At 34.3% G+C, this 72,089-nt stretch overlaps 2 protein-coding genes across 2 annotated transcripts; one reads left to right on the forward strand and one right to left on the reverse strand.

Moving 5' to 3' along the window:
• Positions 1-2,768: 2,768 nt before the first annotated feature.
• Positions 2,769-34,759, forward strand: LOC123524847 (WD repeat-containing protein 36-like). The gene is made up of 10 exons (XM_053539692.1): positions 2,769-2,886; positions 17,119-17,284; positions 19,589-19,697; positions 20,328-20,407; positions 23,347-23,555; positions 24,359-24,510; positions 24,931-25,053; positions 26,147-26,225; positions 30,271-30,458; positions 34,289-34,759. The coding sequence occupies exons 1-10, from the start codon at positions 2,769-2,771 to the stop codon at positions 34,436-34,438; spliced, it is 1,374 nt and encodes a 457-aa protein (XP_053395667.1). The 3' UTR covers positions 34,439-34,759.
• A 7,974-nt stretch (positions 34,760-42,733) lies between these two features.
• Positions 42,734-63,455, reverse strand: LOC128555617 (kinesin-like protein KIF2A). The gene is made up of 4 exons (XM_053538440.1): positions 63,280-63,455; positions 57,826-57,920; positions 48,469-48,549; positions 42,734-43,545 (listed from the first exon to the last, which is right to left on the reverse strand). Exons 1-4 carry the CDS (start codon positions 63,332-63,334, stop codon positions 43,441-43,443), a joined length of 336 nt encoding a protein of 111 aa, XP_053394415.1. The 5' UTR covers positions 63,335-63,455; the 3' UTR covers positions 42,734-43,440.
• Positions 63,456-72,089: the final 8,634 nt, after the last annotated feature.

A 72,089-nucleotide genomic window follows, 5' to 3' on the forward strand; every position in this document is an offset into this window, starting at 1 on the left:
TCGCTGAAAATCCTGTGCATAAATATATATTTTAATGCCTTAAATTAACCAGTAATTTCTTTTACTTGGTCATCCATTATGTCTTTCAAAATCAGAAAGTAGTTATGCTCTATTTACAATTGTAATATATACATAACATGGCATTCTAGCCGCAGCAATTAATGCAACTGGTCACTTCACATACTTGTTTGCAAGCCGCATTCGTTTCTTTATCATATATTTGAAATAATACTAAAAATGCAATGTGAACTATGTAGTAAAGTGATAAACGGCAGAAATTAGTATTCAAAAGATGTCATAAACTGTAAACAAATTAAAGTTTGATGTGCGCACAAGGTACTTTCATCCAGGCAAAAAAGGAATAATCAGTACCTTCCCTCTAAATTAATGTTTAGACCTTAGACCGCGTTTTGTGATATTTTAAAACATACCAAAAACGTGGAACTTACATGTATCCTGCAGTTTGTAATACGATAAATGATTGGGTATTTCAAATGATATTAGAGAATTTGTAAACAAAATACATTTTTCGAAATATTGTTTTAAAAATTACAAAAATACTACAACAAAAATAAATAAAGCCGTTTGAGGAAATCAAAACAATTATATTATATATCAGCTAAAAAGTGTGACATGTAACTGTGCCAACTTGTACAAATAATATTTGGGAAGATGTCCATAGCCCTCTATCAAAAATAGATGGTTAGGATATTTTCCAGGAAGCACAAAGCACTCCAAACGCAACCAGGGAGCATTGTATCTTAGGACCGTAAAAAATCTATTATTATTATTCCATTGTGATAGTGGAAAGATATAGCAGACGGGTTACCATTTAGTAATTTACAAGTTTCATTGATCAAAAGGACGGAATGAGTGCATTACACGATAACAAGATTGAAAATATAGGTTTGCAGATCAAACAGTCTAAATCATTTTGAAACGATTAAAAACCCATTAATGACAAAGAAAGCTGTAATCATCAAAATTAACATGTAATAAAAATCTTCACTAAGATTAAACATATCCATTTTGATTGTTTTTGCACAACATAGTTTTGAATAAAAACATTTGTCCATAGCCATTAAGTCTCTTTCGTTTATGTGAGGTGGATTTCTAATCATGCTTTCACGCTAAAAATCAAATCTGGCTATTTGCATATTCTTTGATATTTTATAATGTATTTGACTTGGAATCCATTCACTATTATTTCATGATAGAGTTGTTTTTGTAATGAATTTGATGCTTTTGTTTGAATTAACTTATTTTTTTCTTTGGGCGCTTCGTTAGCTTAAACAAAGTATTTGGCAATTTCTCTTCTAATCAGAAGTTAACAAATGCATCAGCCGTTTCACTATATTTGTTTTGTGTTACGTTATAATGTTATCACGATGTAGGCCTTAAAATTTGACGGAAACCTTTTTGTGACTCTGTCCGTTAGTCCGTCCGTCCGTCCGTCTGTATACACTTAATTACCCGGTTCATAGCTTTGTTACCCTCTTCCGGATGATTAACATTTGGCTCAATTACTAAATCACAATATTACAGTGCGCAGTGAACAGACTCCGTCATATTATTTTCAAGGTTAATGTCAGGCGTTGTTTAAAAGTGTCATAAAATACATCACTCTCTTGTCCAGTTTTACTTAAACACCCATTGTCGGTAAGGTGTACCTAACAGTGACAGACGGATACCATCTAGTTCTTCCAATATAAAGTAGTGAGTGTCAGCTTAGAGTATATTAGCCTTTTCAACATTGAAAGGAAAAAGCTTTATGATCAGTGTTATAAAAAAAAGCATGCGTATCATCGAATACTGTAAGATAAATGTTTATGCAGTCTATCTTACACTTAAAATAAACAATTGTTAAATTTGAAATGTATTGTATAACTTATTAACTATTTATGAATAATAATACACAAGTGGCTTTGAGAGAGATTTTTTGAATTGCATCAATGAAAATTTATCATTTACATGATAAAAATTTCCAGCAGTGTTTAGGAATACTTTAAGAAATGCAGTGTTTATTTGATTGATATCCTTCATGTCTGATATAAATAGCTAATTGATGAAAATTGCTCAGTGCTGAGTCAGCAATGAATCCATGGTCGTATCTTTATGAAAGTGGTTATCTCAAAAATGGTCAATATCTGAATCTTACACTTTTTTGGGATAAGCAGAAACTTAACTACTTTTTGAGTGGTTGTAGGATAATCCCTGTTTTGTTAATGTTTGTATTGTGATGCTTGGTTGCGTTCAGTGCTTCCAAAGGAATTTTACAGATTTAAGTAAGATGTATGAAAAGCATAACAAAGTTCTTTTCAATACAAGATACTATTTTGATACAAAATTTATTATATATACTTTGATAGAAATAAAATAGAAATAATGATCTTTTTTTTTTCAATGTGTGAACATTTCCGACAATTTATTTATTATAATGACGATGACTAAATTGAAAGGTTCAAAGGAGGAATTTGATAGTGTGACAGTGTTTTGATGTTTATTTTGAATACAATAACTGGAATTTTGATCATTATTTAGTAAAATCAGAGTCTTGGCAAATAATGAACAGGACACTTCTTTTGTTATTTCTATTACATTTTGTAGTAATGGTAAATACTTGTTCGTTGTTTAAAATCAGAACGCTCTTGTCCAGTAGCTGAGGGTGAGACTGGCGTTGGTGATGATGAAAAAACATGACAGAAATTATAATAATAAAATAGTTATGACAGACATATCACCATTATGGATATCAACATTGAACAAACATGTCTGTATTGGTGTTACATCCCTATGATAGTTGTGGCTTGGAAAACGGAAGAAATATTGGGTTACGCAAAAGGTGTAATAGAATTACTGGAATATATAAGCTTAACATTTCTCAAAGTATGTGCGTAAAAAGCACAGGAGGTTTGACAGAGTAATATTATGACAGAGTCTAGTGGTTGGACATGAATGGAACTGAGGCTACAGACATACATTAAACCTACTGATACATGAAAGGACATCGGACATTATGCTAAGGATTTTGCCCTAAGTTCAATGCTATTTCTTGTCTTCAGTAGCTGATAGTTTTATAAAACAGCTTCAAATACTGATAAATAAGTTATATTCCTATCAAACTGTCACAAAAAATAGTTTTATTTCATATTTGTTTTCTTGAAAATCGAACAGTTTGTAACTAAGGGTCATATTTTTGAAAAATTTGAAATGTGTATTTTTAGTTAAAATAAGCATTGGTATTTTAGGTATGTCTACTGTGAAGTATTTTAACACAGTAAATAAACTTATACCATGCAGATTATCAGTTTTATTGACATTTTTGAAAATAAACGAAACGGAAAAAATAAAAGTGGAACAAAACTTTTGGTCCCTAACTGTAACTCAGTTATTTCCACCCGAGTGCCCATGATAACACCATGCATTGATCATAGCCTATTGTTTGTTTTCTATACATCTGTTGCTATACTGTATTTATACACATGTACAATACTGACCGGGCATTATGTGGAGGATTATTATTGAATACATGCAGTGGTGTAGCTGGCCATACATTGGCGTAGTTGGCCTTTTTCAGTTGAAACGGAGGGGTGCAGGAGACTGCCTATTCCACTGTGGGTTTATGGATGCCTTACTTTTAGCATTTTATATCAGTGGAACAGAACTTCACTAGCTAGTATCAACATTTATATAGATATTCTTGGGGTGTCTGTGTTAGTTCTTTGAGGTCATTACTAGTATTTCAATTGACTTCAAAATAAGTTTCAGACGTGTGAGCGAATTGATGTTAATTCTGGTGGTGTCAGTGTTAGTTCTGGGCGAGTCAGTATTAGTTCTATGGGTCTCAGTGTAAGTTCTGGAAGCAACTGGGTTAGTTAATGAGATGGTGTCTGGTAGAGTTCTGTTAGGGTATAGGATGCTGGATCGAATAAAAGCAAATGTTGCTCTTAAAATGCATTATAGGTTCGCTTCAACTGTGCCCTACAAAAGGTAAAACATTTGCACCTAAATGGCACTATTCCCATAAAAGTTTGTCTGTATTTCTTTGTCATGTTTACGTTGAAGACACATATGTAATATGTCGAAGCCACTTGCTTGGTTCTTGACTTACGACAGATGCAGTTGTCTCAATCCTGATGACACTCAGTCGACGGACTTAGACTGTCAAGAGGTAACAGATCTGATTGAAAAATTCATAAGGTATACTTATGACGATCTGTCTGCTTTCTAGCTTGACTTTCTATGTCCGCTATTTATTTAGTTTAGTGTTTTCTGTGCTTGAAATATTTACAAAAATAAATAAAGCTGTAGATATGTAAGGTTTAGGAAACACATGCAATAAATGTCAAATATTTATGTAAAAATGTATTTGCTGACACCCTGTACGTAGTTTTTTTTTCAATTTTAAACACTTTCCCACCTGTGACCAAGTGCCAGTTTTTGCAGCATACATATATACTAATTACTTACAAAGGCATGTGAATTATTTTGTTGCGTCACTCGGGGGAAAAATGTTTAAAATGTAAAAATGATTTATGTTCATATTTTAATAGAAAAGAGAATGAGAAATGTCTACAAAGTCGTCTTTTTTTGTTCATAAACTTGTAAAATGAAGTCGCATTTATCAAGAAATGGTCTTCAACTATCGTAACTATGCAATTTCAGAAGTCTATCCCTATGTCACTTTTTCCTTAATCGGATAGACAATCTGAATAGGAAAATGTCCGAGGTCCTTTAGGTGTAGAATATAAAGATACGGTCTCTGCCTCATATGTGAATACAGAACGTTCAACGAGCATACATTATTTTTATGCGACTTGCATTATAATCAGTTACTCTTACATACTTTAGCAATCGTTTCCGCTGTTGTTTTGCTATATCAAAACTGGTCATTACTGATTGTAAAGTCTTTCAAACTTGCAAGCTTAACAGATGAAGGTTTCTGAACATTACTAAAACATTTGAGGCAACTCATATAGGTGTGTATCTAGATGGTCATAGGTTAAACATTCTTAGAGGAGGACTTTCAGATTGAAATCCATCGAATTTAAACCTAACGAGGATAATGATCCTTTTGCAGTATTTGGACTTTCATAACCTGTTCTGCAAGAAAATCAATCACTTCTTCCAAAGATGGTGAGAATGGATCATTATTCCTTTCATTGCAGAAACCCAAACAATAGTGCGATAAATGTTTGGTGCTATTTTATGTTTCAGATATCCACGAGGACAGGTGAAATTTTCGAGGATTTTTCTGAAAATTGTTTTCTAAAAATTTCCCGGACACTGCGTGTCTATTTCAACTTCTGTTAAGCCGGTGCTAATAATAAGTTTGTAGTTCTTTATATCTATCTAAATCAATATGAATGATATCTTACAATGTTCGCAGTTTTGTTGACAAAATGCTCAAATGCAAATCCGTTCAAACAATGTTAAGCATATTACCATAACGCTGCATGAGCGTTAAATTTCTGTTAGACATGTCTTTCGTTCTTATCCTTTCCTTCATGTTAACTTTTTAGTTGTAATTGTACAAATCTATGTTATGTGCTCTTAGGAATAAATATGTTTAAACTAAAACGCTGCAGATATTTAATGTATAAATAATAAAATAATATAAAAAGGGAACAAAAGTACATGCCATTAGTATACGTTTAATTAAATATCGCAGATAAAATTAGCAGTAGAAAGTGTGGAAGGCGGGTGATAAATCGGAGTCGTTGAAAGATACGGCGGAATTTCATACAATTTTTGGGATAACATGTTAGATTTGATCCCGCATTTGAGAGAGAATGACGCATTTCATAGATGCGGTTAAAGGTTAATTGGCTTCTAAAAGTTAAAGTGCTAGATGGCTTCTTCAACCCACATCGGTGAGCGGCAAGTGATTTAAAGTCAACGACCTTAATCACTCGGCCACGGTGGCCTAGGAGTCAATTTGCTCGAATATTGAACCACAGATTTGTTTCTCGGGGGTTGGTAGCGTACATTTGTATACATAATTGCTGAATTGTTCAGCAAAGTTTGATTTTTAGTTGCTTGATTGTGGTTTTGTTTTTAATTTGAAAATTTGATTGCTAATTATCGAGATTGTTCAAGTCGATTGCGAAGCAAGTTCTACAACTTATATTAATCACTCTCGACACCTCATTCCTGATGGAATCCATCGCCACGAGGGTATGAGAGAAGATAAGCCAGTTCCCCCTTTTAATGCTAAACGCCAAGCAAGGGAGTCACTAGTACTATTTTTCACGTCTTTGGTATGACGCGGCCGGGGATCGAACCCACGACCTCTCGCACTCGAAGCGGACGTTCTACCACTAGGCTATCGAGGCGGTTATATTTGTGTGTTGGTGTTAGAGGTGTGTAAATTTATAATTTGGTGTTTTAGAGTTGTGAACTCTTTGGAGTATATACTAATCCCCAATGATAGCGTGATTCCCGCCGAAACGCGTGGACGAGTCCATTTTATGATAACTGATAAAATAACAATTCATAATGCTTGCTCATTACTTGACAAGTAAATATAGTAAATATTAGTATTTGTTTCATTTTAACTATCCAGTTAGTAAACTGCAACAAAGCTCAGTCGGATAACAATTGGATATAAGCAAATCGTTTTGTGAGTTCGAATCCTCATAAGGATTTTTTTCAGATTGTTTCCCCATTCGTTTTCATTTTTGTTTCCATATTTTCGTTTCCTTCTTTGATGGTTTGTATTTGCATATATGTCTTTATATAACATAATAGTATGTTCATTATTCGCTTAATATAAGTGCATGCATTTAATCAATATCATATTTGATATGATGCTAAACCTTTCTCATCTGCCATATCGGCTTTGGATATTTCTCTGTCGTGTTGTCACAGAGCACATAAAGGAATCTAAAACAATTTATGCAAAAATGAAATAAAAATTAAATGTCGATGCTGAGTTTCGAACCAACACGGCAAAAGATCTGTTTAATATGGACAGTATGCTTTACCTCTGAGCTAATTTGCAATTGGTACTAAAACTAGAAATTTTAGATTTTAACATGTTAGAAAAATGTTGAATTCCCTATGTTCCATTTTAATCTATTTATAGTCATGTTTGTAAATGGGGCATAGTAGTTTGTTTTGAGTTTTGAGACAGATTGTTTGGTTTTGAATGGTTCTTACTTAACTGGTGCTGGAAGGGGAATAAGTATTGAAATACTTGCGGAAATTTTGTTTTTCATATTTACTTGCGTATTTTAGATAAAGCTTCTGACGAAGCGCACTCCGGGAGAAGTACGTTCCAACTTAAGTCAAGTCTCAACGATAACATGAGACGACATTTCCACGACAATTGTTACGGTGTCGCTCCGTACGACCTTGTTGATTCATTTATTACTTGTAATAAAGCATTGATTCTACGTTTTCATAACTGAAAAAGCGAGTTTAATGTGTGAAAGCTATATTAGGTATTTGTAAATAAAATGAACTAGTTACAAATAAATTTATGTAAGCTACATAAATGTTGCGAGGCAACGATAACAGAAAATATGTGACAACACATACAGAGTTGCAAAGTCTCAACATCATAATTACCATTTGAAATGGTAGAAAATTCGTATGTACATTTTCTCTTTTCGTCGAGACCATTTCTTGGACACTTTCATAAATAACTGGATGATGCGTGAGCTAAGTACAACAATTTAATCAGTATCACAAATGCATTTGTCGTTCACAAGCTGAACTACATTTTACATTAATGTCTTAAGCAGACTGGAATAAAAGTCTTCGAAATGGATACATACAATTTATAATTATACAACTTTAGCATGAATTAAAACGTAAAGTTCATGCTCTACAATAGAAACAAGTATCTTCAGGTGTTCCATTTATTTTAAATACCATGGGATGCTGCAAGCATTGTCGGTGAATCCTACAGATAGTGTTGTTCAGCTGAAACATTACTCATACATTCAGTTTTAAAAAGTGTATACATATTATGTATTTCAGTGTTTACATTTTACGTTACAGAGCGGGTAGAGAACCTTAGACAAAAAGTAATTAAGATTTTAATATTTGGAAGAACACAACAATTTTATAATTGTATACTTTACTGCATTTCTTTCTGCCTCGTCCTTTTTTAAAACGTGCATTTAGGCCTACTGAAATATTTCATTATTTCGCGTTTTTTCATCAAAGACGGAAATTCGCGAAACTTGTGCATTTACTAAGATCCGCCATACTTGTACAGCTTATTGCATCACTTTTCAAATTCAATTCATGAAAGTCGTGCAGTAACTCGAACTTTTTCTTTCGCGTTTTACTGAATTGCCCTTTTCCTTTCTTTAAATTGAAATTCCTGGAAAGATAAGTATTTATTTTATTCTCAAACAATTTTGCATTTTAATGCGTGTCTCTTTTTTTCTAAAAACAAAATAAAACTTGATCTTCAACTATCTCATTAAGCTATTATTTATTTTTTCCCTCTAATCTATTTTCGCAGTGACTCAAGTATTTATCCTTGATAATTACGCTATTTTACTACATCTGTTTACTCCCCTCGCTTTTTTAACTCACAATTAATTAAATCATACGAATATACTGAAATTACATTTTTTACCTTATTTCTTGTCAAAAGATTTTGTTACGTTGCAATAGATATGCTTTCAAAAGATCTTCTTATAAAGTCATGTATGATCCGCAAGATCTCTAATAAGTTTCTGTATAAATTTTACAAACAATCATTTAAAAGGGCAATGTATATTCTATGCGTACGTAGTAAGTTATTAAGTGAAAGCCCTCCGAGACCGAGTGGTCGCTGACTTCGAATCACTTGGCCTCTCGGCCATGTGCTTGAAATTTCGCTTTGGGTGTGGGATTCTTTCATATAAGAAAGCCATCCAGTCGGCTTACAGTAGGTCGTTTGCTCTACTCAGGTGCCCGTCCATATATAAACTAATATTCAGAGGGGCACCTAGGGCCTTCAGTCACCTCGAAAAGCTTAAAAGTCGCCTTATTATCTCTAATTGTCTCGGAGTGACGTAAAAGCTTTTATTAATGTAACTAATAGGGCTCAAAAATGCTTATACATTCACACCTAATAAATAATACGTGTGCCAGTAATCAATATTGTATAGATAATTCTGATCGTTAAGCATTACTTCTAGAACTTTGCACAGAAGTTAAGTATTGGGTACACATGTTTTTGTTTTCACGTGCAGGCGTATCACTCATTTCGTCCGCATATAATACTTATTACGTGGGAATACAGTAAGAAAGTGTAAACGTATTAGCTATTATTACATACTTAATTACACATTCAATTAAATTACAGTGGAACTTGAGACGTCACTATTTTTCCATATTGACGTTCCAGTTTCATATCTGGTACGTGACGTCATTTGTGACGTCAATTTCATACATGTCTTCACGTCGATATTTTCATTTTTACTTAGGCGAAAGATCAAATCTCTATCATTTATATAATGATTACAAGTGTAGTATGTGAATGTTATAAAAAGATTATTAGATTTGCATCGAGAAATATCAAGGGGCAGGAAGTGATGTGGTTCAAGAGAGCGAAATGGTTGCAAACTTAAAAAAAAGACGGGTATTTGCTAAAATGATAGCATATACGTTTATTTTTCATCAGGGAAGTGGCTTTTTATGGTATTTTGAACTTTACGGATATGTGCATGCATCAATTCAATGTCTACGCCACGCACAGTTTTGCATTTCAGCGTCGTAAAATGGTCATGTGCATGTTTTGATATTTGAACGGGCTTGTTTCTTGCCCATTTATTTTTAATTATTATGATCAAACTAAAACTAAAACCTTTAAACGAGACAAAAGAATTTCATAAAAGTTTGGCTCTGCATGTTTCACAAATGATTTTATATCCAAATAGGGCTAAATCGCGTTTGAGCTCTTTTTTTTTTTTGCTGCAAACTTGCACTTCAAGCAATTTGGGACGCAAACTTTTACTTTGGAAATGGTTTACAACTCTAGGAACATGTCGATTATGTTACATGTACATTTTTGCAGCATCCCGCGGCCCTTTGATGTTTTGAATTAAAAAATTTGTTTTGATAGAAAGCTTGAAAATTTGAGTGTAATGTGCGACTTACAATTGAAAGCGCCGACTTTAACATAAACTCTATAAGACAATCTCAATAATTCACGTTATTTCATGAATCTCATAAATCACAATAATTTAAAAATAATTTAAATTTCCTTTTCATATTTAAGGCTGAAGACGAGTTTCCATCACGCCAAGATATAAAAATGTCCTTAAATTTAGCAAACGAAAAGCGAAAAAGTCCAATAAACGGCGCAATGAAGAGGTGGTAGATTTGCATATTTAAAAAAAAGAAATGAACTATCATATCTCTAAGTTTCATAAAGTGCAGATTTTCGTCTAAGAGACACATGACTTTTTCGCCAATAAAAACAGCGAAACGAAAATGTTTTGCTAACATTTACGATGGACTACTTAAAACTTAAGTGGTATAAATAAAGAGCAATCAGTGGAAACTACAAAAGAATGTGAAGTTTTTGGAGCGAAAATCATTCAAATAAGATCGAAGAAGAAGAAATTATAACAATTGATAGTGTACCTTCATTAAGCAATATACCGGCGATGATAAAAGTGAAAAATATCAACAAACTTTAGGTAAAATAAATGAGGCGACTTCATTTTTGACACGTTTGGTACGGGATGGGAAATATTCTACAACAAGTATTTCATTTAAGTTTTTCAAAGATACTTAACAATGGTACGATTGCAAAACGATTTCTTAATTGAGGCTTACTGAAGAAAGTAAAGAATGATTTTGCACAGGCCAATGATTATTGGAAAGACAATTAGTCAGATTCATGCATGGAATTTGCCCATCAGGGGCCTGTTCAAGGAAGCGACTGTAGGTTACTACAATTTGTCATCATCTGACATCAATCTTCCTGTTCCGTCAGAAAGAGTATTAAACGATTTTAGCCCAGTCAATTACATTTGGTAGTGATAAACTGGAACTAGGGATTCTTAAAGAAAACATGGAGATGTTGGCTGAGTTTGGTGTTATTTTTTCACATCAAACATAACTGTGAACGACGTATCTTTCGTTGCTTTCCCATAGACTTCATCGTTTTCTATTAGAATCCCTGATTCAAATTCAGCACTACCAAAAGCATTCATTTGTGGGCAAAGCCAGGCTTGAATCTGACAAATTGTCCTCCCAATAATCTCTCGCATGTCCAAAAGTTTTTAGTTTCTTTTAAATACCTCATTTCAGAAATCGTTTTGCAATAGTACCATTGTAAGGCATCTTTGAACAACTTACTTGAAATATTTCATTTGAAATCTCTCCGAAAGTCGCGCAAAATTTCTGCTGCAATCACTGGTGCATATTTCTCGATACAAATCTAATAACCTATAATTACTTACTCACTTTATGTTGCTTATTTGCTTCCTGTGCTTCAAATGGATCTTTTTGCAGGCTGTATTACAATTAAGATTCGCGCACGCAGTAGTATAAGTCAACTCTGTGCCACCGTACATGTTGCTTTTATTTTGATTAACATATCTTGGGGAAACTGTTTAATGGAAAAACGAGATCAAAATAAACTACTACACACTGAACAAAATCTAAATTTTCAATCATATTTAGACTTGCTGGTATGTTTAACTCAAATAAGTAATGTGTTTAGCCACAATACTTCAATGAGTGTCAGTAACGCTTGCCTGTGTTTTTGTTTAGAGTTTGCAACATCATCGGTAAGAGTGAGGAACATGATATTAGATAAATATTGAGTGTTTTTGATAAAACAGTTGCAGTAATATATTTCTAAGACACTGCATTTAATTTATCATGGACTGTCTATAACTATTGTTTTTGAAAACGTGTAATATAATTATTTTTGTTCTGGAAAATAGCAAAATACTTATATTTACTCAAAAAACAGACGAATGTTTTTAAAAATCTAAATGTTTTAATCAATTTGTGCGATTACATTTAGAATCTGAATACATGTTCATGCAAAGACACAAGTAAATGTAATCAAAGTAATTATCATATATGAAAATTATATCAGCCGTGTCATACAGAGCGATACAGTATACAGCCATCGTTGAGATGTTGTCACATGATATCGTTGAGACATGACTTACGTTGGAACGTACTTCTCCCAGAGTAGTGTTGTGAATGTTTAATTTAAGTGTAAATAGTACGTCACCAACTTGAAGTATATAGAATATAAACGGTGACAAATATACATAATATCTTCAAAAAATACACAAACAAATAAAGTGCTAGTTTCCGAGGTAAAGATTAGCCAAAGACAAGTGGCGAAACCGTTGGTAACGCGTGTCTACTTACTAGTATTGTGAAATAATGCCAGTCCTTAATTTGTTTGGATTTCAATTTATTACCTGATTTTCAGCGAAGTATTGAAATATTAGAGTGAATAATATCTGGTATTTTCACAGTGAAAAATATCAAATATATTTTTCAGTGGTAAGAAACTGTGAAATGGGTGAATTTAGTCAAAACTTGAAATAAAAAGAACATCTGTTTGTTTTACTTGTACATATTGAAATATCTTTCACTCATGACTACAATATCTTACATTCTCACTCGTGAAACTATTGCATCTGGTATTCACTCGTGAAAGATATTTCTTACACTGAAACAAACAAATACCCTATATGTATTTCAATTTTAAACAAAAATTGTTATATATTCATTCTGATTGTATTTTAAAGGGACTTGTCTATAGATATGGCTAAAAATGATATTTCAGTAAAATTGAAGTTTGGTCATATGTATAAGAAAATGACGTTTTGTTTCTAAACTATTTCAATGAATGCTAAATTAAGAAATAAAGCATGTCTGAATCGGAAATCGAACGAGGGAGGCATCATCAGTAAAAAATTCCCTTCCACGACCAATACTTAACAACCGTTTCAAAACCGTTATAATTAAGGTAGATTGATGATATGCCTTCAGGTAAAACCATCAGTCTTAATTTTTGAATTCTCTTATATTCTTAAATCGGATAATTTATCTATTTTTAGTATTGTTGATCATCAAAAGTTTTACCACTTGTGTAATTTTCGAAAGGAATATCACTTGAAAATCTTTCACACGATTCTAAAATATGAGCCATCGTTTGGAAATACGAACGCCGCGTATATCTAGTGGGCTCGATCTATGTAGGAACGTGGAACATATCACTTTTTTTTCATTGTTCATTGACAATAACTTTGAATTGGCTGAAAGAAAATGAATTCGTAAACACATGACAGATATTATTAATCCTCACCATGAATTAGACTTGGAAAGTGGGATTTATGTGGTCTTGCATAAAACTAAACTTTCTTGTAAATCGTTATTTTTAAGTTAAATATACATTTATATATTTTTCTTTCATATATAAAGGAAGGCGTTTACGATGGTGTTTAAAATGCACTAAGTATAACATTATACAACTTAAACGCAATATCAACATTTTTAAAATTATAATTAATGAAATTACATCATTAATGAATCATTGGAACTCTTTATCTTAAAATGTTTATGTACGAATCATTTCTTATTATTGTTGATAGCCCGCTTCCTGTTATTGGCAGTTTTCAAAGTGGGGCTGATAAGATTCATGCAAGGTTAACAGACGAAACAAAGAGGCTGCCACGATTTCGACACGTCAGAAGTATCTCAGCGTATTACATCCAATTTGTAGGTGGGGCAAAAGAGAATAATCTTGCTGTGAATTCATGAATTCATTTTCCCTTTTTAACAAACCCCCAAAAACAGAAAACTGGTTTACCACACCCGCAAAAAAGGGAATGGCAAAAAATAGCGGTAACAGCTTATGCTGTATTGTGTAATATGTGTTGTTAATTTAAAGTAATTATTTTATGTGCTTAATTCGATTAAATAAGCCGGTCGGCCGTTACGCAAATTTATTATCTTTGCCGAGGTATTTTGCTAGAGCAAAATAAAATATAAATGTTTTAAGTAATCAGATATTATAAGTATGGAATAGTTCTGGTGAAAAGATGAAATTTAAAACGGGGTATTTTATCAAGAATTTTTAATGTTTGCTTTCGTTTTTTCATATTTGTCACACGTTTTCGCGATCGTGATTTTCGGACTTTTTTTATCCTTTCTTAAAAGATTTTCTAGTACAATTGAAATAAAAAGCCAACAAAAGTATGCATTTAATAATAATATGATGACTCTTGCAAAAGCAACTCTTATTTTAAAGCATTTTTTGTGAATAAAAGCATGTGACCTTTAAATATTCAATGATTTGAGCATTTCAACTCTCCCCACCCACCTTGTTACAATGATAAGTGAACATGAGTGCAAGTCCATCTATTGCTAAGTGACAGTGTGTATAGTTGCTAAAAGTTGCAAGAATATGTAATAAAAACAGTTTAAAGTGTTTATTATGCATAATTGTAAATTCCCCCCTGAGTGAAAAAATCCCCCAAAACTGCTCGTCGCGCGCTTTTTTCTTCCCCCAATGACAGGCTGGGGCCTCTTCCCCCAGTCGTAAAAAAAAACCCTGTACAATCGAATGTTCACCTTGATGATATCTAGATAAAGTTTGAAACTGGGTCACTTGTGGTCAAAACTAGGTCAGTAGGTATAAAAATAGAAAAACATTGTGACCTCTCTAGAGGCCGTACTCTTCATGAGATCTTCATGAAAATTGGTGAGAATGTTCACCTTGATAATATTTAGGTCAAGGTCAAAACTGGGTCATATGCCTTCAAAACTAGGTCATTAGGTTAAATAATAGAAAAACCTTGTGACCTCTCTAGAAGCCATATTTTTCAATAAATCTTCATGAAAATTGGAGCATGTGGAGACAGGTGAGCGATTCAGGACCATCATGGTCCTCTTGTTTGGTTAAAGTTTTTGATAAAGTCAAATATCTCTGTTACTATCAAAGCTTGAAACTTAAAATACTTATTTACCATCAAAGTCTACACTAGGAAAAACAATCCCAATAACTCTGATTGATTTTTTTTACAGAGTTATGCCCCTTTTTAACTTCGACTTTTTTTGTTAACGTTTTATATAACATCCAGTATCTCTGTTACTATCAAAGCTATTAACTTGAAACTTGAAGTAGTTATTTACTATCACAGGCTAAACCATAAGAAACAATCCCCATAACTCTGATTAGAATTTTGACAGATTTATGCCACTTTTACTTGCAAAGCTCTAAATCAGAGTCGAGCACTGAGAGAAGTCGAGCATGCTGTCTTACGGACAGCTCTTGTTTTAGAATGCTTCCACTTAGGACCATCAGAGACATGAATGACAAAACTTATTTTAGAATGCTTCAGAAACATTGTTCTAATTTTTGGTTGAGATTTCTTCCATTTCCAGAAACATCATTTACAGAATTTACTCATGCATGTATAACTGCTACCCTGCAAGTGTATTTGAAAACCAGTTAAATATGACCAGAGTTATTGCATTTCAAAAACTGTAACTTTTGTCATTCTGCATTTGTATCCTGGTAATGGTTAGTCACATTGAGCTGATGTTTAATGTAGATGTTTGCATTTTCACATACCTACTTCTCTGCATTATTTGAAAATCAGTCTAGTATGGCCAGAGTTATTGCCCTTTAATTTCTTTAAAACTGCAAGTTTTTGTTCATCTACAGCCATGTTTTTGTAATGGTTAGTCACATTTAACTGATATTTTGTGGGGTTATTTGTACTTACTATAATATTTTTTTCTAAATCATTTGTTAAATATATACATACTTTGACTAGAGTTATTGCTCCTTAATATAAAATTGCAGCTTTTTTTGTTCTACTTCAACCATTTGTTGAGTATATATTTGGTGTGAATGTTAGTATACTCAGAGATGTTTCTTCGCAAATGTTCTTTGTTGTTAGAGTTGTTGACCCTGATTTGATTGATGATAATTTGTCACAGTATATGAGCTTTAGTGGATGTTATTTGTTAATCCACGCCACGAGTGGTGGGGGATTATAGGAATGGTCTCCGTCAGTCCATCCGTAACATTTTGTGTCCGCTCTGTATGTCCTAAACCCCTTGAAGGATTTTCATGAAACTTTGGTCAAATGATCACCTCATCAAGACGATGTGCAGAACTCATGAGTCAGACATGACAGCTTGAGGTCAAGGTCACAACTCAAGGTCAAAGGTTTGAGCCTTCCGTTTTGTGTCTGCTCTGTATCTCCTAATCCCCTTGAAGGATTTTCATGAAACTTGGATCAAATGATCACCTCATTAAGACGATGTGCAGAACTCATGAGTCAGCCATGTTGGCTCAAGGTCAAGGTCACAACTCAAGGTCGAAGGTTTGAGCTCTGTTTCTCCTAAACCCCTTGAAGGATTTTCATGAAACTTGGGTCAAATGATCACCTCATCAAGACGATGTGCAGAACTCATGAGTCAGCCATGTCGGCACAAGGTCAAGGTCACAACTCAAGGTCAAAGGTATGAGCCTTCCATTTGTGTCCGCTCTGTGTGTCCTAAACGCCTTGAAGGATTTTCAGATTTATTGATGTCGTCATACATGGACTATAAAATATACTTAACAACATCAATGCTTCAACCCAATACCATCAACCCTTTCACTATTCATAACAGCGGCAGAAGATATAGCTGTCTTTCAGACTGCCTTGTTAATGTTTGTATTAACTTGAGAATGCTTTTCATGAAACCCAAGTTAAATTCAGCTTATTTATACCATAAGAAAGTGCAATTTCTGTCCCTCCAGTACCAAATCTATCCGAGCTACTTGAATGCTTTTATTAACTAGCCAATATATCACTAGAGATTTCTCCTCACTTTCCCTTCTGATATGACAGTTATAGCTCCTGAAATATTTATAAAGAAAGTCAGCTTTTTATTTACAAGTCTGCCTGTTTAATATTCTAAATTCTGTGAACAGTTAGTGTTGACATTAGGTTTTGATGGGGACCAGACATTCTCTTCGCTAGGGATAATAATTCGTAATGATTTTCCATTTTCAAACTTAGTGGTTGAGAATATTCAATGAAAAAATTTTTTAGTATGCAGAAACAGGCAGAGGAGGCTGCCTGTAATGAGCATCTGATATGTATCTATATATGTGTTAAATATTTTCAGCACATGAATCCTGTGTACAGGGTATAGCTATTGATGGATTAAATCAGCTGACTATCTCTGCTGGCAGAGAGGGAGATATAAAGTTCTGGAAATTTAAAGACAGAGTGATGCTAGAAACGTGTAAACTGGACTCTACAGTTTCTAAAATACTCCTTCACCGGGAAAGGTAATAAGTTATATTTTGTTTTCATGTCTGCAGAATAAATGAAATTATACAATTATGTTGTTGTCAACAAAAGTAAATATTGATGGTGTGGCTGAAACAAAAATCTACTTTTGTTATTATATACCTATGCATAGCCCTTTTCAAATTGTTAGGTTGGCAATCTGAAATTTTTTAAGTTGTAGAGCTTTTGTTGACCCCTTTACGCTGACGGCCACATCCAAGTCAGTTTTACATGTAAGTATATTTCTCTAAGACTACTTGGCCCAATGCTTTCAAACTTCACACCGGAATTTGGCATCATGAGGTTTCCTCACAGGACAAATAACATAATTCTAGCTTTTATTGCCGAGCCCACTGGGGTTGAGCTCGACATAGTTGTCACAATGGCGGTTCGGTGTATTCGGCATTTGTCCAGGCTATAACTTATCCTTCTTAAATAACTTGGCACATATGTTTGCCTCAGTGACACTGTGTGTCGCATGCACGAACCAGATTGGTAGCTTAAAGGTCAAGGTCATACTTTGGTATCATGAGGTTACCTCACACAAGTAACATAATTCTAGCTTTTAAAGTTTTATTGTCGAGCCCACTGGCGATAATCTCAACATAGTTGTCACAATGGCGGTTTGGCGTATATTTGCCTCAATGACACCGTGTGTTGTGTGCAAGAACCAGATTGGTAGCTTAAAGGTCAAGGTCATACTTCGAGGTCAAAGGTCAAAACTCGGTGCTGTTTTGCTTGTCCTGGCTGTAACTCAGCCATGGATTGAGAGATGCTTAAATACTTTGGCACAAATGTTTGCCTCAATAAGATGATGTGTCATGTGCAATAAGCAGATTGGTAGCTTAAAGGTCAAGGTCATACTTAGAGGTCAAAGGTCAAAACTTGGTGCAGTTTTCCTTGTCCGGGCTGTAACTCAGCCATGGATTGAGGGTTTCTTAAATAGCTTTGCACAATTGTTTGCCTCAAAGAGACAGTCTGCCAGGCAAAAGAAGTTGAAAGGTCAAGGTCACACTTAGGGGTCAAAGGTCAAAAGTTGATGCAGTTTCTCTTGTATTGGCTGTAACTTAGCCATCAATGGAGATGTTCTTAAATAACTTGGCAGAAATGTTTGCTGCAATCAGTTCTGTTGCCGCCAAATAGTTTTTCTGAATCTGAATAGGATACGGCTGGCTTTTACACGACGGGAGGGAGTGCGCTTAATCTAAATGAGAGAGTCTATTTCTAAATGAGTCCACTGTCTCTAAGTTCACGACACTGTCATCAAGTTTATTCCAATCCAATAGTGTTCTTGAAAAAATGAGAATCTAAAGTTATCAGTGACTGCTGAGATCGGTTTATAGCACTTTGAGTTGTTAGTTACGTAATTATCCACAATGTTGGAGGTAATATGGTCAGAATATTTTTTTGCCCTTACTGCTCGTTTAGGTCTCTGTCTCTGAATGTAGTGGTCTGCGTTGATAGCCGGTACTAGCCCTTCCACCACCTTGTACATCAGCGTCAGACGTTGGTTTTTACGACGGTTCTGCAATGATGGAAGTTCCAACTTTTGAAGCATCTCTGTTACACATCCTTCGTGTCTTGAGTGATAGTCTTTGGTGATGAAACGTGCTGCTGATCTTTGCACTTTTTCAAGTTTTTCAATTTCACCTTTAGTATATGGGTCCCAGATTGCACTCCCATATTCCATTTTTGAACGTACCAAGGATATATATGCATTTTTCCTACACTCTTGAGGCGTATGATGTAGATTCCTCCTCAGAAAGCCTAAGGTCGAGTTTCCTTTCTTTCGTACTTGATCAATATGAGTGTTCCATTTCAAGTCTTCAGAGATATTGATACCCAAGTATGGATGTTCCTGGACCTGTTTTAGAATTTGACCTTTCATAGAATAAAAGTGCACTGATTTTTGTTTTGTACTAAGATGGAAACATTCTTTACATTAAATTCCATTCCCCAGTCACTGGCCCATTTAACTAAATTGTCAAGGTCTTGTTGAAGTTGAAGATAATCTTTAAAGGTTTTGATTTTTCTATATAATAAACAGTCATCTGCGAATAGGCGTATTGTTGATTTCACATATTCAGGCATATCATTAATATGGCAAAGAAATAACAGAGGGCCTAGCACAGTTCCCTGAGGCACACCTGAGTCAACATCCACTTGTTGAGATGGCAGGCTGGTCTGGATCCATGCTGGTCGCAAAGCCACTATGTTGGTTTTCTCATGGCATGGCTCAAATATCTTCTATGTTTCTTATGTTTACGTCTATTTGATGTTTCAGAAAGTTATATCTATTTCAGTTCTATGTTGGCTGTTGCCCGGGATGATTTCCATGTATACATCATAGATGCTGATACCAGAAAAGTTGTGAGAAAATTTGTAGGTCATGATAACAGAATAACAGATATGGTATGCTCAATTAGCATCTATATATAGACACAGAAAAATTATGAATTTTGATACTGTAGATATAATAATATTTGTAATGAATTTCCTTTTATGAAATGAGTGTCTTGTAAATCAAAAACGAAAGCAATTTTTCCACATTTAAGTAAAACTGGATGTTATATACACAAAGTCTTAAAAATTCAAATATGGCTGTTGTCTTCCAAAGTGCAGAAATGAAAGTGTGAAAAATACACAATCTACAGTAGCATAGTTTTAAAGGTCCATTACTAAGGGAAAGTGAGTTGGCAATTTTTTTCATAGCCAGTGCATAGAATTCTGCAAGACACTAAATAATGAAGATTGGCAGGTCAAAATTTACAGAAGGTCTTTGGAACTCAAAGAAATGTATGTGTATTATGTTGAAATTTCAATGAATCGACAGAATGACCCCCCAGGTCTTTTTAACTTTCTTCATACTTCATAGAAAAATAATTGTACATATACTGCGATTTATTTCGAATTGCTACATACCAACTTTCATTTTCCAATAAAATGAAATAGTTTCTGTGCTTTTTAAAAGAAATTAAAATGTTCACTTTCCTTAGTATTGGACCTTTAAAGTTGTTACCTAGTTGCATATTTTGTATACAGACATTCAGTACAGATGCAAGATGGTTAGTCACAGCAGCTATGGATTGTTCTCTCAGAGTCTGGGATCTACCAACTGGCAGGTAATGATTGTGATCTTGAAATAGTCATATATACAAAGTATTTGATATGATTTGATTTGCTCCCTGATTTTCATTGGGCATTCCCACTGGTAAAATTGGTACCCAGCATTCATTTGAAAAATACATGAAAAAAACAGTAAGTGCAAGAAACTAGTCCTTGCAGCAGTGAATACGACATATAGGCTAATAGTTAATCAAGTTTTCCCATTCTCTCAGCAAATATCCTTTATTACGGTACTGGTAATTTTGTGATTTGGTATACTTGTAAGAGGAACTGTTAGTCTTCAATGTCAAATATCTTTCATTTTTTATGGCCCCCTGTCACAACAAAGTTTGGGGTATGTTGTTTTGCTTATGAATGCTTTGGCCAACAATAGTCATATTTCTTAAGATAGCTTGTGAGCGGTAGGTAACACCTAGTTATATATGGCAGTCAGTCTCCTCTTCTCCTTACTACAATCAATCTGTTCTCTGCATTAACTGACAATTTATTCACATGAATAAGGGATGAGGCAGTAACCCATAAGCTTTGCCATGGATTCCAATCTATAACTTTGATTCTGATTGGAAATCTTGTGCTCCCCCTTTTGAGCTAACTTGGAAGGTAAACTCTAATTTGAATAGTATGAGTTTTATTGTCCCCTGCCACAAAAGTGGGAGAGGGATATAGTTATGTAGTCTCTCTGTCCATCTGTTAGTCAGACATTTTTGTCCAGAACCATTACTTTCAAACCTTTGAAAGGAATGTAATGAAACTTGACCTATTGATAGACGGCGATGAGATTAATTGCAGAGTAAAAGAGCCATAACTCTTGAATAATTTTGGAAATTATCTCCCTTATTGTACTTTAAAACCATTGAAGAGAACATCATGAACATGATATAATGATAGATGATAATAAGACAGAGTGCATGGAGCAAGAAAACAAACTTTATCCTAAATAAATTTGGAATTATTACTTTAAGTATTTTTTTTTTGTCAGGATGATAATTTTAAAACCACTTCATGAAGTGAATTTTATGAAACATGATGTTATGATAGAAAACCTTGAGATGGAGTGCAGAGAGCAAGAAAAACAACAACACTACTCTGTGTTGAATAGTGCAGAGAGCAAGAAACAATTCTATGTTGAATGGTTATCTCCCTTTTTATATGCCTCTGAAAGAGCGGGGCGTATTATGTCACTTGTGAACACACGTGGCGGGCGGGTGGTCGGCGTCCAAAGCATGTCCGCTCTCTAAGTTGAACAGATTTCATGCGATCTTCACCAATCTTGCTGACAATGTTTGTGGGCATAATATCTCGGCCAAGTTTGATAACCAGCCAAATCGCCCCAGGCACTCTTGGATTATGGCCCTTGAACTACTCGAAAAACTGCGAATTTAGACTTGTCCGCTCTCTACGTCGAACAGTTTTCATCCGATCTTCATCAAACTTGCTGACAATGTTTGTGGGCATAATATCTCGGCCAAGTTCGATAACCAGCCAAATCGCCCCAGGCACTCTTGGATTATGGCCCTTGAATTAGGCCAAGTTCAATGACAGGCGTATTTCGTGACAGTCTGGCACTCTTGTTTGTACTTAAATTTTCTTTTGTCTGGACATTAGTTTTTCAATTGATGGAGGTAATTTTTTGAAGCTGTTGATGATAGGTGGCAGTGAGAGGTAGTACAGGGCTCTAAAACCAGAATTCATTCTTGAATAATCTTTTTATTTTTTCCCCTTTTGTATTTTTTTGTCCGGACTGTAACATTTAAACCGCTGAAGTGAATGAAATGAAACATTATATAAATATCATATGACAGCATGTGTGGCATTGATATTGTCAACCCAAGGGCAGAATGTCACCCGAGGCGAAAGCCGAGTGGTGACATTCTGTTTCGAGGGTTGACAATATCAGTGGCACACACGCTGCCATATGATATTTATTTTATTATACCGAACAAAATTAAGTACAGAAAAAGTTTTAAAATGTTTTAAATTCTTTTGTTTTTCTTTCCGACAGTTACTGTCGTCTGAATCGCCTGTGTACACATTGAATAGTGACGTCACTACTATATGAGTAGAAGGAAGTCAATCATTTCATGATTTTTGGCTAAAAATTGAAGCAGTTATTTGCCTTTATATGACATTCAAATTATCAGCGCGGTCACATGACCTGACAGTCACTTTTCAAAGGTTGAAAATGTTTTTGATAGTCAAAATACCTTTTCTCGGGTAATGGGATTTTATCATTGTAGACAAAAGTGAGGTATAATAAAACGGTTATGATAGATAGCAACAAGAGGAAATGAAGAAGACATAACACAAGAACCATAAATCTGTCCGTCCGTACGAGGTTAACCAAATGGGACCGTTTCGTCTAGCATCAATACCCCTTACTAGAATGACTTGATACTAATGCAGATGTAACCTGTGACCATTCCTCATCTTCAGACATCACCTGACCTCAGTTTGACCTTGACCTCATTTTGGACTTAGGCTGCTTTATATGGGCCATCTCTTGGTTAACCAAATTTGGACCGTTTCGTCTAGCATCTATACCCCTTACTAGAATGACTTGATACTAATGCAGATGTAACCTGTGACCATTCCTCATCTTCAGACATCATCTGACCCCAGTTTGACCTTGACCTTGACCTCATTTTGGACTTAGGTTGCTTTATATGGGCCATCTCTTGGTTAACCAAATGGGACCGTTTCGTCTAGCATCAATACCGCTTACAAGAATGATTGATACTAACACAGATGTACCTGTGACCATTCCTCATCTTCAAACATCACTTGAACGCAACTCCTTGTTTAATTATGTTCCTTGTTGTACTGAACCTGAGGACCAAATGAAAGAACTTAGTTGTTGTTTTTTTCCATAAAAGGTAATGACATCTCTAAAACTGCTCTTGTGATTATGTCTCTCACACTGCTCTTGTTTTTACAGACCGATTGATTGTTTCTTAGTGGATAGTGCTGTGACCTCACTCTCAATGTCACCTACATATGATTTCCTTGCCACATGTCACCTTGATGATGTTGGGGTTTACCTCTGGGCAAACAAAACACTGTTTTCACATGTGCCACTCACAGCTCTGCCAGCAAACTATGAACCACAGATAATTGAAATGCCATCAACAAGAAAACATACTGCAGGTATGTATTCCTTCATTTGCAAAGGTGTTTCAACCAAAATGTTAGTTGAGACACAGAATGTGTACAAATGACATAAAAGTTTCTGTGAATATTTTGCCTTCTGCTGCAAGAAATTTTAATGTGCAGTGACAAAATTGTTCATTGACATTGTATTGTTTTCATTGCATAAAGTTCCTTATTTCACAGGGGGCAAAATATACCGAATGTAAGTGTAGGTTCAGTCCTTTCTGTTTATTCCAATATAGTTAAAAGCATAAAAGATACAACATTGACATTAATGAAAGATAAAAATTAGAGTAAAACAATGCAAAAATTGCAAAAAGAATATTGAAACACTTAACATTGTCTATCACAATACTATGAAAAATGGCAGAAGAATATACTGGTACCAGGTACATAATATTGGAAAAGCTTGTTAGTACATTAGTATGCAAGACATTGATAAATAATTATCAATTTCATTAAGACAGTTGAAATGTAGTGTAAATCATATACTAACAAACAAAATATGTGTTGAAAAGACAAACAACAACATCACACTTTTAGGCAACAAACAGTAGGAATATATGATACAGTGATCATAACTTTCTTTTGCATCATGTAACACTTTTACATGAAATTTTGGTTTTGTCATAAAGGGATATATCCTTGGTACACAAAACAGTACAACAATATCACACCTTTAGACACCAAACAGTAGGAATTTTACAGGAAATAAGAAACTGGTTTTGTCATTAAAGTGTAATATCCTTGGTACACAAAACATGTATCTTTCATTTACTTCCACATGCATTCACTTACAGCTGAGAGTGTCGATGAAGAAGCCCAGGATGAGGAGGAGGAATTTATCCGAGCCGAGTTCAAATCTGCGGAGCAGATCAGTCATGAGTTAGTGACACTTTCTCTTCTGCCAAATTCAAGATGGCAGAATCTGCTTAACTTAGATATAATCAAGGTATTTGTATCTAAGATTTCTTTAATTTATTACCAGACAGGAGAATTTTTTAGGTAGTTTTAGATCATCTTTGAAGCAGAATTTTGTTGTGGAACTTGAATAAAGAACATTTAGCTAAAATTTCATGTATCTGCAGTGTTCATTTTACAAAAATTATTTGACAATACAATGGATAGACAAGAGCAGTATTTGCCTAAAATGTTTTAATCTAGGTTTTGGTTAAATCATGTAAGTAAAACACTGTAACGTAGCATTAAGATAGTTCAAACTCTGTTGTGTTTGTTTTCCATTTTTTGTGCAATTTAAAAAAAATGTTTTCTTCCAAATTTCTTGTGATAAAATCTGATACTATAGTTTTTTACCTGCATACTGAAGGTGTATACTGTATAAAAGTATATAAATTTCTGTTTGTTTTCAAAGCAAAGAAACAAACCTAAAGAGCCACCTAAGGCCCCCAAGGCAGCTCCATTCTTCCTACCAACTGTGGCAGGCCTGGAACCAAAGTTTGCTGTTGATGAAGATGCCAGTAAAAAAGAAGCTAAGGTATTACAATATTTCAGCACTTGATAAGTAATCACAAAACTTCAGCACTTAAGGACAGATATTCAATAACCTGTTAGCCATTCTGGTAACAGTGACTTTTGATACTGAAAATAGTTTCCAATGGATAACTGGATTTCACTTCGGCCTATGCCCTTTATACATCATACAGTGATTGCCTATGATCATCAGATGACATCTATCTAATTGAGGGTCAGTATGTGAAAGGTCTAGGTTACTGACAGTAATACTGAAATGGCTTCCATTAAATAATTGGAGGAGAACATTTGGGCATAGAGCCTTAATAAAGTGATTGCCTGTGTTCATTATATGAACTCTACCTTTGTTTTGAGAGCCAGTAGGTGCAAGGTCAATGTCACTGAATTTGTTGGAGAACATTTAGGCATACAGTGTTCATACAGTGATTGCCTCTGGTTGTCATTTTAGAGAATCATAGTTCAAAGGTCACTAGTATGAGTATGAAAACATTTTCCAATCAATAACTCACGTGTCTTATTATTACCTGTCCTCATAACATGACTTTTTTTTTTTTTTGGAGTCATTTATTTAAAGATTAAGAGCACAGTGACCATGACATTGATAATGGTTTCAGATCAGTATCTGAAAATACTTGGGCTTACAAACTTCATAGGATTTGCTGTTGGTCAGTTGATAAAGCCTGTTGTTGTGGGAGTTGGTATATCAAAGGTCAAAGTCACCTGTAGACTAAAACTTTTTCAGCACAATAATGCTTAGACAGAATTTATAGCATGATTGCCAATATCCTTTTATTGCCAAAGGTCACAGTGACATTGAGACTTGAAACAGTTTTCACTAAATATAGGCATGTGGGGTATGATTACCTGTGGTCAGTGAGTGGGGGTTATTGGGTCAAAGGTCACAGCAACCAATGCTTGGAATAACAGCAGCAGGGTCAAAGTTCAGCATTACAAACCTGGTTATCTCTGACATGTCACCATGAAGGACAAACTGATTTTCTAAATGGCCCATGTTAGAAATTTTATATATCATAAATAAGTCATCATTGTACGTCAATGAGAGAAGCTAATAATGAATAATAATCTGTACTCTACAGTCAAAGTTGGAGGCAGGAAATCTTATGCCATTGTGTACACTAGGACAGCTATTGAAGAGAGGCAACTCAAGTAAAAATTGTAAGTAACAAAGTTATTGCATGGTAAGTACTAGCAATTAGTTTAAGTCATTCCGATTGAAAATGGGGGGAGGTATTATTAGTTACACTGCTTGTTGGTGACAGGTTATTGGAGATATGCTGTTGAGGAAATCCATATCAGGCGAGAGCAAAGATGATGTGTCACATCCTAAGCTCAATGGTCAAGGTCACACTTAGAGATCAAAGATTTAAGGTCATTTTTGTTGTCTGCTTTTCATGCATGCATTGGTATGTAAATACCTTGGGACCAACAATTACCATAACAAGGCAGTGTGTTGAGTTCAAGACCAATACTTCTTTCTCAAAGGACAAAGCCACACTTAGAGGTCAAAGATTTATCATTTTTATGCCCCTGGGGCATATAGCGATTGAGCTGTCAGTCTGTTTGTCCGTTCAAAGGAACCAGATTTTACAGTTTCATGTACAGCACACATTAATGACCTGATTCAGTTCATACTCACACTCAGCAATCTTTGTGGCAAGACCTACAAACTGACCTATATATAGATGACCTGTATACCTAAGCTTTCAAACTTAAAACCTTTAAAACACATTTTATACTCCTACAGCCCCACAAATGACCCAGTTCAGTGAAAACTCAAATTCATTAAATCTTGTAACAAGATCTACAAGGCCTTCATATAACCACCACCTTCAAACTTAAAACCTCACACTGCCAGACCAGAGTTATGGCCCTTGACTTAGTCAAATTAGGCACAAAAAGGGCCCTAGTTTGTGTCACATGTATCTCAAAATGTGTTTGACCCAGGCATTACAGAAATATTATTCAGCATGTGAAGTTGAGCATCTGGGGTTTTGTTACAGATATCACTCTGCCGGACCAGAGTTATGGCCCTTGACTTAGTAAAAAAAAATGCATAAATAGGCAAAGAAATTTGTGTCACACATATCTCAAAAAGTATTTTACCAAGGCTTATTAAACATAAGAATATTCAGTATGAAAAGTTGTACATCTGTGATTATGTTCAGGATTTCTAGGAGTCAGACGAGAGTTATGACCTTTGATTGTCAAAAATATGTATAAAGGGGATACAAGTTTGTGTCGCATATATCTAAAAAAATATTTAGAGTATGGATAATATTCTACATGGTTTCATGACTATAGGTGTAATATTTTTTAAAGATACATGCAACTCGAACGTTTTCATCAACTCTGATCTGGTTTTAATGTGGAATTTATCGTGGAAAACAATTTTGGTAGAGTACATTTCATTGTAAATTTCAGCCTTTTTGACACACAAAAAAAAATTCAATTTTGACTTTATTTGTTGATTAATTGTAATAATGTAGTATAAAGGAAGAGGTAAATCAGCATACATCTTATTACGAAGAGGTACCAGGACTTAGAGTGAACATTTGGGAAATGTTATATACCATGTGAAGTTATGCACCTCATGTTCTGTTTGGTATTTCATTAAAACCAGATCAGAGTTGGTGAAAACGTTCGAGTTGCATGTATCTTTAAAAAATATTACACCTATAGTCATGAAACCATGTAGAATATTATCCAGCATGTGAAATTGTACTTCTGAGTTTTTTTTTTATTATTTCACTGCAAAACCAGGGTTATGGCCCTTGACTAAGTCAAAAAATAAAAGTTTGTGTCCCATGTATCTCAAAATGTACTTGACTTAGAGAGTCAAAAGACATTTAGAGGATTGTAATATAGCATGACTGTAAAGTTGTGCACCTGGTTTCACTCAGCTAGGCCAGAGTTATGGTCTTTTATTTATCCCCCCACCAAAGGTGAAGGGGATATTAGAAATGCTCTCCGTCCGTCCGTCCGTCCGTCCGCCCGCAACGATATTTGTCCGGAGCATAACTCCAAAAGTACTTGAGGGATTTTCTTCAAACTTCATACACTGATAGAACACATTGGGAGGAAGTGCAGTGTGCAAGAACAATAACTCTACCTTGCCTATTTTTTGAGTTATTCCCCTTTATCTTATTTTCTTAAAAAAATTTGTCCGGAGCAAACTTCCAAAAGTACTGGAGGGATTTTCTTCAAACTTCATACACTGATAGAACACATTGGGAGGAAGTGCAGTGTGCAAGAACAATAAATCTACCTTGCCTATTTTTTGAGTTATTCCCCTTTATCATATTTTCTTAAAACATTTTGTCCGGAGCATAACCCCAAAAGTACTGGAGGGATTTTCTTCAAACTTCATACACTGATAGAACACATTGGGAGGAAGTGCATTGTGCAAGAACAATAACTCTACCTTGCCTATTTTTTTAGTTATTCCCCTTTATCATATTTTCTTAAAGAAATTTGTCCGGAGCATATCTTCTTCATGCATGGAGGGATTTTGATATATCTTGGCACAAATGTTTACCACTACGATGCGGAGTGTCATACGCAAGAACTAGGTCCCTAGGTCTAAGGTCAAGGTCACACTTAGAGGTCAAAGGATACAAGAATAAAAACCTTGTCCGGAGCATTTCTTCTTCATGCATTGAGGGATTTTGATATAACTTGGCACAAATGTTTACCACCACGAGACGGAGTGTCATGCGCAAGATCCAGGTCACTAGGCCTAAGGTCAAGGTCACACTTAGAGGCCAAAGGTCAGATACAAGAATGACTTTGTCCGAAGCATTTCTTCTTCATGCATGGAGGGATTTTGATGTAACTTGGCACAATTATACACCATCATGAGACGAAGTGTCATGCGCAGTTCCCTTCTTTAGAATTACTTCCCTTTGTTGTTACTTTAAATAGCTTTTATTGTAACTTTTTCATTACTAGTCGTAGGGAAAAATCGAGACCACTTTTCTGTAGTACAACAAACATGCTAAATCCAATTTTGAGGTGTATTTTGACCAGTCTCTTCCTGATAAAGATTTTTGTGTGGACTTGCAATTTTTTTTTTTTTTTTTTTTTTTTTTTAAAGATTAACTTCCCTTAGTTTTTACTATAAATAACTTATATTGTAACATTTTTGTAATTGACCCTAGGGAAAAAACAAGACCACTTTTCTGTGGTACAGCATAGATGTTACTCTCCAGTTTTAGGTGTATTTTATTAATTTTATTATATATAAGGTATCTCTACCTAGTAAGGAGTTTTTTTTGTGGACTTTAAAAAACAAAAGACTTACAATGATTACTAAACAACCACAAAACTAGCATTCCATTTGCAAATACAGCTGCTAGAGTAAAGAAATTTGCTTTGACGGGCATATATTGTGACATTCTGGCACTCTTGTTCCCTGTTAGCTTTCCATTCCTTCTTTTTACAGTAGCCATATAGAAAAACATCATAGTTATACTCTTCATGAAAATTAATAAAATTTAGCAGTAAACCATCTCACTACTGACTTATTCTTTCTTCCACATCTTAAAACCCCTGATGCGGACCACATCCTTCAATTATGATATGCCCGGTGGGGGGATTAGCCATGTCTGACATGGCTCTTGTTTTTAGTTTGTGTTGCATATATCTCAAAGAGTCATGAAACCATGTACAGTAACAGGAGTTCGGGACCCCTGTATCCTATGGACACACATTTAGGTCTTGATTTCTCTGTAAATGTTAAATATTATACATCATCTAATGGTAATAGAGCACTAAATTATGAAAATATCTTGATAAAATTTGAATTTATCGCGGAAAACAATTTTGGTAGAGTACATTTCATTGTAAATTTCAGCCTTTTTGACACACAAAAAAAAATTCAATTTTGACTTTATTTCTTGATTAATTGTAATAAAACTGCCAAGCTCTTTTAGTTAGCATAAAAGTAACTTTCTGTTGTAAAGTTGTCTTAAGTGGCAAAGAAAGAGGTACTAGCCCAGGAGACTGTTAGAATAAAATATAACTTATCTGGGTCTTGCAAAATTCAGAAAGTACAGATTTGATAGGTCAGATAGCTCATGATTACTTGTTGTTTTTTTTTATGGAAAAAAATATTTTAAGAAATCATTCACATCATTTCTTTAACATCATTAACTTTAACAAGAGTACATTTGCCATTATTCTTATATTGTTATTTTCCCAGATGATAAAGTTTTGGAGTACATGAAGACGCTCGGTCCGTCAGCTGTTGATGTAGAGATTCGCTCCCTGGCCCCGGAGATGGGAGGATCAGTATCAGTCATGTGCAGTTTCCTACAGTTTGTGCAGTCAGTCCTTGATACCAACAAGAACTTTGAAATAATTCAAGCCTATTTAGGGTTGTTTCTCAAGGTATTAAAAGATTCAGTTTTTTCCTCATTTAGAAATATTCTTTTCAAACAGATGTTAAGATATCAAAATTACTTTTTATAGCGAGAGCATGTATAAGTGCTCCTTGCATGCCATACAGGATTTTCCAGTGTTTTGGCGGTGCTAGAAAAACTTATTTTACACCTGGGTGTAAGATGACTCGCGTGCTGAAACTTAGGTAAATTCATATGCTACTATAATAAAACAGTGCTTAAAAGAAAAGCATTTGTTTATTTCATTTCTTCTGTTAATTGAAGAATATGATATGCAAGAAAAAGAATCGGCAGGTCCTGGTTACCACCTGAACAGTTACCTTTGAGCCAGATATTTTTGTCTGCACCTTCAACCAGTGAAAGATTCTTATAATCTCTTAACTTGTGCAACATTTTTGTGGCAAAGTCATCATATCACTTTATTGTATATTTATTTCATAGCTTCATATCACCTTGATGTAAAAGCATTATATTACTTTATAACAGTTAATTATGAATATGTACCGTATTAATGTAGTATAAAGGAAGAGGTAAATCAGCATACTACTTATTATAAAGAGGTACCAGGACTTGACAAATCCACTAGACTCTATGAATAAGAGTAAAATTTGGTTCAGGGCAAGCAGATCTTCCTGTAGTACTCATCCTGCAGGTTAGGATTTATGATAAAAAATGTAAAAAAGGCAGACGTGAAAACAGTCTCAGCGATTAAAAGTTAAAATTTACTCACTGTTCACAACTCATTCATTCATCCAGTTCCATTATGGTACCGCATTATGATCATATCAGCTGGAGTTTTGATTGTCCAAGACCCCATGACAAGATTCTGGTGTCACTGGACTTTAAGAGTAAAAAGGCATTTTCTTTAGTGCATCCAGGATAAGTGCAAAATTAAAATTCTATGCAGCTCGTCATGTAAAACGACGTGCTTCCAAAGAATTGTCGAGCCATAGTTATCAGTCAGCATAACAATGTAATATGTTATGTCATGAGATATGTATTATATTGTCACAGGATAAAGTGATTTATATTACTTTTTAGCTCACCTGAGCCAAAGGCTCATGGTGAGCTTTTGTGACCGCTCAGTGTCCGTCGTGCATTGTCCGTTGTCCGTCAACATTTTCTAAAAAAAATCTTCATCTTGAAAACCACTGGGCAGAATTACACCAAACTTCACAGGAATGATCCTTGGGTGGCCCACTTTCAAAATTATTCAAAGAATTGAATTCCATATAGAACTTTGGTTGTCATGGCAACCAAAAAGAAAAACTTTAACAATCTTCTTGTCCAAAACCACAAGGCGCAGAGCCTTGATATTTGGCATGTGACATCATCTAATGGTCCTCTATGAAGATTGTTCAAATTGTGCCCCTGGGGTGAAAAGAGGCCCCAGGGTCACAAGTTTCACATAGACTTATATAGGAAAAAACTTTAAAAGTCATCTTGTCTAAAACCACAGGACCTAGGCCTTTAATATTTGGTATGTAGCATTGCCTTATGGTCCTCTACCAAAATTGTTCAAATTATATCCCTGGGGTGAAAAGAGGCCCTGCCCTGGCGGGTCTCAAGTTTTACATAGACTCATATAGGAAAAAGCTTTAAAAATCTTCTTGCCTGAAACTGCAAGGCTTAGGCTTTTGATATTTAGTATGTTGCATTGCCAAGTGTTCCTCTACCAAAATTGTCCAAATTATGCCCCTAGAGTGAAAAGAGGCCCTGCCTTGGGGTTCCCAAATTTAACGTAGACTTATATAGGGGGAAAAAATCTTCTTGTCTGAATGTTCAAGGCCTAGGCCTTTGATATTTGGTCTGTAGCATTGCCTAGTGGATCTCTAACAAGATTGTTCAAATTATGCCCCTGTGGTGAAAAGAGGCCCTGCCCTTGGGTGACTTGTTATATGAGTTATATAGGAATAAATACTTCAAAAATTATCAGATAATATTTCCTAGACTGTTTAATTATAATTACCTGATGACCCCAAGCAGTTAGGGGTCACTTGACTGTGACCTTGACCTACTTCCTTGTTGTTAGCTCACCTGTCACAAAGTGACAAGGTGAGCTTTTGTGATCGCGCAGCATCCGTCGTCCGTGCGTGCGTGCGTAAACCTTTGCTTGTTACCACTCTAGAGGTCACATTTTTCATGGGATCTTTATGAAAGTTGGTCAGAATGTTTACCTTGATGATATCTAGGTCAAGTTCGAAACTTGGTCAGGTACAGTCCAAAACTAGGTCAGTAGGTCTAAAAATAGAAAAACCTTGTGACCTCTCTAGAGGCCATACTTTTCAATGGATCTTCATGAAAGTTAATCAGAATGTTCAACTTGATGATATCTAGGTCAAGTTTGAAACTGGGTCACATGCCATCAAAAACTAGGTCAGTAGGTCAAATAATAAAAAAACCTTGTGACCTTTCTAGAGGCCATATTTTTCATGGGATCTGTATGAAAATTGGTCTGAATGTTCATCTTGATGATATCTAAGTCAAGTTTGAAACTGGGTCACGTGCGGTCCAAAACTAGGTCAGTAGATCTAAAAATAGAAAAACCTTATGACCTCTCTAGAGGCTATACTTTCCAATGGATCTTCATGAAAATTAGTCAGAATGTTCACCTTGATGATATCTAGGTCAAGTTCGAAACTGGGTCACGTGCCGTCAAAAACTAGGTCAGTAGGTCAAATAATAAAAAAAACCTTGTGACCTCTCTAGAGGCCATATTTTTCATGGGATCTGTATGAAAGTTGGTCTGAGTGTTCAGCTTGATGATATCTAGATCAAGTTCGAAACTGGGTCATATGCAGTCCAAAACTAGGTCATTAGGTCTAAAAATAGAAAAACCTTGTGACCTCTCTGGAGGCCATACTTTTCAATGGATCTTCATGAAAATTAGTCAGAATGTTCACCTTGATGATGTCTAGGTCAGGTTCGAAACTGGGTCACATGCCTTCAAAAACTAGGTCAGTAGGTCAAATAGTAAAAAACCTTGTGACCTCTCTAGAGGCCATATTTATCATGGGATCTGTATGAAAGTTGGTCTGATAGTCCATCTTGATGATATCTAGGTCAAGTTCGGAACTGGGTCAAGTGCAGTCAAAAACTAGGTCAGTAGGTCTAAAAATAGAAAAACCTTGTGACCTCTAGAGGCCATACTTTTCAATGGATCTTCATGAAAGTTAATCAGAATGTTTACCTTGATGATATCTAGATCAAGTTTGAAACTGGGTCACGTGACATCAAAAACTTGGTCAGTAGGTCAGATAATAGAAAAACCTTGTGACCTCTCTGGAGGCCATATTTTTCATGGGATCTGTATGAAAGTTGGTCTGAATGTTCATCTTGATGATATCTAGGTCAAGTTTGAAACTGGGTCACATGAGCTCAATAACTAGGTCACGATGTCAAATAATAGAAAAAACGTCATCATACTCAGTTCAAAACTGGGTCACGTGGGGACAGGTGAGCGATTCAGGACCATCGTGGTCCTCTTGTTTAAGATACAGCCTTGAAATTTAGATGACATGTACAGTTTTGCACACCGATCTTAAAACTGACTCAGTGACCATGAATGTGACCTACTGACCTACTTTCTAATAATTAGCATCAGTTTGCCATTTTAAACTTGCTCATATTACTCAGGTGAGCGATTCAGGGTCATCATGACCCTCTTGATTATGGGTTTTAACGTAATCCACAACTTTTTACTAGAACAGAAAACAGTGTAGAAATATAGAAAGAAACAAAAATTGGTTACTTCAAATGATTTATCACTAAAAATGTACTGTTTCTGAAATAAATCACATATTTACTTTTTTTCTGCAGGTACATAGTGATATATTATCCAGTGAGTCAGAGCTGGTGAAGGAACTGGAAAAGTTGTCAGCACTACAGTCTAGTTCATGGTGTGCAGTTCAGGACTTATTTAATCAAACATTATGCCTAGTGAACTACCTTAGGACTGCAGTGATATGACACACGTAGAAAAAGAAATAAATGCAAAACTTGTGTTTTAAAATTCTATGATTTTGGAAGTATTCTGGATTTGTCTGAAACTTTTCAGAGTAAATTCGTTTAAATTCCATTGGAAGTTGAGTAAAGTTAGATATCAACAGGATTTTTATACTGCCATATGCAAAGTATATTGGGACTATATTGGAGTCACACATGTCCTTCCTGCAATCTGATGGTCTGTTTGTCTGCCGATCATGTCCAATCCATATTTTCTTAAAGGAAATCTCTACAGGGTTTCAGTCATTCAGAATCAATCAAATTTGCTTAAACATTCACAAAATTGTTCTTCTTTTCATTTTAATCCCAAAACCTTGAAGAGTGATTTTAAAATCCGTAAATCTGCATGATAACAGCAACAGTGGCTATTGCCAACATGCTCTTAACTGATGTCACAGGAAATTTTTACGATTTGAGCATTATCATGACCCTCTTGTTTTTGTTGTGTTTAACATCACACTGACACAATTATAGGTCAGTTGGCAACTTTCAAGCTTTTCATGGTAGAGGAAGACCCCAGGTGCCCCTCCGGGCATTAATTCATCATGGGCAGGCACTTGGGGTAGAACCACTGACATTCTGTAAACCAGCTGGATGGCTTCCTCAAATGAAGAATTCTATGCCCAAAGTGAGGCTCAAACCCACATCAATGAGAGGCAAGTTATTTGAAGTCAGTGACAATCGCTCGGACACTGAGACCCCCTTAAATGATAAACTGGAGGGCCAGGATAACCCTATATTGCTCACCAGTTTTAAACTTCAAAGAGGTTCTTACAAGAAATAATTCTGCTAAATAACTGAAAATAGGCATGCAAATTCTAAGATTTTCGAATTTTGCCATGGAACCATATAAGGAAAACTAGACCCATCCATAGAAACCACGTTTTTTTCCAAATAAAGATGGCTTTAGCAACTTGCGCAGGTTTTATCTACTCTGATAGCAACATTTTTTTCAAATAAAAAATGGCTTTTAAAAAATGGTAGTGACTTACTAGTACCAAAGGAACATTTCTGTGAAACTAATTCATAGTTGAGACATGTGGTTAAGGAGAAAATGGTATTTGAACTTTACTATTTTTAGCTCTGGTGGCCATTTTTTGACAAATCAAAATATTACAATCTTAGTAGATGGTCAGCCAAAGAACATTTGTGTCAAATTATTTCAGAATGGCACCAACAGTTTTAACAAGAAAATTTTGTAAGGTTTCATATGGTGGCCATGTTTTTGATGATTCAGAATAATTATAACAATCTTAATAGATGGTCTTCAGTTAAACGTTCTTGTATAATTATTTCAGTATTAACCCAGTAGAAACTGTTTCCGACAGTAAGATTTATTTTATTTTATGCTTTTCCATGAAATACTGGAATTTATTATATACATACTAATGAAATATCTAGAAATATTGATAAAATAAAATGCATATTTTAATCTTTTCTCTGCATTTGAACATATTTTCTGTATTTTCACTGCTTTTCCAGAACTATTTTACTATCCTTGGGGATGATTTCTGGATCATTTGAAGAAAAGTTTGTATATGAATAATAAAATAAACTAAAATCAATGGGTCATGATGCCTAACTAACGTCCCTATCAACTTTCATGATCCTAGGCCCAAACATTCTTGAGTTATCATCCAGAAACCGTTTAACTGTTCTGGGTCAATGTGACCTTGACCTTTGACCTTCTGATCTCAAAATCAATAGAGGTAATCTGCTGGTCATGAATAACCTCCCTATCAATTTTCATGATCCTAGGCCCAAGCGTTCTTGAGTTATCATCTGGAAACCGTTTGTCTGTTCCGGGTCACTGTGACCTTGACCTTTGATCTACTGACCTCTAAATCAATAGGGGTCATCTGCTGGTTATGACCCACCTCCCTATCAACTTTCATGATCCTAGGCCTAAGCGTTCTTGAGTTATCATCCGGAAACGGATTGGTCTACATATCGACAGATTGACCGACATCTGCAAAACAATATACCCCTCCTTCTTCGAAGGGGGGCATAATAATATATCAAACTTCTTAATGGCTAGCTGTCAATTTTCCACTTACACATTTTTTTTCATAAAACCTACTCTTCATTAGTCAAGTAACATGTTGTTGTTTAAAGTTGACAAGTAAACATATCTGAAAAATCTAGATTAAAACTACTCAACGAACATTAAAATAAAATGAAGTGATTCATCAATCAATTATTTTAATTGTTAAGATATTTTAACATTAAACAGGAACAAAAAACTACTGCACGGCATCCTGTACCACCCTTCTGTATGAAAATCAGATCACTTATTTTCACTTGTTTGTCACAGCTGGAACTGAAGTTGCCTGAGAGGACTAAATTTATAAACTTTAAGAACATTGTTTTTGGGTAGACTCTTTTATACACAAGTAATGAAACCTTTAAGCAGCTTTTAAATAAAATGGAAATGACTGGCAATGTTCTTGAACTCCTCAACAATAAGTCTGACCCAACATGAACCACTGGGCCCATATTCATCAGAGTGCTGGGTAATTGAATGTTCCTATATGCCCTTCTTGAATTTTTTATTTCTGTTTGTTTGTTTTGGGTTTAACAACATTTTTCAACAGTATTATTAGTTATATAGCAGCTGGCAGTTAACCTTATTAGTGTTTCTGGGTTCTGTACCAATACAAACCTGTTCTCTGTAAATAACTGCCAACTTCCCCCCATGAATCAGAGGCAGAGGGTAAATGTCTTTTATCTAATGGTCACAGAAAACATATGCCTCACCTGGGCAGCAAACTCATGACCCCGCGATCCGCAGATATGCGCTCTCCCTACCGAGCTAAGCTTGTTGGCTGTCTTTATATTAAGTATATATATACATGTATATACACCAAATAATTTTCCAATTTGAGACAATAAAAGGGGCTGTTAAGGGAATTGTAGTATAAAGTATATACTCAATGAGATATAGAGATATAAGCTTAGATTAGCTTAAATGAGACAGCAAATAAATCCAACACCTTAAGAAAAATAACTTTACCTTAAAAAAAATCTGTCATCATCCTTGAATGATGATCAATAATTTATCTATTATTACAATGAATCATGGCAAAAAAAAACCTGTTGGTTTAACACTGAAAAACAATTTATTTCACCATAAATGACACAAAACATGTAAAGGTTACAAGTACACATTTTATATACCAATATTTGATCATAATGCATTTAATGCTGATGATACATCATTAGCCAGGCTCTATCTGTCGTCATTCAAGCAAGACAGAACTTACAAGGACAAAATCCTAGTATCAAGGTATATAGTTAATCAAGAAATACCAGCAAAACTTCAAGTTTGCTGGGAAAATTCACAACAAAGGAGAATACAATCTTGATTGTATAAATCTGTTTAAAAACAAGAACACATGCAGAATATATCAAAACCCTAAAACCAACACTTTCTATAAAACTGACTAGATATATATAGATAGTCAATAATATTCAAGCCACACAAACTAGCTATGCAATTCCCTTCAATAGTTCAAATATAAGTATAGAATTTAACACTAAATTCCAGCTTATTTCTTTAAAATTCTTTGAATTCTGAACATTTTCTTAAACCTTTTCATCATAAAAACAAGAGTGCAAGAATGTCACAATATACGCCCGTCACAGCAAATTTCTTTACTCTAGCACCTGTATTTGCAAATGGAATTTTAATTTTGTGGTTGTTTAGTAATAACTAAGTGTTTTGTTTTTCTAAGTCCACAAAAAAACTCCTTACCAGGTAGAGATACCTTAAAATACACCTAAAATTGGAAAGTAACATCTATGTTGTACCACAGAAAAGTGGTCTTGGTTTTTCCCTACGGTCAATTATAAAAAAGTTACAATATAAGTTATTTATAGTAACAACTAAGGGAAGTTAATCTTAAAAAAAAAAAAAAAAAAAAAAAAAATCAAAAAAAAAATTGTAAGTCCTCACAAAAATCTTTACCAGGTAGAGACTGGTCAAAATACACCTCAAAATTGGATGTAGCATGCATGTTGTACTACAGAAAAGTGGTCTCGATTTTTCCCTACGACTAGTAATGAAAAAGTTACAATATAAGCTATTTATAGTAACAACAAAGGGAAGTAATTCGAAAGAAGGGAACTGCGCATGACACTTCGTCTCATGATGGTGTATAATTGTGTCAAGTTACATCAAAATCTCTCCATGCATGAAGAAGAAATGCTTCGGACAAAGTCATTCTTGTATCTGACCTTTGGCCTCTAAGTGTGACCTTGACCTTAGACCTAGGGACCTGGTTCTTGCGCATGACACTACGTCTCGTGGTGGTGAACATTTGTGCCAAGTTATATCAAAATCCCTCTATGCATGAAGAAGAAATGCTCCGGACAAGGTTTTCATTCTTGTATCATTTGACCTCTAAGTGTGACCTTGACCTTAGACCTAGAGACCTGGTTCTTGCGCATGACACTCCGCCTCATGGTGGTGAACATTTGTGCCAAGTTATATCAAAATCCCTCTATGCATGAAGAAGAAATGCTCCGGACAAAGTTTTCATTCTTGTATCCTTTGACCTCTAAGTGTGACCTTGACCTTAGACCTAGGGATCTGGTTCTTGTGCATGACACTCCTTCTCATGATGATGAACAATTGTGCCAACTTTCATCAAAATCCCTCTATGCATGAAGAAGATATGGTCCGGACAAAGTCATTCTAGAATTTGACCTTTGACCTCTAAGTGTGACCTTGACCTTAGACCTAGGGACCTGGTTCTTGCGCATGACACTCCGTCTCATGATGGTGAACAACTGTGCCAAGTTTCATCAAAATCCCTTCATGCATGTAGAAGATATGCTCCGGACAAGGTCTGTGGACGCCGCCCGCCCGCCCGCCAGGGGCGTTCCCATAATACGTCCCGTTTTTCAAACGGGCGTATAAAAATGGCTAATCATGTTATATAATAGAGACTAAAAGCTTTGACATAAGATTTCCAGGGAATATTTAATTGAAGAATATATATAAATTCCTTAATTTTGTATCAAAAGTAACAGGCCTATCTTCACTATTTCCATCACTTGCTTGATCGACAATTACTAACTCTGGACAAAGCTTTGTGAAAATCTTAAAAGTAGAAAAAAATGATAACATATTTCATTTTTTGACCAAATGGCCATATTACGCCATCATTTTCAATACTTGCTTGACCACTGACCACTAACTCAGGACAAAGCTTTGTGAAAATATTTAAGCCAGAAAACAATCATATAAAATATATCATTTCTCTTACAAATTTCAAATGTTCTTTTCCAAAGCATTTGCTAAAGTACATTAGGAGTTTTTATGAGATTCTTCCTCTAAAAATATTTTAAGTATCTTTCTATTGTGTGTCCAATTTGCAATAAATGTTTCAGTAATAATACAATCATGTTTTATCAACTTTGAGCTTGTCATCTAATTTTACACATTGACAAGAAGAAAACATTAAGAAAACAAGAATATTTGACAACATATTTATCTGCCATCAATACTCCATCTAGAAACAGACATGCCTTGTTTTCAAGCCAATGTTTTTAGATTAAAATATTTTCATTATAGATCCAAACACAATCTGAATATATATACAAGAGCTGTCTGATGACAGCACGCTCGACTATTCGAAGAATTGATTGAAGAATGGTGTCAAAATATTTCCACAGATATTCAGACAAAAGAAATAAATAGATTAGACAAACAATGTTCCTGCATTACTTTGATTTCGATAAGTCTTGCACTAAATGGCAATGTATGAACCAATTTCAAAGTCCAAAAAGGGCCATAATTCAGTCAAAATAGTTATGTACTCTTGCCTACAGATGGAAATCATAATGATAAACAAGTGTTCAAAGTTTAAAAGCCATATGTCAAATAGTTTTGACAAAACGTGGACTTGTATGAAAACAGAACCAATTTCAAAGTCCAAAAAGGGCCATAATTCAGCCAAAATAGATGACAGAGGTATGTACTCTTTCCTACAGATAGAGACTATTATACTAAACAAGCGATAAAACTTTCAAAGCCATATGTCAAACACTTTACAAAAAATATGAACTGGTACGGAAAAGTTAACCAAGATTTCTAAGTCAAAAAGGGCCATAATTCAGCCAAAATCCTTGATGGAGTTATGTACTCTTGCCTATAACTGGATATGGTGATGGTAAACAGGTGTTGAAAGTTTCAAAGCTTTATCTCAAAAGACTTTGTCAAAATATGAACTGGTACGAAATATTAACCCAGATTTCTAAGTCAAAAAGGGCCATAATTCAGCCAAAATCCTTGATGGAGTTATGTGCTCTTGTCTGTAACTGGACATGGTGATGGTAAACAAGTGTTGAAAGTTTCAAAGCTTTATCTCAAAAGAATTTGTCAAAATACGAACTGGTATGAAAAAACTTAACCAAGATTTCTAAGTCGAAAGGGGCCATAATTCAGCCAAAATCCTTGATGGAGTTATGTACTCTTGCCTATAACTGGCCATGGTGATAGTAAACAAGTGTTGAAAGTTTCAAAGCTTTATCTTAAAAGACTTTGTCAAAATATGAACTGGTACGAAAAACTTAACCATGATTTCTAAGTCAAAAGGGGCCATAATTCAGCCAAAATCCTTGATGGAGTTATGTGCTCTTGCCTATAACTGGCCATGGTGGTGGTAAACAAGTGTTGAAAGTTTCAAAGCTTTATCTCAAAAGACTTTGTCAAAATGTGGACTGGTACGAAAAAACTTAACCAAGGTGTGACGCCGACGTCGACACAGACATGAGTAGGATAGCTCTACTTATTCTTCGAATAGTCGAGCTAAAAATAAAAACAGTTTGTATGTTCCTTTCCCTAAGCAAACTAAACATGCATTCTGACATTCCAAGCACCTAAAATAACGTAAACTAAGAAACATTTCAGGACTGCAGTGATTTCGAATGGTCGTTATAACACCATTAGGTGGATGTTAAACTTTTAACACAGTGATTATAACTCCCTATTGCAATGCTAACTAGAATTATATATAAGAGACAGTAAAAATGGCGATTTTCTGATCACTGAATATTAGCTAAAACTCTAAACCACCCCACCCCAAAATAAGCCAGCTATTACTGGCATTAAGGTAGTGGACCCGTATGAACTGGCATTTTCCGTTATATTTCGTTTTTTCTGTATGCAGTTTCAGAATTCTCAGGTTATTACAATAAAGCAATTGTCTGTTATGGCCAAAAGAGGCTGATATAGCAAACAAAAAATAACTAGTCCCACACAAAGGTCCATTAGCTTAAAATAACCTCAGATGTCAGTATTTTCTTTGATATTAACCTGCCAATGCATCGCTCATACCTAACCTTTTTCTTAGCACTAATTAGCAATGACAGAGCTCAGCACAATATCTACATATTGTCTTGCAGATAAGTAAGTAAATTGATCTTTAGGATTTTGAGAACATGTACTGAAATTTGACCTTTTATCAGCTGAGAGTCCCAACTGTGTAAAACTGAATCGTATTTACAACTGACACTAGTAATGCTAGTTAAATAATATGTTACTATCTACAAAAGCAAACAAGGAGCTGCGCTCAATAAACGCTTGATGCCCCCGGCGGCATCCTTGTCGATACAAAGCAACCTAAGTCCAAAACGAGGTCAAGGTCAAACTGAGGTCAGGTGATGTTTGAAGATGAGGAATGGTCACAGGTTACATCTGTATTAGTATCAATTCATTCTTGTAAGTGGTATTAATGCTAGACAAAACGGTCCCATTTGGTTAACCAAGAGATGGCCCATATAAAGCAACCTAAGTCCAAAATGAGGTCAAGGTCAAACTGAGGTCAGGTGATGTTTGAAGATGAGGAATGGTCACAGGTTACATCTGTATTAGTATCAATTCATTCTTGTAAGCGGTATTGATGCTAAACGAAACGGTCCCATTTGGTTAACCAAGAGATGGCCCATATAAAGCAACCTAAGTCCAAAATGAGGTCAAGGTCAAACTGAGGTCAGGTGATGTTTGAAGATGAGGAATGGTCACAGGTTACATCTGCAATAGTATCAAGTCATTCTAGTAAGGGGTATTGATGCTAGACGAAACGATCCCATTTGGTTAACCTCGTATGGATGGACGGACAAACGGACGGACGGACGATCACTATATGCCTCCCGCATCAGTAGATGCTGGGGGCATAAAAATTGTTTTCATAACAATCTCTTCACATTCTGTTTCATCAGTCAATCAAAGTAGATGCTGGGGGCATAAAAATTGTTTTCATAACAATCTCTTCAAATTCTGTTTCATCAGTCAATCAAAGAACATTTAAATACATGTATAGTTTGGACAATACAATTTTACTTATAAACAACAAATTTAACTGAAAGTGTCATTTCTCCCTTTAAACAATTCAAGTTTTGAAGAAAAAGTACTCTGTCCAATTTTTCAAAGACAACACAAAGTCTTCAACATGAAATATGTTAGATCTCCTTTTGTGTCTTATTTTAGGCATATATAGGTGTACTAATGACAGACTATGCCATGTAAAATGAGCCCATTCATTGGTCATGCTTGTCTAGTTCTACCCTTGCAAAAGTTTTCATCTAGAAAGAACTTTATTGAAAAATGCATACGCGAAACATTTCAAGAAGAATTTCATTAAATTTACTTCTCTGCATGAAAGCAAATTTCATTGCTAGAGTTACAAGCCAAATCTCAAAGAAATACTGTATCTGATGCTTTCGACTAATTAACACTGAAATTTTCGATCTTGCACACCTTTCATCATCTACTTTACAGCTAACCAAATCTGTTTTAATAGTAACTGACTTTGATCGACTTATCACCACAATCCTTAACAATGTCATATAACCATGCACTTCAACCCAATATATGTACAAGTATTATACACTGTAAGGTAATATTAGAATATTTTGCTCTACAACAAAGAAAACGTGATTATTATGGAACAGGGATATGGCTATGCTTTGACCTTTTTTCCACGTCCCCTGCCAGCAGGGGGCAGCACCTGTTCCGATGGACTAACACTGCCATTGGTATATTCTTCATCATCATCATCATGATTCTGTGGGAATGAAATAATCATTAACCATGAAAATGATGATCTTATTCTGTACAAAGTGTTTTATATACTTCAGAGCAGCCATCCATAAATCTGGCTATCTATGTGTCAAGAAAGCTGTCTCCGACTGAAAATGAGGTTTTAAATAGCTTTTTTAGGGATTTCAATATGTACAGTAATAACTAAAATGCATTAAGCTTTGCTAAAAAATCCCTGAGAACAATAAGAATGTGTTCACTGTTACCCAACAATGGGCAAAAGGTTTCTAACTTGCCATTTGTTGTCTGTAATTGAAGATTGCCTGATACGCCATTAAAGTACCTTCCAAATATACCAAAAGAAGAACAATCCTCTTATGGGTAATGAGATTATTTGCATGCTAGGTAAGAGTTTCCGGTGCTTTCAACAGTGCTAGAAAATTTTGAACCACCAGGCATTATCTGTAAACATTTGGTACAGGACTGCTACACAATGCCACATGCTAAATATATAGGATCAGGGCATTATGGTTTTAGAGAAACAGACTTTTTTTTCCTTATGTAAAACAAGTGAACCAAGAGGCAGTGCCAATTTGGATGCCAGGGACATGATTTTAAACAAAATTGGAAGAAAACCACTATACAATGCTACAAACAAAATACCTAAGCATTGGACTATGTAGTTATTGAGAAGAAGACTTTTCATTTTTTCCTTTAGATTAAATGGCAACCAGAATTCTGCATGGATTTAAATTCTTTGTACAACTTTAGCAGAGGACCATTCAAGGAACATCTAGGCCAAGCTGCATCAACTTCCACCAAATGGTGTCAAAGAAGATGTCATCTGATGACAAGTATGGTTGGTTTTGTGCTCCCGAGAGCTGATAACACTTAACCTAAACTCTACATTGCCTTTGTAATGTCATTACGGTCATTTCTGTTTATGGATTTCAGATTCCCCCACATTGTTTAACCTTTAGCCGACTGGCAGCAAGTGATTCTGCCTTGTGACCAGTGCTGACCAATATCACCCTGCACAGACGTCTATGGTCTGCACTGTTCGTTATTGGGCCAGTAAATTTTCAGTGAACATCCCTTCAAATAATAAATGATATTCCCCAAATTGAATGATGAACCCAGTCCATTTTTGAAATTTAGCAGGGTAAAGGTTACATAAGTTTATGCTTCTTCTGGTGCAGACAGGAATATCCTGCTCTCCAGTAATTCAGTAACCAAAATGGGAAAGCCTTTTTACCATCCAAACAATTAACCAAGACTACAATATTCCCACCTGCAACTACAACAAGTGAAAGAACTATAATACAATGTTCCATTTAAAAAATACCCAACCATCCCTGCTCCTGAAGACTGATATAAACAGTACGGAAGATCTCTGATTCATTTGTGAAAGTTGTCAGTTACTTGTGGAGAATAAGTCAGTTAATGGTCCGAGGTACAGCGACACTGGTTAGGTAAAATGACTATTGGTACAGTAACACAAACATGATACTGAAGAAAATAAACACACTGGTATATTCATAACAGAAATCCAGTACATAATTATACAAAGAAGTCAAAGAAATTTCTACCTATATGCGACTAATTTCGAAAGTAGAATGGAGAGAGAGAGAACAAGTCCATTCTTTTAAATGGGGCATGAATCTTATGTAAACTGTTAAGTTCAAAAGGTTGAACTTAATAATCCAAAAGAAACAATAAGTAACAATATTATATAGTTCAAGTTTTCTATAAATATTTAAACACATTCAAACAAGTATCCCACGAGGACAGCTAACATCAGATCATTCACTGTACATAGTTATCAAGATCAATATTAAGAATTATTTCCCTACCGTCCCAACAAGGAAACAGTGAGACAAAACATTGTAAATATTTCAACAGTAATACTGTTTATGTGATACAAAATTAAACAAAAACATAATCATATGTATAACTGCCAAATAAAAATAAATTTTTGACAATAGAAAAGATGAATAACTCTCAAGGAAAAACCAACCTTTTATAGTACATATCAATTACCGGTCACACATTAAACCGGAATCCACCTAAAAACCGGAATACACCGGAATACACTTTCCATAACCGGAATACACCTGTATTAAAGTTAAAGGTATTTTTGAAGGGTTTTTGATATAATTCAATCATATATATCATAAATAATTAACATACGAAAGGAAAATAAAATACGTTTACGCAAAATGATTTTATACGAGAATGAAGTTCGGCGACCGCGCGGGAAATTTCCATAACCGAAATACACCCGTATTTTATTAATAAATGGTATTTTTGTAGGGTTTATTGCAGAAATAATTCGTGTATAATATAAATAATAAGTTTACAAAAGGAAAATAAAATACTTTAACGCAAAACGATTTTATACGAGATTTGGAATTGGCGAGCGCTCGGGAAGTTTCCATAACATAAATGCACTCGTCCTTTTTTAAAAAATAAATAGTATTCTCTTAAATAAACACTTTTTATCATTTTTTGTAAGTTGTAGAACCATGTTCAATAAGATTAAATATGAATGAATATTTGAGAGAAGTTTATTAAAAGATAATTCTGTATACGAGATTATAACTTTACGATCTTACGGAAATGTTTTACGCTTACGTCGCTATGACTAGATACCGGAATGTTGATTATTTATTAATTTATTTAACTGTTTCCTCAAATAATAAGAAAACAGTTTAAGACAAAAAATATCATTATTCGATTTTAAATGAAGCATAAACAAAATACGGGTCCCGACATAAACCGCGCGGATCAGAAAGGGCTTAACATGATCGGAAAGGGCATGTCACATGTTTATCATTGAAACTTATTTAATTGTTTCTTCATATTTCATTTAACAAATAAAAAAGAAAATAAACTATGAATGATAAAATAGCAATTTTTGATTTTTAAATTAATTATAGACAAAATACGAGTGGCATAAACCGCGCTGATCGGAAAGGACATAACATGATCGGAAAGGGCATGTCACATGTTTATAATTTGAAATTATTTAATTATTTCTTCATATTTCGCGTTTCGTTTAACAAATAAAAAAGAAAATTAATTAAGGAAAAATATCAATATTCAATTTTTAAATGAATTAAACACAAAACACACGTCAGTGCATAAACCGCGCTGATCGGAAAGAACCGGCCGTATGTTTATTATTGGATCTAATTGAATTATTTCTTTATGTTTAATTTGATAATTTAAGAAGAAAATAAATTACAAAAAATTAGTTTTCAAAAGAATAATATTATGTTTAATATATAAATATAAAAACGTTTACTGCGCTTATTTCCAAAGCACAATTAAGATCGTTTGAATATATGCAGCATAACAAACACGTGCCTCTGATTAGTCCTGATAAGAGTTTGATTGGATTATCACACCTATTGATTATATCAATTAATCAGTATATTTGTAAGCACACATATGCGACATGTGACAAAAAAACGCGCGTAGTGCATTCATTCTTCAAGTTTTTAACACCGCTTAAGAAGTAATACAGTTTGAATTCTATAACGATTTTAATAAGATATCGACAGTAATGTAGGGAAAATTCTATAAAAACGGTCGAATTTTCACATAATTATTTGTAAAACTTCAAACAGCGCGACCTTAATTACTTATTTCTTTCTAAAAGTAAATAAATGATACATACTATGGCCATAAAATTCAGACTTTTGACCAGAAAGTACAAAGAACAGAATAAAAAAATCTTAAATAATGAAAAAGCGGCAGCAATTTAAATAAATGGAGTAAAACGATTTTTGGCAAACAGATTTCTGTTAGTGTGGCATAATAGGTTACGTGACATCGTGAACGTAAATAGAAATCATGTGGTTTTAAATAAAGCAGTATGATGTCGTTGCGGTTTTAAATGCATCTTTGTACATGTATATTTTTGACACGACACTTTAATTTTAAGATATTCTTCTTAAACAATAATGTCAGTTTATGCACATTCGCTTTTAATGACAAATTAAAGAAGCTGATATGGTTACACTATATTTCATAAAGGAATATTATATTATAGCATAAAAAGACTATTTTGAAATAATTTGAACCAAAAAATCGAAACTTGAAAGAAATTTACCTACCTAAGTTAAAATCTAACAAAATTATGGCGATTGTGGTTCATCCACGAGTGCGCAAATTTCTCGTGCGCTCAACAAATGTGCAACCTCGTATAAAACGTTATGCGCATTTTAATTTCATTTTGTAAATTAATTACTTATTTTATATATGATTGAATTCTATCATAAACCCTAAAAATACGATTTATTTAAGAAATACGGGTGTACAATAGAGAATTTTAGGGCATGGAAATTCATTTACGAATACACAAATTTCCAGTGCCTTCGCCGACTTTCAATCATGTACAAAACGTAATGCGCAAAAGTATTTTAATTTCATTTTGAGAATTAATTATTTATGATATATATTTTTGAATTCAGTCATAAACCACTTCAAAAATAGCATTTGTTGAAGAAATACGGGTGTATTTCGGTTATGGTAATTTCCCGCGCGGTCGCCGAATTTCAATCTCTTATAAAATCGTTTTGCGTGAACGTATTTTATTTTCCTTTGGTATGTTGACTATTTATGATATATATGATTGAATTATATCAAAAAAACTTCAAAAATACCTTTAATTAAAAAAATACAGGTGTATTCCGGTTATAGAAAGTGTATTCCGGTGTATTCCGGTTTTTAGGTGGATTCCGGTTTAATGTGTGACCCATCAATTACTGTTTAATAGCAGTCTGAATTATAAAATTTTCAACAAAATGCATTAATGCTGAAATTTTTACACTATACAAAGTAGCAAATGTGAATGTATATAGAGCTTCTTAAAAAAGTCTGTAATAACGAGAAGATGACTAAATGACTGGAATTTGAAAGTCATTTTATTGGTAAAACGTACCTGGGAGGAGTGAGTATCTCTACTTCCGGCAGCCTTCTCCATCAAGTGAGGATTGAGAGAAAATATTGCGTCTGCCTCAATCTGCAAATATAAATATTAAACATGAAAACATTGAAAGCTCTTCCATTTCTAGATCAACACTCCTGCACTAACCGCCTGTAAAATAAAAAATTCTCAAGATAAGCTCTACAGCTCCAATCTATACACCCCCCCCCCCCACAAACTGTCGGGAGTATTAAATATGGAATTATATCTACGGTGGTTTTATTTTCTGCTAATATTAGCCAGCAGAATAAGTCCAAGGAGCTGCCAAAGTAAATCAGCCACCAGGCACTATTTCTTAACAACACAGATATGGCTTTGGTATATAGAAGTGATGCAAAAATTACACATTCCGTACTTTTGTTGTAGAAAAACAACCAACAGAAATAAATTCCACTGCTCAAAATTTACAGAAACAATAAAATAGAAACATGGCTGACTGAAGTAAGTTCCTCTGCTGCAATGCACATTGATATGGAAAACTGAAAAAATACCCTTTCAAACAATAATCTATGATTTAACCAGAATGCTGAGAAAAACGCAACACAAAAATGAAGTTCTATAAGAAGGCACTTACATGACTGCTCTCTCCAAGAAAAATAAACAATATCAGAAAACTTGACTACCAAGATGAAAGCACAGAAAATGGCATTCTGGTACCTGAATAATTTAGTTTTTCACACTGTCTACATGGTTTTGACATTCTGACAGGGTATACATTTGACTATGCAAAATCTACTGTGATCTAAGCTAAGAAAAACTTGATATTGATATTTTTCACAATTTGTGGTGGTTAGGTTATTTTCAAAGTGGACAAGAGCTGTGTAATGACAGCATGAAACCCTTCATCATAATACTAGTTTACATACAAAGCTTTACCAAAAGTCTTCAAGTTGATAAAGGGACGTAATTTTGTAAACTGTAAGTCAGAGTTACGGAACCTGGCTCAGAGTAGTCATTCCATTATGCAGCTTGGACATGAGAAAAACTTCAAAATATTCAGTACCAAAGTTCCTAAGAAACCTGCTGGCATGCAAAAATTTCACTAAAATATTCAAGTTAAACAAGAGATCACAGAGTGATCTTGGCGCCCACCAATGTGCCATTTTTGAGTGTTCCAAATTTCAAGACTTACTGACTAGCTCAAGGTCAAATTTCATTTCCATACACAACACTTTGCATGTGGTCCAAATTCGAAAGCTGTAGCTTGAGAAATGTGAAAGTAGGTCACTAGATCAATTTCAAGGACGAAATGTGAAAGTAGGTCACTAGGTCAAAATCAAGGTCAAATTACACTTCAGAACACAAATTTATGCATGTGGTCCAAATTTAAAGCCTGTACCTTCAAAAATGTGGAAGTAGGTCACTAGGTCAAAATCAAGGTCAAATTTTATTTCGGAACACAGAACTATGCATGTGTTCCAAATTTGAAGCCTGTACCTTCAAAAATGTGAAAGTAGGTCACTAGGTCAATGTAAAGGTCAAAGTTTGTTTCGGTACACAAAACTATGCATGTGGTCCAAATTTGAAGGCTGTAGCTTGAGAAATGTGAAAGTAGGTCAGTAGGTCAAAATCAAGGTCAAATTCCAATTCAGAACACAAAACTATGCATGTGGTCCAAATTTGAAGCCTGTACCTTCAAAAATGTGAAAGTAGGTCACTAGGTCAAAGTCAAGGTCAAAGTTTTTTTCAGTGCACAAAACTATGCAAGTGGTCCAAATTTGAAGGCTGTAGCTACAGAAATGTGAAAGTAGGTCACTAGGTCAAAATCAAGGTCAACTCATGTCAAGGTTCATCTTGCCACTCAAAACCATACATGTGGTCCAAATTTGAATGTTCTAGGTTATTGACAAGAAGATTTTAAAATCTTTTCCCTACATAAGTCTATATGAACCATGTGACCCCCCAGGGCGGGGTCATATTTGACCCTAGGGGGATAATTTGAACAAACTTGGTAGAGAACCACTAGATGATGCTACATTACAAATGCCAAAGCCCTATGCTTTGTGGTTTGGACAAGAAGATTTTCAACGTTTTTCCCTCTGTAAGTCTATGTAAACCATGTGACCCCCGGGGCGGAGCCATATTTGACCCTAGGGGGATAATTTGAACAATCTTAGTAGAAGACCACTAGATGATGTCATATACAAAATATCAAAGCCCTAGGCCCCGTGGTTTTGAACAAGAGGTTTTTCAAAGTTTTTCCCTATATAAGTCTATATAAACCATGTGACCCCCGGGGCGGGGCCATATTAGACCCCAAGGAAATATTTTGAATCATCTTGGTAGAGGACCACTAGATGATGCTTCATACCAAATATCAAAGCCCTAGGCTCTGTGGTTTTGGACAAGAAGGTTTTCAAAGTTTTTCCCTATATAAATCTATGTAAATTATAGAAATAAACAAAGGGCCATAACTTACTAAAAAATTGTTGAACCAGTCTGATTTTCAGGGGGACACAACTAGGGTACCAATACATCATTCTGACAAAGTTTGGTCAATATCCCCCTGGTAGTTTCTGAGGAGATGCGATAATGAGAAATTGTTAACGGACGGAAGGACGGACGGACGGACGGACGGACGGACGACGGACCACGGACGCAGAGTGATTTGAATAGCCCATCATCTGATGATGGTGGGCTAAAAATGGCACATAATTTTTCCAAAATGTAAACAAGAGTTACGAAACCTGCAAGATCATATAATGATGCCAAAGACTTATATGGAGTTTGAAAACATTTAGCCATGTAGTTTGGTATAACTGCTTGTCTATTATCCTTAACAAGAGTGCCAGACTGTCACAAAATATGCCCATCTAAATATTCAGTAACGTATAATAAAGGTAATAATGTTGATGTTGTATGCCTTGTTAACCCAAAAAAAGAGTTAGAAGGAATCAAGGTATTTGTGAGGTTCCATGTGGGATGAATCTGACAATCGGATCAAAACTGTTTGAATGGACAAGGCTAAATTCGCAGTTTTTCGAGTGATTCAAGGGCCTTTATATAAAGCCCATAATTCAAGAGTGCCTGAGGCAATTTGGCTGGTTATCCAACTTGGCCGAGATATTATGCCCACAAACATTATCAGCAAGTCTGGTGAAGATCAAATGAAAACTGGTCGACTTAAAGAGCGGACAAGGCTAAATTCACAGTTTTTCTAGTAATTCAAGGGCTATAATCCAAGAGTGCCTGGATTGATTTGGCTGGTTACAGAACTTGGCTGAGATATTATTCCCACAAACATTATCAGCAAGTTTGGTGAAGATAGGATGAAAACTGTTCGACTTAGATAGCGGACATGCTTTTGGACGCCGATTGCCCACCACGGGTGTTCACATAATACTCTGAAAGAATTCTACACCCAGATCCTAATTTCAAACCAACAGCAATCAGGGTCTTTCTAATAAGCTTTCATTTAAGAGGGGCTTAAACTCCACTTACTATTCAAAACAAACTTAATAACCTTAACATCAGCAATGTTTCTTTGTGTGGGCGCTGTTATTTTTTCTTTCAGCAAAATATCCTGGGTTACTAACAATTTTTCGAGAGTAACAAGTCAATCTGCTCAGTGATTTCACACCGCAATCATCTCCTAATGACAGTATGCATCGTTTGTTTACCATAATCACTCACCCAACAGTAACTTTATATGTAGTTTGTTTCTATCAAAATTCAATGAAGAATGGCTTATTCATACTTACTGAACCATGGTCTAACTCTCTAAGATTGTAATCATGCGAAAACTATTTCAAATAATTTAATAATAACAAACGTAACACTTTTAACCTCAACACATATCAAATGCTCAATCTAACACTAAAATAGCACTTAACTATTTTACTATTCAGGTACCATGGATGGTTTGAAACATTGAGCAGCGGTTGTAAATTTTCTTGCAAGATCATGTTCAATGGGTTCAATAAATTCCTACTGCTTAAACGATACAAGTTTGAACCATTTTATGGTCAGAACCTTGCCTTTTTCGTAAGAATTGTTCTGATACCAGTCTAAGAAATACAGCCTTTCCCAGTGGTCAATTTTCAAGTAAGTGTTAAGGAACAACCAATCAGATTCTGGGTTGGTTGTTTGTTTTGGGTTTAACGCTATTTTTCAAAAATATTTCAGGTATGTAATGGCAGGCAGTTAACCTAACCAGTGTTCCTGGATTCTGTACCAGTACAAACCTGTTCTTTGCAAGTAAATGGCAACTTCCCCACATGAATCAGAGGTGGAGGACGAATGATTTCAGACACAATGTCTTTTATCAAACTGTCACTGAGAACATACGGCCTCCCTGGGGATCGAACTCGCAAATCGTAGATCTGTGCTCTCCCTAGGCAGAATAGATTCTGGGCTGAGTATGGTCTTCAAACACAGATTTACAACAGTTACTGTGGGCCCTGCAGTATTCATCAACACCTTAAGTCTGAAATTAAGACTTCTAATTTTTAAATTGCAGTAACTTTGCTTTGTATAAATCATATATATAGCAGAAAATTTGCCTAGCTGTTTAGTGTATAATATGCCATATTCTTGCCAAGTTTCGTTAAAATTCATCCAAGATTTACAAGATAGCAAAAAGTAATTTCAGCCGAGCATCTTTACCCTCATCAGGCTAGACACAACTGATTCTGCCTTTCTTGAAGTCTGCGACCAGTGTAGATCATGATAAGTCTGATCAAGAGCTGCACTGTCTCCATTTAGTCAGTATTGTTTTGGTATGCACCCTTTTTAACAATAAATGGTACTGTCCAAATTGAAAGATGGGCAAGTTCATTTAATATACATTTGTAGAAATTTAGCAGGGTAAGGGTTAAGTTTCAGAAACGTTGAGGAATATGGGCCCTGGTGTAACTGCCAAGACAATGTAGATGACTAAATTTCGAAGCTTTTTAACAGTTGTATGCTCTTCAAGAATGGAGGAAATAAAAGAATCTATCTATCTATCTATCTATCTATCTATCATATACAATTTTATGTACCTAAGATGCAACTGTAACTAATATCAACACAAGTTTAAGCTGTTTGAAGTATGGTAACTTTTTTCATTTAGCACAGATTTTTATCCTATTTGATCCCAAGTTACCTAACCATGAGCAACAGAAAGGTAAAGCATTCATGCAACTATACTGATAACATCTTTAGCCATTTTGGTATCATTACTGAACAATGCATCTATTGCTTCCAAACTCTCTCACACTGGGCAGATTAGAAGTTGATCCAGCACTTAGCTAACAATATGGCCTTTATACACTGAACAGGTGCTTTCCTAAATCTGTAAGTTTCACAATGTCAAGTCATTTTTGTAAGATTTGTAGCTCTAGAACAGATTTCTTATAGATAGAACTATGCATCATATCTGGTTAATTAACTTTTATCTGAACTTCAAAAGAGTAAATTCATTATTTATATATTGCAATTATTCAACCTTTTAATAAATTATCTACTTTTGATAATAAATTTATTTGTAACTGTATGTCAATAAACATTAATTTCTATCTGTATTTATCTCTAATGTATCAAAAAGAACTCACTTTTTGTCTATTTTTTTACCATTTTGCATAAATATTGTAAATTTGGAAAAATTAAAATGCTTATGAGGGACATACATTGTACATGGCCTAGCGGTTGAGATCATCGGCTTGTAACCACTTGACTCTCAGTCTCTCACCATTGTTAGTTTGAATCCAACTCATTTGTGTAGTTTAACATGTGAAAAAGTTTACATGTGAGAAAGTTTACAAGTTCACTCATTTCTACCCAGTTTCACATCTGACTAGACAAACTAAAACCCTATTAATCATTATTCAAAATGATGACATAACCAGAATTATAATAATATCTACAAAATATATATATATCAGAAAATCTCTTACAAATACAGAAAGACACAAATCATAAATTATAACTTTTAATAAAATAATTATAACATATGGTACAGTTTGTATAAAGTATGTAAAACAAGAATCCCACTCAAAATAATTTCAAAACTGATGACTCAAACTTTTATCAGTAACTGAGTGTGAAATGCACTGAACACCTTGAAATATTTAAAATCTGAAACTTGAAATTGTCATTGTGTTGTTAAATCTGAGATATTAGTGAAGTATTACAGAAATAATACAAATGATAACACTTCACAGGATTTTTTCTCTTCTACAAACTTCATGTATGCAAGAATACTGGCCACTTGAAAAGAAATTTAAATGTCCTTATGTGTAAATATTTGTTTTACAACTTTATTGAAATCTTATACTCTCCCTGTCATATAATAGGACACTTGGTTTACAAATAGATTAGTTAAGAAAAATCTTTTGTAAATGATGTTTCTTTCTAGTAACTAGTACTGTACATAACAGCTCCACTTTAACTATAAAAGTATCTCATTTTTCAATGGCAAGGTTTATATTTCATTATGTTGTCACTTTTTATCTGAAATTATCATCAGCGTCAATCTGAATTCTTCCAGGGCATTCACATGCATGATAGAAATATATTAGTACCTTTTTCATGACTCAAACATCTTTTTTTCAGTTCAGTTGATTTTTTTAAAAACCCACTTAAGCATTCAAGAGCAAAAGGAAAATTTCTCTGCCACGAAGTGCTTGCCAGGGCTTTTCATTCTTTTGTAAAAGAGGCAGATATTCGGACATTCTCAATTGGAAAAAAAAATGCTATCATTTTATAAATCAATGTGAAAAGTTAAGAATGAGGTATTAAACCTGAAAACTGGCAATTTTCAAAGCCATGTTGTTAAACTATAAGTTGAACATCCTGCATCCTACACATGTTCATTTTCCAAAAGATGCATTCATTCAAAAAGGGGCCACATGTATGTTAAATCAGGACAATTATATTCAGACAGCCCTAAGAGTTTTATAACTATCGCCCGATTAGACATTGGCTATTATCGGTGCCTGAAAGTCGTGTTATGAAAATGCACTTTTTAAAGCATGCCGTCTAAAGATATTCAACCTTGTTGTGAAAAAATACGAACGGACAAATTTTTGACTGGGGTGCTGGGTGAGAGCATTTTAGTCAAATACTGGGGAAAAAACCCATAGTATTCTGCAAGAGGAATGGGGAAAATTTACGCTAAAAAAGGTGATACTCTACAGGCATACTTTTCACATACTGACAGAATTAGTTGTTTTGTTACTATCTGGCTATAGTCGCCTCTATTCAGGGGTTTAGCTAGGTCCAATTTTTTGGGAGAAATCACTTCTCCCTCAAGCAGATTTAGGGAGAAGTGGGGAGACTTTAGGGAGAAGTGGGAAGACTTTTCCTACCGCAATGATGTCGAGTGATTCGAAAGGTGGCTGTAATTTTCTTGTTTCTTGATAAAAAGTATTGATGTGACCATTCATTTTCTTAGTTAGATCATTTCCCATACAGTGGGTATTGTTTCGTTAAAAAATTCTGGAAAAAAAATCGTTTTCAAAATTCAAGCCGATTCTGTAAATGTAACCCGCCAAATTTTGGTTATATCTTGTATGAAGTGTTTATTATTAACAACGAGTCATTCACCGAGGAATGTCAGAATCTCACTCGAATGAAACTGAAAGTAAGCTGTGTAATCTAGAAATACATATTCAAATAAATTCATCGATGGAAGTCAATTTAAACATTGTTAATACATTACATGTCGTTCTTTTATCATAGATAACAAATAATTGTGTACCAAATTCCAATTAATCGCATGGTTAATCAGTAGTTTCTTAAAAAAAAAAACACTTTGCTTTTTGCACTCGAACATGTTGACAAAATTAAAAACGAAGTGTCAAAGACGTAAATGCGACGCTAATTGGCTGAACACAATCAACGAGGTGTATCGGATAATTTGATTCGCTTTCACAGTTCTCGGGAAAATCTCGCAAGTACCTGAAGTAGGAGGAGCTTAAATTATGCTACCGGCGTGTGTTTGTGTATTCGGCACTCGTTATGACACCGTGCAAATTGCCAACAGTCCGGGTAGCACTAATTAGCGAGTGCGGAAATCAAAGAAAATCGGGCGACTTGCATTTCGCTCTGAGGTTAGATTTGAGCGAAGTTTGAAGTTCTAGAGCGCCTATTTCGCTCAAGTCGCCCACTCGCGAGAGCCCTGCTATTTAAGGAATGAACAAAAGTAACTGAAGGCGATAAAAAATACACTGGGACCCCGTTATAACGCTGTCATCGGGGTCCAAGGTTCGAGACCCGCGGATCTGGCGGGGTTAAATTTATAACGCGGGTTGATAGTATCAGCGGTATAGGCAATACCCCACCCATCGGTAATGTATTAGACGTATTTTGGACGCTGTTTTATGTTAATAAGAAATAAGAATCGTATAAACGGGACATTTATTTACCTTAAATGCTACTGAAAAATACATTAAAAGAATTATAACGCTGTGTCATCTTCTCATTTAATCGTGATTCTAAAAGAAAGTTGAAATTGTTTATCCCGGAAGTAAACATGTATAACGCTGTGTGAGGAATGCGCTGTCATGAGAATTACATACACAATGCAATTGCACTGGGGGTTTATGTAACTAAAAGAGAAAAAACGCGGTCAGTCTTAAAAAAATAATTTTTAATACATGAGGAAAATCGATAAATGAGATGGAAAATTGTTAAATCGCCGTCGTTAATATACGATATTAAAAAGGAAGAACATTCTCAATATGGCTTTCAGTGCGTCGAATCTTCGCAAATTCCGACGAACCGAGAATGATCATTATGAAAAACGGCTGCATTTTATTACAAAACTGGGCCTGTTGTTCGGTTTTTATTCACTCGAGTGTTAATGTCATCCACTTAATTGGTGCAAACTTAAACGGTTTGATAGTTGACTGACCGATCTTCCACGCTTGTTAATGCAAACAATCTAATTTTGACACGGTACTGATTGCCTAATTGTCACAGGTCTACATGTATTGAAACTTTAACAAAGGCGATACGCAAACAAGTAAGCTAGCAGACGATTATTGATAAAAATCAATAATCGTCACAGTTGTCATGGAAAGGTGTTAATGTACACGTACATGTAGTTTTAACGCTGGTTATGATCAAATTTAATAACATCCGCGGATTTTTTTTTTTTTTTTTTTTTTTTGATTTTTGATTTTTTTTACCCTCTAAAATTTGGGAGCCAAGACGATACAGCGTTATAACGAATACCGCGGTATATCGAGAAGCGTTATAACGGGTTTCGAGTGTATGTTGGTTTAGTTATCCCTTAGAATGTTAGTAAAATATCTGTAACACACTTCATTACTTAAAAGTAACCAGATTATGCCGCTGTTTTATCCATATCAAGTAAAATATGTATACCTCTTTGCCTTTGGTCTCGCCTCGTTCAAACCACTCAACTGTGACACTCTTGGCTTCATTATTTGTCCCGCTGATAACTGCAGAGTGGATACGACCTGAAATACCAAAGTCAAGTTACATTAAAATCATATAATTATCAATGTCTCACATGAGTTGATGCACCGATGTTGTATCTTTTAATTTATATGCAAAGACCCTTCATTAACACAAGTAAGTTAACAGCCTAAAAAGTATAATATTTGTGAAGATAATAAACTTCAAATCAGGTACTCGTCTAAATTTCACCAAGGTGCAGACAGACAGTATTAATCCAGTGATATTGTGTTATTAAACTAAAAAAAGTAATAACGTTTCATTAATTCTTAGTCAACTACTGGAATTTTTTCAATCTCACAAAATCAAAAATTAAAAATACTTTTGTTTGAATAAGTCTTACGACATGCTTTGCATACTGCCATACAAATGTCCAGAATTTGGGATGATGGTTTCCCCGGCTTAATTTTGTAATTTTAAAGCCAAATACCTTCCAAAATCTGGGTGATCATAGATGACCTCGAGGTCTTCCGAGACATTTTCAACAAATGTGTTGGAAGCCATTTTTTTGTAGAAGAGTAGTATCCCTTGGCGTAATTGCCCCAAAAAACGTAAATAGCACAAAGAAAGAGGTCAGTAAGAACTAAATTACCCTTTAGGGTGCCAAGTAATTAATCAGTCAAGCAAAAGTGAAGTCGGCAATCGCGATCATGAATGCCACGCTGACGATTATCTGATTGTCGGCCCATCACTAGTTACTTTTATTACATGTAAGTTTTTTTTTCAATTTATGGCCAGTTTGTAACATAATCGACATTTAAACCTAGCTATAGCATGTAAAGCGTCGACAGCGATGAAAATTTCATAGGAAATTTCCTCCACTATTTTGGTCTTTTGAGTTTTTGACGAGATCTGTAGATGAATGACTGTGTCCTCTAAATGCTGGTCTCACTCAGTTTGCAATGTTTAGGCAGAATGCACTTTAGCGGTCCCCAGAAGTTTACAATGCACATGCGCAGCAAAGTGGGGGTGTGGGGGCAGCAGCCCCAAACATATTGATCTAAAAATAAAGTTACCCTTTTCAAGACCATTGTACGACGTTGCCCCAGAGTGGGACCTGTACAAGAACGGAAGAAGAAGACATTTTTAAACAACTATTATTATAGGGACCGCTAAACTGCAAGTGCTCCCAATGTTAATTTTCTTGGTCAACTTTAAGTCTATGTATACAAATCTTTATCAAACTGAATCAAAGAAATATAAAATACACAGAATGGCAACAGAAGATAATCTCACGTTAGCACATGTCACCGCATTATCTTATTGAAACGTTTGCTGACTTGATCACTCCTGATCAAATCAACAGACACTTATTAAAGTATTTCACTGGCTATACGGCCGTTACGTAATGGCAGTGGCTAGGTAGCCGGTTCCGGCTACCTAGACCAAAGGTCTACGTAGCCGGTTCCGGCTTCCTAGACTAAAGGTCTAGGTAGCCGGCTCTATATATATACATATCATAAATGAACACGTAAGTCAAGGTAGCCGGCTTTGATAAACTTTGTTATAAAGGATCATTTTATTAGTTAAATAAATAACATTTTTGTGACTTATTATTTACTTTTTGTGATTTACCTGTTTATTTCGCCGTATTTACGCACTGCTCTTTGTTTTGCCTTTTTTTAACTGTTTGTTCTGTTTTCTTTTAAGAATGAATCACTGTATCTTGAATATGTATCGAGTACGTTTTAACATAACAAAATGTCCGCCGATGTGATATGAGTGCGTAAATGCGGCAAAATAATCAGGTAAAACACAAATAATAAATCACAAGAAATGTAATTTATTTAACTAATATAATGATCCTTATAAATAATCTTTTATAGATACAGTTTATTAAAGCCGGCTAACTTTACTTACATGTTCATATACGATATGTATATATAGAGCCGGCTACGTAGACTAAAGGTCTAGGTAGCCGGAACCGGCTACCTAGCCACTGCTTTACGTAATAGGCAGAATCCAGTCCAATTGTCAAAAGACAACTGTTGATTTCTTAGACTTCCAATCATATTAAAATTCATTCCTTCCCTGTGAAGAAAATACTAATAACATTAAAAAAAACATCATTATCATATAAACAAACGATCTGATAGAAAGTTTTTCACAACACAAAATTTTATCCTTCTGCAGTCTGTTTCATAGGTATCAAGAAGTTTCACCTCCTAGACGTTTCTCCCCTAGACTTTTCACCTCCTGGTTGTTTCATCCCTAGATGTTTCACCCCCTGATTATTTATAGTGATTAAATAGGTGTTAAATGATCTATTGTTATACTTGATTGATCTTTGATTAATGGTTGGTGTTGAGCAGTCTCAGATCAAAGAAGCATAACAGCAGAACTTTAGCACATACTTAATCAACATATTCAGCAACTTTGAATCATTATTATTTGGAAATAAAAAATGATGTTGATTAAGTTTTTAAGAATAATTCTGTAGACTAATAAAAAACGTTTTTGCAGTTTATAGATCTACTGAATTAAATATATTAATTTTTGTATATATATTTTTAATTCCTGAATAAATCAAAATAATTTTAGTATTTTCTTTTTTAGAAAGGCTCACAAAAATATGAAAAAAATGTAAAATTATAATATTCCTTCTTGTAAATATGTAAATTAGTCAATAAAATGAATTGATTGAATGTTTATTTTAGGAAAAATGTGTAGATCTAGATAACTTTGAGTCAAACTGAAAAAAAAAGGAATCAGTAAAAATGTGTTATTTATTTCAATAAAATAGACTACGTAATTTAGAGACTTTGAAAATTTATTATACCTCTTGAATTACAAGTACCTCTTAAATTACAAGATAATTAAAATTATTTTGATTAAGTTTTTAATAAAAATTCTGTAGTATTTAAAAAAGTTGTTGCAGATTATAGTTAAATCTGTTTGAAAAAAAATCAGTGAAAAATTAATTAGTTATATCAATACAAATGACTACATACTAATTTCTAAAAAAAAAAAAAAAGGCATCGTTACATGACAAGACTTATTTCAAGGAATGTAAAATTTGCTATTTTTATTTCAGAATATAAAAAAACAACAACAAAAAAAAAAAAACAAAAAAAAAAACAGAATATAGAATTTTAAAGAAAAAGCCAAAAATACCTTATTTCAATGGATGTTAAAGATTAAATGGCAAGGTTTTGCTAGTTGAGTTGGGGAGTGGCTACTCAGGGAGTTGTGAATTCCTATGAAATTCCTGTGAAATTCTATGTCAGTTCATTTTTGAAATTCCTTTGAAATTAATGTGTCACTGATTGGCAGCTGACACTTGATACACATTCTTCATTCCAGACAAAGTGTAACTAAAGACAGAAAGGGTCTTTCTTGATTCATTATTGAATTAAACAAGGAAACACTTGTATTTTCATATATTTTATTATATTATAGATTATTAAACTCTTTTCTTTAAAAAATATGCACATTCGAAAAAAATATATTTAATATCACATTAATATCTTAACAAGTATCAGCATTTTCATTTATACACATATAATCACAGTGAACTTAGTCCTTATGAAATCATCATTGACACATATATAAGCACATTTGAAAAAAAAAATGCTTTTATATTTAATATCACATAAACATTTTAACAAATATGACCACTTTCATCTACACACATAATCACTGACATGTAGTTTTTTTCATGTTCACTCCGCAGGACCATACACTCTGCTAATTCTTCTCAGCAAGAAGGTAGCGGATATCTGCTTTGCTGAGTAATCCTCCAAGTACTCAAATATCTTAGCTTCAGATCTTCTTGATTCGCGCAAATAAACCAAAGGTCCCTGTCCTCATCTACGGCTTTCTTGTAATCAGCACGTGTGATACCTGTAACGAACAAAATGTGAAAATTACCAAAATATTTTTTCATTCGTATACACTATTTAAAAAAAAAAAATCAAATAACTTATTGTATACTAATCAAGAAACAAAAACATCTGATGTGATTAATATCTTATATGATAGGTTAGTATTTTTCCTAACTTCATGATCTATTGTAAAATATCTTGGTGAAAATAAACAACATGGTCTGTTCTGTATTTTTGTTGAATTTAACTTTTTTAATATCTGGAAAAATTTGATAACAAAAGTTATTTAAAAACCAATAAAATGATGATTAATATAATTACCAGTGGTTCAACACTTAATGCGCTGCCAAAGTTCACAGATGTCACATGATACATCAAGATGCCAGGCATGCACAGGACTGTGACAAAAAATACATGGTGGAAAACGAGCAGCATTATTTAATATTAATTGAAATATTAAGTTAAAAAAATATCCAGATTTATCTGATTATGACGTTACTTCAGTGAAGTTAACAGAAGTTATGGTTTGAATGAAACAATATAGTTACCATAATTTAAAGTGGAATAAGGGTAATTAATGTAATTAATTGCTTAAACTAAAAAAGACATTTGCAGTTTTCATATTTTCATTTGTTGGAATTACACATCAAACATCTTGCAGCAAACTAACCCTTTAAATCATGATATGTGATGATTGGATTAAATCAGTCCTTTGATTATGCACATATGTAACTTAACATCCTTATTTGTAATAAAGTGTGATAAATTGTTTATTCATCTTTTTATGATTAAATTATGTCATTAATTATATTTATGTGTTGCTGTTTTTAATTGTTAGTATTTTGAAAACACAAAATATTTAAGTTTATAATTTAACAGAATAGATATTGACACATTAAAAACAACAACAACAACAAAAAGCTGCTTTATTATCTACAAAGGCTTAAATCACCATACATCAACTAACATTATTATATATCATAACTGCATGTTTATAGCCATTCTTTAAAGATTAAACCTCTTTTTAGATATTTAAACTGAAACTTTAACTTAAATCAATCATACTTTTCATATTCACATGGGGGGTGAAACAACTAGGGTTTTGGGAGGTGAAACAACTAGGGGTGAAACATCCAGGGGGTGAAACGACTGGTATTCGTTTCATACACCTGTAAAACGAGATCTCATTCAGTTCCCCCATGATGTTGGCAAGATTTGCTCTTTATGCCTTTCAAGTTGCCATTCTATTTATTTTTATAGCTCTTTGACTGAACTGGCTGTCAGATTTTATCATACCCCACCCACTTCAGACAACGTTTACAATGAGTCACCAAAGAAGTTTACAAAAAGGAAATCAATTAACTTTCCGACAGAATTAGACAGACACAAATATGTATGTTGGTTAAATGTATTACACAGATTTCTAGAATTCCTAGGCATGGAGATACATAGTAAAATAAACCAAATTTTGTTCGCATTATTTATGTTGGCAACAAAATGGCAGTCAAAATCGACGAATGGGACAATGTTTACGCACCATCTGTACGTTGAATGTCAACGTTGATTCCGATTTTTAAATGGCTCACATCCATAATGAGGCTTTAAATCACTTATTACATAACACATAAAATCATATCATCAAAGGTTACAATGAATAACACAACTTTGTCTTCTTCGCCAATCACCGCGCATTCCGTTAAGAATTTGAAAACTGCAAGTGCGCATGAGCGGAAGTGAGAGAACATTGTGCTTACAAAAAAATGATAACATGGGGGCGTTTACTGAATTACATATATATATGTATGTACATTAATAAAAAAGGGACTGGCGAAGCAAGTCGTTTGCTTCGTTTTCCATAGTAGGGGTTGAAATCCGCACTGAATTATCTAGAACTATGTGTAAGACCGGTAAACGTTTATTCTATTTATTCTCCGTTTTTTATGGCTTTAATATGAATTGGGCATTTTACCCACGTAGCACGTACTCCGGTAAAAAATAACATATTAAGCTTGTTCTATTTGTCACTATTATTGATATGTGAATTATCTAAATTCAATTATAACATGTTTGACGTCTTGCCATTACATAAATTTGGTGATATACTAATTTAGTGTAGTGTAATAATACAAGATTCTTTCACTGGTTGTAGGTAAAGGTAAAGGTAAGTTTTATCTGGTCTAACTGTTTAGGTGGTACCAAGGCTCTGCCGTTATGACTAATTATCAAAATTTGCCAAGACCTTACAGAGAAACATATCCTGTAAACAATTGCTACATTTTTAAGATGTAATACTCTAAATTAGTTATATAGCGGACTCTCGCTCTCGCCTGATATGCGGATTTCCTTGCCAGCATATATCCCGTATCCGGTCACCACCATAGTCAACCGTGCACTAATTGATGTCCACAGAGAGTACATAAAGTCTTACCCAGCCCAGTTGTTTCCAAATAAAAAAAGGACTGCCGTTACGTGATATAATGTCCTTAAAAGAGTCGCAAACTTAGTTTTACATAGAGTTGTTTAGGGAAAACCTTTAAAAACTATGTTATGCACAGAGCTTAGACATTAGGCATGTAGCATTGTTTAGTGGACCTCTACCAACATTGTTCAAATCATGACCGGTCTATGCGCAACGAAATGTTGATTCTTCAGGTGTATCTGTTGAAATATCACTCAATAAGCACTGGCTATCAGTCCTTTCAGGGCTTTGATTAAATATGAAATCTGGATCTAATATACCTTTAAACTCTTTGAATAAAATTGATAAAATGTTCGGCACAGTCTCGCATTTTATTATTTTATTAAATTCGTTTAATATATTCAAGATGAAAAGATACTCATGTAATATCCTCTATTTGAATGTTGCTGTTGAGTGTTCCTTTGATATGATATCTTTTTTTTATGTAACGCAAACTAAATATTACCATGGTACCGTTCGGTCTGTCTACCATAATTCCCTGGTTCCCTTCGACATTGTGCGAAACCTCTAACGGATGCCTCTGTGTTTGCAATTTATCGTTTACATTTCGGACTTACGATGGCAGTGCCTCTTTTAATACAACCCTATAAAAGTCACAAGTTTATGGCGAGAAAAGATCCACCTGACACGGCAATAGTCTAAGAAACGCAGCCTCTCCACAGCAGTGTATGCACGGATGTGTAAAAGACTGACTTTTATACAAAATAAATCAACAAAATTAACAGTCAAATAGCAAGGACAAAATAAACGAATAAACACAGTGGGCCCGATTTAGAACGATCAGTGACAAACCTCCCACTTGGGAATTTAAACCAGTGATTGGAGCGGACCTTCTATTTGACAGAGGAACAAGTTCATATAAATATCAGGCATTTACTGGACAGGCAATAGAATATAAATAAGGCTGGCTATACAGAATTCAATTGCTTATATTGTCACTCATTTACCTTTTGTATTGCACAAATTCCAGCCATTCGCTTGGTATTAATATTTTACAAATAGTATTAGAAAGTTACTGACCAATGAATAGCACGTTCATAAGTATTTGCACGTTGCATTTCAGTTGGTAGTGATTCTACTCAAAAGCACATTTATCTTGTAATGTTTGGATTTCTAGGCAAGAAGAAGAGAAACATTTAAAAACGTTAAAACAATTAAAGTACAACAAAGCCAGAAAAGAAAGATTTTAAATAGTATCCATTGCATAACATTGGTACCAGAAAGTCAACCATTTAATATGAATTTGAAATACATTGCAGTAACTGAAGGTAAACATATCAGAGTCATGAAAATATCAGTACTTCCTTTGAAGACTCCAGTAGGATTTCTATATTTGTTAAAATAATTCTTTGACAAAATAATAACATTCCAGTTTCTCCTTTTTGACAGAAACACTTCAGAACTGACTAGTTTGTGTTACGAATCCTAAAACACAGTGGTTTATAGCAATTAAAACATTAAAGGTCCATTACTAAGGGAAAGTGAGTTGGCAATTCTTTTCATAGCCAGTGCATAGACTTCTGCAAGACACTAAATAATGAAGATTGGCAGGTCAAAATTTACAGAAGGTCTTTGGAACTCAAAGAAATGTATGTGTATATTGTTGAAATTTCAATGAATCGACAGAATGACCCCCAGGTCTTTTTAACTTTCTTCATACTTCATAGAAAAATAATTGTACATATACTGCGATTTATTTCGAATTTCTACATACCAACTTTCATTTTCCAATAAAATGAAATAGTTTCTGTGCTTTTTAAAAGAAATTAAGATGTTCACTTTCCTTAGTATTGGACCTTTAATAAAATACATTTATGATTAGACGGATAACGTTTTGTCAAGTTGTTTTATATGTTTCCTCAGAATGCAACAGTTTAACAATAAATGCAGGAAATAATGAGAATAGTTTTACTGATAATGACTACTTCTTATCAATTAACTGGTTTTAGGGTAGTCAGCATATCTAATTATTTTGGACAGAGAGGCCCACAGTCTTAAATATTAAACTATTATACAAAATTACACCCCTTTATTTACTTTAATATTCATTCAATTGACAAGGCTGTCGAATAGTCGAGCATTTCTGTCCTCCGACAGCTCTTGTTAACTTTATTTGGTCACAGATAGATTCAAAATTTCCGTACAGCATATTAGATTCAAAATTTCCATACAGCATCTATCTGCAGCTAGTCACAGATGGATTCACAGTTTCCTCATGCTTTTTAATCTTTTGAAGGCATACCTGCATATAAGGATTTTAATAATTTTATGTCAGTGACTTGGTCATCTTACTAATTATTAGGTTTTAGAATATGTAAATGTGTATAGATCAAATTGTCTCTTATATTTCTGTATAGAAAGGCATACGTATTTTTAAAATACTATAATATTGTAATGTTTTATTATGCAGTACGCATGAAGAGACATAAATAAACTATTTGACTTGACTTGACTTGACTTGATTATTAGATTTTACTCACATTTACGCCTGTAGGTCATACAGCGACTTTCCAAGGAATTCTAGGTAGTATTGTATTGTATTCAAACTACATTGATGGCGTCCTCAAATTTATGCGAATTCGCCGACAGGATTTTTTATGGAAGCCTGTACTGCATTGTACTTGTTAATGAAACTAAATTTTAATATTGACCTGCAGAATTTTATAAAGTTTCTTATGGTCATCGTAATATGTATTTAGCATACAGAACAGAAATGTTCAAATTGATGCAAGCCTTAACAGTGCAATAATATTTGCAATGATTTAATTTTCATGTGTTAAAATCCACATTTAATTAGATCTTATATAACATTTTGAGTCTATTCAAACTGGAAAATTATACACTCTATACTTAGGCTATGAAAATTAAGGATAATTTCCAATACGAAAAGTAGCATTTGAAGAACGCACCCGTCAGCGTATAAAATGATTAATATGTATACAAAATACATAGACGCCAGTGAAATATTCACCTCGGCGGTGTAATAAATATAAGATGTTAGAAAGAAATTGACCAAGGAACATCATTATAGCGTGACTACATCTTTTCGAGCATTTGCTAAAGTAATCTACGATATAAAAAAGTAAATTGCAACAAAAATAATGTTCCTTAATTAAGTCATATACCGATGTTTTCATAAATAAACCTCTTCACTGTTGTTTTTAGGTTGAAACCACGAAGTGGTTGGGACCTATAATTACCGTATTCCAGAGCTTGTAAAAATATCAGACTAACCATTTTCACTCAATGACAGTTTAATCCGCTGAAAGGTTTTTGCCCGTTTTTTCGGGCTAATCGACAGATAATCTTATTGATATAAACTGTTTTCTGAACATTGTTCTACAGTCGGTTGATATTTTCATACATATGTAAATACAATAAGGTTAAAGAATGCGTCATTTCGTATTAAAATTATGTTTTTAAGTCTGTTGATCCATCGAGCATAGCTAAGTTGAAAAGCGAAGGTGTATTCCTTTAAAACCCAGACGTGACCGAAGCGCACGAAAATATGCCGTGAAAAAATAGTTCAAAACGTATAGTATAGATTTCTCTAGTTTAGCCTTAATACATAATGCACTCGTCAGTAATAAAACAGGCATATGATCTGAATCATTATTAATTGTATAGGATATAGATCTGCATGCGATTTTTTCTCCTTATCCTTATTTTTGTACAGCTTTTATAATGACCGATTCATATTATTTATTATTTAACATTTTATTTTATCGTTTTAATATCTTTGTAAGATTTATGTAAAATTGAGTCAAAATATTTGTTTAAGATTTCCTTTTTATAAATAATTATAACTGTAGTATATTGATTGCTATAATAGTCCACTTTAGCACGGAAAGCTACACGTTAAAAGTTAAGCAAATGGTCGTGCTGCTTGTGGACGTCTGGTTAACTTACATATGTGTCTCGATATTTAATGTAACCTTTTTAAGACCAATTTTCCAATTAAAGATGTGACTTAAAGTTTGCCAATGCAAAAATGTTTTACCTTTAATCGTAATATCAAACAAAATATATAATTGGCATAATAATGACGGACAAACCACGTCTGACATTGGTTAGATGTCAGACATTTTCAATCCACGTTTATCTTGTGTCTTTATTGTGACATAAATGAACTGCATCGGCAGGGGAGCGTAAATATAAAACCATACTTTATAGATTGAAATGATATAAAGTTGTTTATATTTGCCTTTTAGCTATTAATTTTTACATGTGTCCATAATAGCAGTGCATAGGGGTCTTATCACGTTATTGTTGTTACTTATCCTTTTCGGACCTTTTCCCTCTTTCATTATCTTTAGCCTCGTTTTGAGCGGAAAACATCGGAAAAAATACAGAGAAGTTTTTCTTATTTTATTTTGTTTTTCCACATACCACCCCACCACCCACCTTGCTCTGCTATTATGTTTTGTTTGAAAATGTCGCTAAACAAGTTTTCTAGTCACAATGTCTTATTATAGTGATGCTTTCTTTTCCTTATCTGTTATATCTAGTCAATGCATTGGACTTTGCTTTGTCCTACTTTATGTCACAATTTTATAGCCATATAACTAATTTTGTACTACGTTTTGATAACTAAATAATATTACTTTCTAATAAAACGTCTGACATTGGTTAGATGTCAGACATTTTCAATCCACGTTTATCTCGTGTCTTTATTGTGACATAAATGAACTGCATCGGAAGGGGAGCGTAAATATAAAATAAATACATAAATAAAACCACAGGCACTTGGTTGCACTGATGGTATGTCAAGAATTCGCTTTTTAAAGAATCTTAAAAATTTGGTCTCAGGATAGATATAAAGTGAAGGTATAGCACTCCGCCATTATCGGCAACGGAACTACGGTCGACCGGTTTTGGAAACGGTAGTAAGCCACTAATTTATCGTAGCGTGGTACTAGAACTACCTAACTTATTTTATGCGTTAATATTACATATTAACTCTGTATTACTAAAACAGATCAATGGAACAGACTGTAAAACGAACTGGAGTACATGTCGCTTTTTGCCTTCAGAGCCAGAACCATAACACAAGACACGTCGACAAAGATTGTACAAGAATTATCATTACAATTTTTCACAGAATTCATGATGGACCTCCAGAAATTTATAATTTTAACATGACATCACCGTACGTTAGGGGTTCTAACTGACCAATCAGAGACCTGCATTTTCGAGTACCTGCCAGTTTCCACTTTGGTATAACGAAGTATATTTACAATGAAAATAAAGTGACTAGAAATAAATATCACACTATTTTAGATATCAAATTAAGATTTTTCACTGCACATGCTTCAGATGATGCTACAAACAACAAAACTTTGAAGTTTTGTTTAAATATTATATGGATTTAATACCTTTATTTTAGTTTAAAGTTTTAGATTTTACAAAGGGGTGTACGATAAAGTCCGGGTGAAATGTAATAATCACCAAAGTGGAAATAAGTATAATTGAGCAATGTTTTGGACATGATAAAATTATGAATGGTAATAACTGATTTGGTCTATTGCTGTACAGTTATTTTTTCTTGTCTCTTGACATGGTATTTTTCAAACATCTGATGTTGCTGGAGGAATACATAAGGTGTGCCTGCAGGTATAACTTCATTAGACACCTGGGTAGAACCACCAACCTTCCATGTACCAGGATAAATTCTTTAAGCGAAAGATTTCTACACCAAAGCAGGGCTTATAATCCACAATGGTGAAGAGCATGTAAATGTAACTCCTCAGTTATGATGATAGTCTGTGTAAATTTTTACTTACCAGCACTATGTAGGGTTATGGAAAAACCTTTTTGACATTTCACTGGTTTAAGACCACAAACACTATAATAATCTATTTCATTTTCAAACTTAAAATTATCAATCCGTATTTAAACAAATCACCACTTTATCTTAGACAAAACTGACTTCAAAAACTTAAAATTCTATAGCCTTCTGAACATTGCCCCCATAATATCTGAAATGTCCATCGATAAAATGGATGTTCTCAAATTGCTAGCTAACTTAAAACCAGACCAGACCATTTTTGTCCAGTTGTCCTCCAGGAACTTAATGATGAAATTGTTGATGTTCTACTGGTAATCTTCCATAGTCTATCTCCTAAGGCACTGTTCCCACAAAATGGAGATAAGATTTTGTTTGCCCTCTATTCAAGAAGGGGGACCCGCATGACTTGGCAAATTGTCTGTTATATCATTCACTGTGTAAAACACTAGAACACATCTATGCCTCCGATGTCTCTGTCCACCTTTCTAAACGTAACATTCTTTATGACCTCCAACATGGCGTTTCTGAAGGAGATATTGTAAAACTCAACTAATTGAGTTAATAGGTGAGCTGATTAACAGCATTTCCAGTCGTAAACAAACTGACTTAATTGTACTCGACTTCAGTAAGACTTTTGTTAAGATCATGGTGTCTGTCCACAAGTCATCAAGTGGTATTATGCATTTCTACTTGATAGAAAGTCAATCTGTAGTTTTTGAGGGCGAAATTCCAAAGAAGTACCAGTGGCATCTGGGTTTCCACAAGGTTCCATCCTTAGACCTCAGTATTTTCTATTTTATATTAGCGATCTCCCATTTTCAATCAAGTCTCAAATCCGACTATTTGCCGACGATTATATAGTATACAAATACCTTATTATGATATCAATTCTGTGGATGGCAACAAAATCCTCCGGGAAAATCTTAACAAGCTAGAACAATGGGAAAATAAGTGGGACATGGAGTTTAATCCTTCTAAATTAGGCACTACATGTCACAAAAATCAAAGCTCTCATCAAAACCAAATATTTACTCCATGGCTATATTTTATAGCTAATTGTCAGTGCAAAATAGTGTGGCAGATGTAAAATATCACTTAAATATCTTTAAACATGTTAAATGCTAATAAACGCTTAATTTCACAATCATCGCAACAACAAACGAAAACGTCAAAACATAAGCATACAAATACTTGTCCGTCCACAGCTAGAATATGCATATACCATCTTGCACCCAAGTAATACTATGGAAAAACCTTGACCTTGTAGAATAACCTGACCACAAAGTTTCAGATGTACTGTGGAATAATCTTGACCACCCTGACCTTGAATTTTTCAAAGTGGTTGTAGCAACCATAAAGTACATGTACTAGACCAGAGTGCTATGTTTTTTTTTTATCTTTTAATGCTTGTTCTTTTTTAATCACACGTACCATGCTAACATTCCTTTAGCCTTTTCATTTTAGCTGATGTCGGACCCATCAGTCTTTTAGAACTCTTTTTCAACATTACTTGAGCAAGTCGACGTGTATCCCATGTCTCTATCAGTCGAGAGATGACTTGACATTATGAGAGAGAGAGAGAGAGAGAGAGAGAGAGAGAGAGAGAGAGAGAGATTTAATACCTGCCTGCAGCCACTTATGAAGTATATACCTACCTTTCATACAGAAATACATTTTCAATTTTTATAAATTAAATATCTGACATGTGCATTGTGAATAAGTTCTTTTTCTATAATTTAATGTTGTGAGCTTGTTTTTGACCTTGTGTTACCAATTTATTTTTATTACATAGTTTTAAAAAGACAACATTCATGATCAACGCTCAATATCTAACCTAAAATTTTAACTTTTTTAATAAAAGGGATTCACTTACAGTAAATAATGTTTTTGAATACAGGGAGCACTGGTGCACGTATTAAAACCAACAAACAGTAGGTACAGGCCAATATAAGAAAAATACTATCAGTGCAACCAAGTGCCTGTGAATAAAACGCTCGAATAGATATGCAACACATTGATACACCTTGCCTTGTACCGTCGTACCGTCAAGTAAATGTTTGTGAAAATCGTGCTCAAGATG

The sequence above is a fragment of the Mercenaria mercenaria genome, chromosome 3, assembly GCF_021730395.1.
Source record: "Mercenaria mercenaria strain notata chromosome 3, MADL_Memer_1, whole genome shotgun sequence".
NCBI lineage: Eukaryota > Metazoa > Mollusca > Bivalvia > Venerida > Veneridae > Mercenaria > Mercenaria mercenaria.

What these genes read in the sequence shown, in the direction of transcription:
- LOC123524847 (XM_053539692.1), top strand. Translation starts at nt 2,769, where the DNA reads ATGTCTGTATTGGTGTTACATCCCTATGATAGTTGTGGCTTGGAAAAC. An exon ending in ATACTCCTTCACCGGGAAAG is followed by an intron (nt 17,285 to 19,588) that starts GTAATAAGTTAT and finishes TATCTATTTCAG; the next exon opens with TTCTATGTTGGCTGTTGCCC. An exon ending in CCAGTAAAAAAGAAGCTAAG is followed by an intron (nt 25,054 to 26,146) that starts GTATTACAATAT and finishes TGTACTCTACAG; the next exon opens with TCAAAGTTGGAGGCAGGAAA.
- LOC128555617 (XM_053538440.1), bottom strand. Translation starts at nt 63,334, where the DNA reads ATGGATGTGAGCCATTTAAAAATCGGAATCAACGTTGACATTCAACGT. An exon ending in GCGAGACCAAAGGCAAAGAG is followed by an intron (nt 48,550 to 57,825) that starts GTATACATATTT and finishes TTATATTTGCAG; the next exon opens with ATTGAGGCAGACGCAATATT. An exon ending in GAGATACTCACTCCTCCCAG is followed by an intron (nt 43,546 to 48,468) that starts GTACGTTTTACC and finishes TCATTCCCACAG; the next exon opens with AATCATGATGATGATGATGA.